The 72,089-nt window shown below is 42.4% G+C and overlaps 3 protein-coding genes across 6 annotated transcripts; 2 read left to right on the top strand and 1 right to left on the bottom strand.

The window, feature by feature from the left end:
* The first annotated feature begins 4,689 nt into the window (after positions 1-4,689).
* LYC (lycopene cyclase) lies at positions 4,690-7,492 on the top strand. 4 transcript variants are annotated; one of them, XM_087394408.1, is made up of 3 exons: positions 4,690-4,967; positions 5,330-5,378; positions 5,512-7,492. In XM_087394408.1, exon 3 carries the CDS (start codon positions 5,680-5,682, stop codon positions 7,234-7,236), a length of 1,557 nt encoding a protein of 518 aa, XP_087250534.1. In that variant the 5' UTR covers positions 4,690-4,967; positions 5,330-5,378; positions 5,512-5,679; the 3' UTR covers positions 7,237-7,492. The 4 variants fall into 4 exon arrangements, with proteins under 4 accessions (XP_087250534.1, XP_087250532.1, XP_087250535.1 ...); XM_087394406.1 differs by having other exon boundaries at positions 5,503-7,492; XM_087394409.1 differs by lacking the exon at positions 4,690-4,967 and adding an exon at positions 5,064-5,189.
* Positions 7,493-17,223: 9,731 nt separating this feature from the next.
* On the bottom strand, positions 17,224-29,524 carry LOC147887147 (uncharacterized). Its single transcript, XM_087394234.1, has 3 exons — positions 29,284-29,524; positions 29,065-29,156; positions 17,224-17,309 (listed from the first exon to the last, which is right to left on the bottom strand). The coding sequence occupies exons 1-3, from the start codon at positions 29,514-29,516 to the stop codon at positions 17,224-17,226; spliced, it is 411 nt and encodes a 136-aa protein (XP_087250360.1). The 5' UTR covers positions 29,517-29,524.
* A 4,345-nt stretch (positions 29,525-33,869) lies between these two features.
* On the top strand, positions 33,870-54,607 carry LOC147887146 (uncharacterized protein C7D4.12c-like). The gene is made up of 9 exons (XM_087394942.1): positions 33,870-33,912; positions 34,063-34,193; positions 35,040-35,261; positions 35,454-35,673; positions 36,210-36,433; positions 36,688-36,903; positions 53,700-53,907; positions 54,047-54,216; positions 54,294-54,607. The coding sequence occupies exons 3-9, from the start codon at positions 35,108-35,110 to the stop codon at positions 54,605-54,607; spliced, it is 1,506 nt and encodes a 501-aa protein (XP_087251068.1). The 5' UTR covers positions 33,870-33,912; positions 34,063-34,193; positions 35,040-35,107.
* Positions 54,608-72,089: the final 17,482 nt, after the last annotated feature.

Below are 72,089 nucleotides of genomic sequence, written 5' to 3'. Positions count from 1 at the left end.
ATGACCAAACCTCTCATGCCACAGCTTAGTGTTCTTCACATCGGCTCGAGCACTAAAAGCTGAGAGTTCATAGATGTTGTTGCGCCATGTACCTTTACCAACGACCGTCCCTTGAAGATCCAAAATCTGTGCACCATTCTTATCGAAGTGAACTTTGAGGTCCCGACGATCCGTGATCGCAGAAACGGACAAGAAGTTCCTCTTGATATCTGGCACATAAAGAACATCGAACAACTATTTTACAACTCCATCTGACTTGAGAGCAATCGTACCTTTTTCTTTTGCTGGACATTTTGCATCATTGCCGACTGCTACCAGGATGTCATTCCCTACTGGCTATAGAGAGGTATACCAATCCTTCCAAGTGGTCATGTGGCATGATGCACCACTGTCAATAATCCAAGGTTCATCCGCAGGTACATGAACTGCCTCCGTGCAAATCTCCTCAATTGCTACGAACAGCTCTACTGGTGCTGCCTATGTGCTATTGTTGGACTCTTTCTTTACTCTGTTCTTCTCATCTGCAATCTTCTTCCAGCACTCATTCTGCTTGTGCCCTGCCTTGTTGCAATAGAAGCACTTGACTTCTTCTTTCTCCTTTTATCATCAGAAGAAGATGGGTTACCAGAGTCCTTACCCTTACCTTTCTTTGATCCAGCATAGAAAGCTGAATCTTCTCCTCGTCTTTTGACGCATCTCCTCCTCCAGAAGCATCGCGTTGAAATCCTCAAAGTTGAGGGGCGGATTTCTGTTCTGCGTATTCAGCGCCGTAACAAGACCGTCGTACTTTGGTGGGAGAATCCGTATGCACCTTCGTGCTAGATTCTCGCTGGTGATGGTGATGCCAATCGCAGTCATCTGATCGCGCAGATTCTTCACCCTAGTGATGAACAACTCTATCGCTTCAAACTCAGACAGTTTCTCGTTCGCGAGTTGAGTCTCCAGATTCTAAATCCGTGTCTGATTCGTGGTCTCGTACTGATTTTTCAAGACCGTCCATGCCTCCTCCGCTGTGGTGACATGTTGAATTAATGCCATGACAGAGTCACTTACACTACAAAAAATAGAACACAGCACATCTGCATTTCTTCTTGTCCACGCGAGAATCTCATCCGCAGTTGGTACTATCTGTTGTCTTGCATTGGCTGGATCCGATCTCGCAACCGGCTTCACGTCCACCCAAATAGTAGTATCCCAAAGCTCATATGCGCTTAGGATGGTCTTCATCTTGAACTTCCAAAGTGGATAGTTAGTGCCGTCCAACTTTCTGCTTTTGCCGAACAGTGGGATTCACAGTCTTGCAGGCTGGGCCATCTCTCACAATCTGCTCGTAAACAGAAACACACTACCAAATCTTCTTGCTAGAGTCCAAGCTTTGATACCATGTAAGAAAACAATACAACGTCTGTGCTCAATAGATAACAGGATCTCGTACGCAAGAGAGAAAAACAGATAGTATGGAGAATAAAAAATTTGATTACTATAGAACTGATACAATAGATGGCGCTGCCTCCCAACCGTGTGCTCCTGTGAAAGAAGCTTCGATGGTGTGCTGGAAACAGTAGAGGACGGAGGTTGGATGCTAAGGAATCAGGGTTGTTGTAGCCAGTGATGAAATGGACTTCACGGGCTTGCTCTTATATAGCCACTAGTCGTAGTCGGTTAGACCCAATTGGGTGACCGACCCAGTCCGCCCAAAACGGTCGACTGGGGGTCGGTCCCGAAATAGGCCACCGACCACACGATAGAACCGTGGCGTAAAATAGAGCAACTAACCTATGGTCTCTGTTCGGCCACCACTATCTGTCCACACATACGTGACATAATTTTGCGAGTTGCTATGAGCCAAAATTTGCAAGCTCCACAACTGGCTAGACTTCGAGCGAGATGCAAATGGCCGACATAAGCGAGCCTGCAACCGCGGCTCAAAGTCAAATATTTCTTCATCACTCTTAAATACTAGTTTGTAGAGTTTCAGTAATATATTTTAACCACATACGAGATGTTCCAGGTCGGCCTAAGCGAACCTCCATCTAGCACGTGGTATAATATTATTTATCAACGAACGAGTTGTTAGAGGTTGGCTTAAGCGAACCTTCAACCGGCTCATTGACTTTTTCTTTCGGTATAGTTACAAACTATAGTTACATGCTTATAAATAAATACATATGCTAAAAGTAAGAAAATCACACACAAACATAAACTATTCCAAAAGTAAATCATTTCATGCGCCAATGTCTACTCTACCATTTTCCTAAATTTTGATAGTATCTATCTACTATATTTCATGCATCTAGAATGTAACTAAACTACAATTCCAAGAAATGCAACTAAAAAATTCTTTACCTAGTCCAAAGTGTCTACAATCTAGACAAGTCACAACTTATATACGTCATGCATAAAATAATAATCATCTATTTTTCCAAAGCTAAGTAAAATGTCCCATGCAACTAACTCACTCTTCACCTAATAGTATGTAAATGCTAATTTTCCAATTAGTATCTAAGTGCGAGTGGATTTCGATTGGCAAAAGCGAGCCCACCACCAGCACTAGATACTTTTTTTAACTTAGAAGGACTAACAAAACTTACAAAGTTCTTTGTAGCTTTGTTTATCCTCTTTCTTATGCTTACAACACCAGCCGGTGTTGGTAATTATACCGGTCGGTGTAGAGAAACACCAGTCGGTATTATGTAATAGCGGTTGGTGTTGTGTCAAGATACCGGCGGTAGGAGCCAGTCTCATTACAAAAAATTTGGACTCAAAAAGGGCCCTGTAAGGGAGCCCTTGGGCTGGTGACATGGAAGAATAAGGTGAATAAAACCCAATAGAATATTGCCTGGTGGAGGGCAATAGAATATTGGAAGTGGCCTGACTTCTCTATTTCTTTATTCAATGGCCCAAACAATGAGGTGGAGCACCCACTTGTTGCCTCAACTCTCCTATCACGTTTTTTAACTATAACCAAAACTGAGAAACCTAGTTTCTCAACCAAACTTGAACCATTTGACCTGAAACCAAATCCTCCCATCCAACTACCACACTTCTTTCATTATCTCTCATTCCTCTTGCTTCCCTCTCATTTCTGAGCACCATTTTGAATTTTTCTTTGCCCCATTCCTCTTTTCAAATTTCCTGCTGGCTCTTGAGCGGGAAGCTTCTTTCTCTATTCTCCCTCTCATGGGATGGACTCTCATGCCAAAATCTCGTCACTTCTCTTCTCTACCTGTATTTCCCTCCCATTTCGCTCTCATTCTTTCAAAACGTTCAAGATTTTTTAATGAGATTCAGTATGCATGACTACATGCAAGCATGTGTGTGAGTGGTGTCTATGTGTGCATGTGCATGGATGTATGCATGTGTATGGGCATGTGGGTATCTACATGCATGTGTCCATGCAAGAGAGAGAGAGAGAGAGAGAGAGAGAGAGAGAGAGATGTTTGAAAGTTTGAGTAGAGGATAGAAGATCTTAAGCACAATATTTCTTGTTCATTAAGATGACAAATAAAGCTCCCCAATACATATCTAAGAATGTTGCTTAAACAGGTTGACCAAAATCTAAAAGGTTGATCCTCTCAATGATTATCTCAAATTCATACAAAAGTATGCATATAATAAGTATCCTCTAATATAATGAATAGTATAGCATCGATTATTACATTTCCATCATATTCATCACAAGAAAAGTGAAATGATGCAACTAACATTATTGATAAGAAAAGACTATAACTTAGGCTTATATCTATAAAAATATAGTTTATCAAATGAGTATTGCCTCAAGACTATTCAAATAGGCATAGTTTAAGTCAAATATTTCAGAGAGCCATATAAGATTAGGTCTAATAGCGAGATTTATTTTAAAGGATGTAAAGAAAAGAAGAGAACCCAAGCTGAGCAAGAAGATGAGACTAGTACTAATGCACCATGGTAGTGGTAGATTCGTTTTTGTAAGCAATGTAGCATGTAGATACATTTGCTCTTGCCTTTTCCAGTGGAAAGATTTGTATCAACATAGCACGTAGATTCATTTGCTCTTGGTCTTTTCCATGGAGATATCATATCCATCGTAAGGCCATGAAGAATTGGATATTTCCTTCACAAGTTTATGTCCAATGGAAGCATCTTTTAGGGTATTTTTAAAACATTAAGGACAAGTGGTTAGTATACACGTCAATGACATCCATTTGTTGAAGTTTTGATACTTGAAGCATGCCATGTGTTACATTGCAAGTCTAAATTTTAAATAGCCCCCCTTTCAAATATTGTTGCAAAGATGTATAACGCAAATGAGTGCTATGGGAGAGTGGGAGGACACCACTTACTCAGGAAAGAGACATTATCATTAAAATAGAGTGGTAAAGACATTGTTGTTGTGCACTTCAAAAAAGGGACTAGCTTTAAAAATATTTTAAAGATTATACCCCTTTGCCCCCAGTAATTATAGCCCTCCTACTCATTTATGGATTCTTAATTTTGTAGCTTTTGGCTTCTTTATTGGGCATGAGCGATGGGCCATGAGTAGACTTAAGACTTTTGAGTGAGGGCACAAAAAGGATAAGGAAGGGGCAAGGGGGTGAAAAAGGACGTGAGTGAAATTAGAACTCATGCGGGTTTTACGAAACGTGGGGGCAAAGGATGAGCTTTAACACCATGACTCATGTGGGTTTTACGAAACTTGGAGAGAGAGAGAGAGAGAGAGAGAGAGAGAGAGTGGTGCACGTGTGAGAGGGTGTAACCAAGCCTAGAGTAGCTTATCCTGGGTTCTTGGCTTACCTTTGGCTGGGGATTCCTGTTTGTTGGGCAGCGAACCCCGGAAGGAGGATCAAACAAAGATTACAACTTCCAAATTTCGAAGTCATTTGGGCTCTCTCCTCTCGCACTATGCCCCTTGCACACTCCTGGAGCTTTGGGTCCTCAAATTCGCTCTTTTTGGCCTCCCCTGCTCTTCCCAGCTCCTCCTTCCTCAGGTACCCCGTTTTCCTCTCTTTAGATCTCGCCTTTTCTGGTTCTTCAACAGTTTTAGTTAGGCTCTGTTCTCTAGCCATACGGGTTTTTGTACAACTTTCTGGGTCTTCATGAAATGGGCTTTGCTATCTTGCTCATTTCCAATTCTGTCCTTTGTTTCTGAATGGATAAAAGACGGGTCTTCATGAAATGGGCTTTTGTAAGCCGGTGCACGCTCAAATCTCGTATGGGTACTCATCTCCAATTCTGTTCTTTGGTTCCGAATGGAGAAAAGACGCCACATCTATCTTCAATTACGAAGTTTTGTCTCTGGGTAATTCGTCCTACTTCTTCGGTTAAATTCAAGGCCTCTTTGGTTTTTCAGGCGAGGCTCATGCTTAGAGACGGGATTACAGACGCAGGCGAAAGGCCTGGTATGCCTTCCTCGGTTTGCCGCATATATTCCTCTTTGGCTGGCTGCGTTTTGGGGTTCTTGCAGGCTTCTTATGTGCTGTATCATTATCATGCGTCTCATTTACTTTTGATCGTGTCCTGAAGAATACATAGGGGTTGCTGTGATGACGAAGACAAAGCTGCACACACTATCGAGAAAGTGAGGGAACTTTGGGCAGAGGAAGCACACAATTCTACTATTAGCTCAATCTCTCGTACCGACTTTATTAGTTCAATCGAGTCCCCAACAGAGATCAAACATCCATTTGATCGAGCGACACAATGGATGGAGTGCTTACTCAGAAGGCGTCTGGTGTTTCTAGTCTTCAAAGTTTATTCCTAGGACATAAAGATGTCGAGCTCTCTGGCAGAGTGAGCTTGAGCTCCACGAAGTTTCCATGTCGCAAAGGGAAGGTTTCTCTTCAAATTCTGAAGGTAAGTTCTATTTTCAATGCCAGGCAACAACTATACCCTGCAGCAAAAGTAGAAACCTCTGCTGCAATGCCACTACTAGAGCTGGTACCTGAGGCCAAGAAGGAGAACTTGACGTATGAGCTTCCTAAATATGACGCTTCAAAGCAAAGCCGAGTAGATCTAGTGGTAGTGGGATCAGGCCCTGCAGGTCTAGCTGTTGCCAAGCAAGTCTCTGCTGCTGGTGTCAGCGTATGCTGTATTGATCCTGCCCCTCAGAGCATTTGGCCAAACAATTATGGCGTGTGGGTTGATGAATTTGAGGCAATGGACTTGCTTGATTGTCTCGACACCACTTGGGCCAGTGCAGTAGTGTATTTAGATGACAATGAGAAGAAATATTTGAAGAGGCCCTACGGTCGTGTCGATAGGAAGCGCCTCAAGGCCAAGATGATGGAGGGATGCATTACCAATGGGGTTAAGTTTCACCAGGCTAAGGTCTCAAAGGTTGTACACGAGGAAGATTTCTCATCTGTACTGTGCAGTGATGGTTTATCCATTAAAGCTGAGGTGGTTCTTGATGCAACTGGTTTTTCCAGGTGTTTAGTGCAGTATAATAAACCTTATGACCCTGGCTATCAGATTGCATATGGGATTGTTGCAGAGGTTGACAGCCATCCGTTTGATGTAGACAAGATGGTGTTTATGGACTGGCGTGATTCTCATCTTGATGGAGATCCAATGTTGAAGAACAACAATAAAAAGCTTCCAACTTTCCTGTATGCCATGCCATTCTCTTCAAATCGGATATTTCTTGAAGAGACATCCTTAGTGGCAAGGCCAGGTGTCCCAATGGAGGAGATTCAGAGGAGGATGGTTCGGCGACTGAAGCATCTAGACATCAATGTCAAAAGCATCGAAGAAGATGAGAGATGTGTAATACCCATGGGAGGCCCTCTTCCAGTCCTTCCTCAAAGGATAGTGGGCATAGGAGGCACTGCTGGCATGGTTCACCCTTCTACTGGATACATGGTAGCAAGAACTCTTGCAGCTGCTCCCATTGTGGCAAATGCAATTGTTGAGAGGCTAGGTAATAAAAATAGTAGCCTTGAAGATCTTTCAGCTGGAGTGTGGAGAGATTTGTGGCCCAAAGACAGGAGGCAGCAGCGAGAATTCTTTTGTTTTGGCATGGATGTCTTGTTGGCTCTTGATCTGGATGGCACCAGACGTTTTTTTGATGCCTTCTTTGATTTGGAGGCATACCAGTGGCATGGGTTCCTGTCCTCACGCCTTTACCTTCGAGAGCTCTTTCTCTTTGGATTGTCACTATTTGGGCATGCATCAAATACTGCTCGGTTAGAAATCATGGCAAAGGGCACTTTACCACTGACAAGAATGATGAGAAATCTTGTAAGCATGAAGGACTAAGGAAAGTGAAACTTTATTTGATGATTTTTGGATTTCCTGGAGCTATTGTATTATCAAATTGCATTTGCATTTACATTTTGATGATGGCTTCATTGTTCTGCGAGACTGTAAAGCCACTCAATATATTTAGGTTAAGAAATAATGGTTTTCCATGTTAGCCTGCTCAAAGACGAGTAGACTTTTTTGTGTTGGGCATCACTCAATATCCATTAAGTGATGAATTGGTTTGTGAATGCCCATATTCCCGATTTATTGCACAGTTTTCTTAGATTGAAGTTTTTGTAATTAAGAACAGATGTAAATGGTCTTCTCACTTGGATAATAGATTTTCGCCCTCCTTTGTATGGAGAATCTGTATGAATTGTTGCTTTACACATGGTCAGATTTACAGGCCTGTCTTTGAGACTCATTAACCATTTTGTGTTAAAGTTTGCTCAGTTTGTATGTCTGCAGTTGCTGTTTATTATAATGAGAAGGGTAGCATGTTTAGAACTTTTGATGTGTAACCTTGAAACTCTTTTGGTTTTAAGACTCCCTGATATATATGAGTGAATTTTTGGAGCACTAAGCAAGAAAAAGAAATCTCTGATTTGGTGCGTTGATTATTGTTTTACTGGTGACATGAGCCAATCTGAGCTTAGCAGACGAACCTAGTACTATTGTGGCAGGTATTTTACTTCTCTGTTAAGAGGACTGAGCCACATGTCTACTGCAGAAATGCTTGAGATATGAGCATATGCATGAAAACATTCGATATCTCAAGCTTGCCAAATAACTACAAATAGTCTTGTGCCGAATTCATTTAGGCCTAGTGATTTGTTGAGTTCGGGAGCATGTTTGGGTTGTATACAACCAGCTCAACGTGTGACAGGCTCATGGACAGACAAGCAAGTCTACAGCATTAGCTAAAGCTGCTGCAGGCATTGAGCTTATTGGGTTGATGATGGGAGCTGTAGGGACTGCAAGCAAGCCTTGTGCTTCAGGAAGGTGATACACTCGATTGCAAACTTAATCTATTGTGTATATGTATGCATGATTACTAAAGGCTAGCAGAAGATTAATTGCAGTGAAAAGCTGAATAGATGCATAAAATGGAAACAACAGAGCTAGAGAGCAGACACTTTCTGAGTATATAGTGCATGAGCGATGAGAGCAGGAAGAGAATGTGCAGCTGTGGACTACAACAATAGACTCTTATGGTGACCACAATGGACATGAAAATGCTGTGTCTTCATCTTGACAGAGAGGGCCTTAGCACATGTAAGGCACTAGCATGGGAATCACCATCATTGCACCCATCTTGGACCAAGTGTCTACAATGGGTTTAGAATGGGATGAGTCACCTTTTCTCTCATGCCTCTATAGTGTGGGAACTTGAAAGGCAACGATGTCATGTCTCCTTTTGAAAGAAATGGGCATTTTAGGGGGCTTGCTGCCCACCTATATAAACCCCCTCCCCCACACTTTTCTTTGTCACCAGCACTGACAGCCCTTGCGCCCGGGCAAGCGTGCAGGGAGAGGAATAGACTGAGTCTTTTGTATCAGCATCTCTTTGCTGCTTGGTGCTCACCTTTTGAGCTTTTGTCAGCTCACTTGTTAGTGGAAGAATACATCTGAGTTTTGTCTCTCTCTCTCTCTCTCTCTCTCTCTCTCTCTCTCTTTGAGTGTTGTTTGAGCTGCGATCGGGAGTGAGTGATTCTATCCTCTACTTTCCAACATGGTATCCGAGCAGGGTTTCCAGTTCTAGAACGGAGTTCCTCAGCAAGAAGGCGACTCCAATCAACACTGAGGTTTGCTGCGTGGTCAAGTTCATTTTTCAGTTTGCTGTTCGCTATTACAGCAAGGATGGAGGACAAGGATTCATCTGTTGCCTCTTCAACCCCTTCTCTTCCTTCCTCCCCCAGATTTCTCTCTCTTTCACCATGCCGAACTTTGTAGAGTCAGGGAAACTGATGGGTCAAACTACCCATTCTAGAAGGGGAAGATCCGGAGTCATTTAGTGGCTTGAAAGCTGTGGAAGTTGACAACGGGAGTGGAGGCAAAGCCGGAAGATCTGTTGGACAAGGGGAAGATTCTCATTCCAGTAGATCGAGAGGAGCTTGAAGGTTGGAAAGATAGAGATGCCCACTCCCTAGCATTAATCATAGGGACCATGGCGGACTTTGTTCTTCCGCACATCTAGATGGTTGAGACGTTTCTAGAGGCGTGGGCTATTTTGAAGGATCTGTACAAAATAGACAACACATCTCATATCTTCTTAACATCAACTATACAATCTGAATATGAATGAGGGGGACAATGTTCATGACCATCTGACAAAAGTCAAGGTGGTAAGGGACCAGCTCATAGTATTTGGTTAGAATGTAGACTCAAGTCATCTAGTGTTGCTGATGTTACACAAGCCACTGGGCTATATTAGCTGAACGCTCTGTTGGTGAACGAGGACCATGGCAGATCCAATAGAGGAAATATCCACCAACATGTGTGAAATACAAGAATCAAGATATCCAGAAATCAAAGTGATATCAAAATCACTTCCATACATAACTGCTTCATATAAGGTGCACACAAAATCCTTTAGATGGATAACAAATGCCCATAACAAATAATTATCTTAAATAGTGAACTAATTGTCATGTCTGTTAGCTTTGGAACACATTCCATCACGAAGTATAACAAAAGAGTTAGTATTCCATTCAAAGTAACAAAATTCATTTGGAAACAATCAAATAGACCTAGCTCATATTCATATAAGGTCATAATATCACAAATCAACCATTGCTATACATATCAATTATGAAAGAGATGCAACAAAACAAATTTGTAATAAAAGAATTCCATACAAATGGTTTCCAAATACCATGGCGGTTGATAAAAATAGTGAAAAAAAACACTATCAAAGAAATATACCAAGGCCAGATGTGATTGGTTCAGTCACGTCAATTATGGCACTCGTTGAGATGCAAAAGTCAAAGATAATGGATGGACTTCCACCGATTGTAGGCAATGATCGTGTTTGCAGGGCTTGCTTGGAGGGCAAGCAACACAGGGACAAGTTCCCACAGGAGGCCTCATCACGGGCCAAGAAGCTGCTCGAGTTGGTTCATTTTGACATCTGTGGCCCAATGTCAACAAATTCATTCGCAGGTTCACGGTAGTCTCTTTTATTTGTGGATGATTTCAGTCGCATAACTTGGGTATTTTGCCTGGCCAAGAAGTCTCGGGCTTATGAGAAATTCAAAGACTGGAAGGCCCAAGTAGAGGATAGATGTTTTCTTTTAGAAGATCAGGCTTCAACGGAGTCCATCAGAGGCAAATCTTTATCTCAACGCAAAGGGGAATTTGCGGCTAGTATTGATCCTATATGTGGATGACCTCATCATCACAGGGGATCATACGAAGAAGATTGCTCAAGTAAAGAGACTTCTCATGGAGGAGTTTGAGATGACAAACTTAGGCATACTTCATTACTTTCTTGGGGTTGAGGTGAAGTAGGGAAAGAGCTGTATCTTTATCTCACAGGAGAAATATTGTAGGGAGCTGCTCAAATGCTTTCAGATGGAAGATTGCAAAGCAGCAGTGACTCCCATGGAAGCTGATCTGAAGCTGAGTGTACGTGATCCATCTCATCCGGTTGATTCATCACTTATCGACGCATGGTGGGGAGTTTGCTTTACCTCACCAATACCAGACTAGATATTTCCTTCTCACTTGGGATTGCTCTGTCAATTCTCCGCCATACCCAAGAAGGCCCATTGGGACGCAGGTATGAGGGTGCTGAGGTACTTCAAAGGTACCTGCACCTATGGCGTCACATACACGAGAGGCATTGAGTTGGGAGGTTTCTACAATAGTGATTGGGCAGGTGATAGTGACTCTCGAAGATCGAGTTCTGGATACTGTTTCTTACTCTCATTAGGATATGTGTCATGGCTGAGTAAGAAACAACGTACTGTTGCCCTTTCATCTACAGAGACAGAGTACATGACTACTTGTATAGCGGCATGCAAAACATTGTGACTCAGGCGGATCTTGGAGGACATGAATGTGGCCCAAGAAGATGCGATGGTGATTATATGCAACAACCAGAGTTGCATAGCAATCGCCACCAACCCCATGTTTCATGCACGGACACAGTACATCGAGGTCCACTACCACTTTCTTCGTGAACTCATCGATGAAAGGTTCATAGAGTTGATGTACTGCCCGACTGACAACAACATCTTGGATGTCTTCAAGAAGGCACTTCCTAGTGAGTAAATGAAACACTCATTCGATGCATGGGGATCAACTCATTGTTGTGTCATTGAGAGGGAGCGTTAAAAATGTCAATGCCCCACCTGTGAGCCCTCGATTTGAGGGGACAAGGGGGTAGGAGACTATAGGGGGATGATGACTGAGTGTACCTTGGTGTCTGAGGGCAGCACCCTGCATGGAACAATGCACCAGCACCACGGGCCCATGCGGGGCATCTACAACACATGTGCACCAGCTAGCAACATCAGCCAAAAAGGACTTGCATATGGGGCCTTATATAGGCCAAAGGGTTGGCCTAGAAACTGACCAGAAGTTGACCATTTAGGTCCTTCTGGAAGTCAGTGCAGCAGACTGGAACCGACTGGAAAGTCGGCCAGTTTAGGGGGCTTGCTGCCCACCTATATAAACCCCCTCCCCCCCACACTGAGTCTTCATCACCAGCACTGACAACGCTTACACCCGGGCAAGCATGTAACGAGAGGAATAGACTTAATCATTGTATCAACATCTCTTTGCTACTTGGTGCTCACCTTTTGAGTTTTTGTCAGCCCACTGTTAGGGGAAGAATACATCAGAGTTTTGTCTCTATCTCTCTATCTCTCTTTGAGTGTTGTTTGAGATGCTATCGAGAGTGAGAGGAGTGAGTGATTCTATCCTCTACTTTTCAACATCTACGTCACCTCCAGTGTGACTCTATCACCTTTAAAGTGATCTATCACCTTCAATGTGATTTGTCATCTTCATTATGACTGTACAATCTTCAGTATGGTTTACTTTTGCCATCTTCAGTGCAGACTTGTTTACACCATCTTCAATATAGTGATGGATCCATATTAGTCACATCTAGTGACAAGATGTTGGAAGCTAGTGCATGAGGTGGACTTCACATTTGTGAAGTTTGTGAACAAGATGGGCAAGCTGATGAAGATATACACATGGCAGCCAAGAAAGAGCCCACTAGTAGTGCGCCCACTAAACAACACCATAAGAAAAGTCTCTGTCTAAGAGGTAGCTTACTGTTCCAAATGCGGCCAAGACAAACCCTCCACCAAACAAGAGGTTTGTCAACATGCCAAATGAGAAGGCCACGCTCCTAAATCCATGGCTGTGGAAGTAGAAGATGATAAGCTTTCTTAGTTGTAAGATCGGCAAATGAAAAAAGGAGAATAACCAAGAATGCCTCGATCAAATTTCCAATCCATGAGAGAAAGATCAGTAAACTACCCGGGGATAGGCTGAAATGGGAGAAGCATGGTAGTGAGAATTCCTCTAATAGGCCTTTGGTGCATCCCCAAGAAAAATTGCCTCCTGGCTTCTCGGAAAGAAAGTGTAAGAAAATGATTGTCCAACACATTATCCACCATGGAGATACCCAATCGATGTAGAAAATACCTAGGAAATAAGCCTTTCTAGGTTGAAGATGAGCTAATGGGGGATCAAAAACATGACTCGGATGAATACACTTTAAACATAGTCAATTTGCAGGATTTGGAGGACAACCTGACCAGTGCAATTGTTCCAGAAGAAGCCGCCAATCATGGAGTAGGCGAGTAGAAAATGGACAACAGGGAATAGAGCCATGTATATGCCCAAAAATAACATCCGATAGAGCAGGAATCCAATGGCCAAAAGCTTTAGTATGGAGTGAAGCAAATAGGCATGAGAGCATAAGTGTCCATGATTGATGCTTCTCCAGAAAAGTAAGCAAAAGAGTAGCCTTACGAATGTTCAATATATTTAAGCCCCCATGTATTTTGGGTGAGCAAACATAATTGTGATTAAGAAGCCTCAGTGCCTTCCAATTTGTTTTAATGCACCAAGGGCATTCCATAACCTTGGATATGAATTTCTCAATATCTATAAAAGACCAAGGAATGAATGGCAAGTGAAACTACACATAGGATATAATAATGTGACTGCACGATGAACATGTTGTGGCCATGTGAACATCTTTTAATAATCTATCTTATGATATAGCTTCTGTAATCGCTTCTATCATCATTGCTTGATGTCCCTCCTCCATCACTGCCCCTACATCGCCTTCGACCTCGGCTCCCCCTCTGCATCTCCCCTTGCTTCACCATGCCTTCCCTCACCTCCTCATCGCGACCCTCCCTCTCCTGTTGTGTAGCCTTGGGTTGTGCTTTAGTAGCGCCTAGGCTCGTCGTGCCCATCCCACACTATAGTCCACATGGCTGGCATTGGTCACCAAGGGCACCCATGGCTCTTAGTCAGTTTCCCTGCCCTCCTCACCAACCCATGCTAGTAGGATGCTTCAAAAGGTGGAGAGCAGCCCCATTTGGAGGCTTCCCCCTTGTAGAGGGTCGCGAACTCGGGTTGTTTGCACCTCCTCAAGGACTCCTTGGAGTGGCAAGCTCGCCTCAAAGGGCTGCTCGATGTTTGAGATTCCTGCAAAGCTTCCTCTTGGTGGTGTCTTTTCCTTGCCTTGGTGGTCATTACCCTCTCCTTCCCCATTGATTTTCCCTCATCTTCTCCTTCACACCCTGGGCCTCTTCAGAGTGGTGGTTCTTTGCATTATCTTGTAGCAGAAGTTTCTTGGGGGTGACCCTAGTTTGGCTAGTGGTGCTCTCATGGTAGCACCCTCGATTCCCACTCCCTTCAAGGTCCTCTCTTCAGGAGATAAGAAATAGGTGAAACAAGCAATCCAATCACTACAGGATAAAGTAGTGGTAGGTAGGATCTTGGGACTTACTCCTACTAGGGGACATGATAAAGGAGTGGTAGGTAGGATCTTGGGCCTTACTCTTACCAGGCAATAGGTGCGTGATTGGATCGAGGAAATCTTAGCACTAGAGAGTGACCACATTTAGGATGTCACCATGCATGCTAGGGGGTCTTTCTCCTCTAGCTGTGCTCATTGGAGACTCCTCTGACCCTTGTGGAGTAGAGCCCGATCTTCCTCATCCTATACTTGTTGTGTCTCTTCCTTTGGTACCATGGATTCATGGTGGAGGACATGGGCATGATGCACATCGTACCTTGCTTTCTGATGATGCTCTACTTCTCTGGGGTACGATGAGAGTACAAAGCCATTCTCTTGATATCACTAGCGACACTCAGTAGATGGAATGTGTACCGGCTCGATGTCAAGAATGCATTTCTCAATGGTTATCTAGATGATGAAGTCTACATGCAACAACCAGTAGGTTATGTTGAGCCAGGAAAAGAGAATAAGGTTTGCCATCTCAAGAAAAGTCTCTACGGCTTAAAGCAAGCACCCAGAAGTTGGTACAGCAGAATCGACAAGTATTTTGCTGATTTGGGATATATGAAGTCTAATGCAGATCATACACTCTACTAGAAAATTCAAGGGGAAGATATTACTATTGCACTTTTGTACATAGATGATCTGATTGTGATAGGAATCAAGGATAGCGTCGTAAAAAAACTAAAACAAGACTTATCTGCAGAGTTCGACATGAAAGATCTTGGACTTATGCACTATTGTCTTGGAATTGAGTTCTGGAGAGATTCAGATAGCACATTCATGAGTCAACTCAAGTATGTTGATAGTCTCCTGAAGAAGTTTCATATGGCAGACTGCAAGATTACAGCCACTCCCACTAAGGAACAGAGTTTGAAACTTACAAAAGATTCAGAAAAGCCTACAGACAATGACAGGTACTACAGGCAACTCATCGGATCTCTTATATATCTGACTATCACACGGCCATATATTTGTTATGCAGTAAGCTCACTTGCACAGTTATGGCAAATCCAAAATGGTCTCACTGGAATGTAGCCAAAAGAGTCTTGAGATACATCAGAGATACAAGACAGTTTGGGATAGAATATAGAGGAAGTCATCCACGGTTGCATGGATACTATGACAGGGACTATGTCGGAGATCATGAGACTAGGAGATTGACACAAGGATATGCATTTTTCCTTGGTCAAGGTGCTATATCACGGTTGTTAAACAAACAGCCAACTGTTTCTTTGCCTTCGACTGAAGTAGAATATAGAGCACTCACTATAGGTGCATGTGAGGCTATATGGCTTAGAAGACTATTGCCAGAAAAAGATTACTTTGATGAGTCAAAGCCAACAACAATATACTGTGATAATCAATCGGCCTACTTCATGATGTTGATCTTGAGGGAAGGTGTTGAGAGTTCACGCTCAACATCATGTAATCATGTGTGCATATCACCATCATGTGATCATATGTGCATAGCACTAACCCAATAGAATGCTATAAAGGAAAGGGTTAGATGCCCTAACCCTAACCCTAAATGGGTTTGTATATATTCTACATTTTCAACTAAATCTAGTGTACAGTTAGTCATTTGTGGTGTGCTCTCTAGCTGTGCCCTCATATTTTGTCATTACACTTAGGTTAGCATAACCTAGGGTAGACTAGTTATAGACTGGTTAGGTTAGATTAACTGACACTAAGTTAGTAGAATAACTCTAGTTAGTTTAACTAAATGCAACCAATTAGGTTAGCCAAAGTAGTTATCCAGTTACAATAACTGGATAGTTAGGATAAGAGGCTAGTTAGACTAACTAGAATTACCCTAGTTAGTTACTACCCCTCAGTTATACTTAAAGCCCGATCACACCAAACCTTAAGACCAAGGCCCCCCCCCCCCTCCCCCCCAAAAAAGGCCAATTTTACCCCTACTTCAACACTTCGTATCTCGCCCGTTTGGGACCCAAACTGGACCCTGTTTGAACCATGATTTCACATGTCATGGAAACACCACGCTACGGGGAATTTTTCTAGCCCATTGCACACCATTTCAACATCCCTAGCACTCGCTCATTTGCGCCCCCATGTGGGCCTTGTTTCGCACTAATTTGCTCATATCTTTATGTCGTGACCTCCGATTGACGATCCATTTACATCGGCACATTTCCCTACACACGTGGGACAATCCTAGGCACATTATTAACACGATGGTCCCTACAGCACTAACATGTCGCTAACCCTCCTAACACAACTACATCTCAATACCCACACTTGCGGGGTAGAGACATCCTTTGCAACTCTCACCCAATCTGCATGCAACTACGCTCCGGTCAATGCCTCCGACTCCAAAAATCCAAATCTGCATACAACTCCATTGCAACACCGCCTCCAACAATCCTCTACCCCAATTCCACCCTTGAAATTCAAGAAATCCCTTTAACTCCTCCGCACCACAACATGGATAGACATCGTCACGACGATGATGGGGATATAGACCTTGATGCGGAGGGTAATAATTTCTTTAATCGCATAAATAATAACAATCAAGGCGGGTGCCCCCTAGGCAAATTCAAACTTCCCAAATATAATGGTAGGGGACATCCAGTCCGATTCCTCCAACATTTTGATGTCGCATGCCGAGCAAGTGGAGAACAATCCATGGGAGTTGGCATCGATGGACATTTTCTTGGGCCTTTGATGAAGAAAGATATTTTTAAGTATGTTGCTGAGTGTTTGATTTGTCAGAAGATTAAAAGTTTCAAAGGAAAAACAGCACGACTATTAATGCCTTTGCCTATTCCTTCACAGTCCTAGAAACAAATATCCATGGATTTTATTACTAGATTTCCCTTGACTTTTAATCAAAATAATATGATTTAGTCCTTCGTGGATCGCTTTAGTAGAGGCAAGCATATTTTTGCCTTGCAAAAAGACCTTGTCTACACCATAGCTACACACATGTATTTGAAGTATGTTTTCCCACATCATGGATTACCAAAAATTATAGTATCAGATCAAGATTTCAAGTTTTGTAGTGCCTTTTGGAGGACTTTATTTGAAAATCTTGGCACTAAAGTCGATTTTACTTCAGCTTTCCATCCTGAGGCAAATGGACAAATAGAAGTAACCAATAATACTATCTTGGATATGCAACGAATATATGCTGATTCGCAAGGTGAGAATTGGGATAAGTATTTGCATCTATTGCAATTTGTTTATAACAACACAATCCATTCTCCTATAGGAAGAGCTCCATTCAAAATAATATATGGAAAGTTATTACCGATTCCTATCACAAGAATTAGTCAAAAGATTGAAGCTGCTGATGATTTTACAAGAAATTATGATCAAATCATGAGAGAAGTGACTGAAGCCATCAAGAGAGCTCAAGAAAAGTATACTAAACAAGCAAACAAGAAAAGACAACATATGATGACAAAGAATGATATTTTGTTCTTCTACGAATTGAAAACATGGGACTTGCTTCAAATAGAGTTCAAGAGGTGCTTTCAAACGGAGAGACTACAAGATGATCTCACTCTCCAACTAAGCAAGATTCAACAAGGACATCGAGAAGATGTGTGTATGCATCTGGGCAAGGTGAAAAGATTAATTGCCAAATGTGACCCACGTCCCGATGCAAAGTACCTCACGGCCTGGTTCATTGCAGGCCTAAGGAAGAAAATTCAGAAAGACATGAAAAAGATTAGCAGTTATGAAACGTTCAGTGCTGCTCATGCAACCACCATTGACATACATAATGGCATGATCGACTCTGACACCAACAATGATTATGGAAGATCCTAAGCGCTCTAAAAAGGGAAAATCCAAGTCCACTGCCAAAACGTCAAATGAAGATTACCTAGAGGCCATGACCATGAAGCTAAAAGATGAAATGATGTAGGCCATGGAACAAAAGATCCACTTGTCTCAGCTGCCACCTCAAACTTCCACCTCAGACTTATCCACAGTGAGAAAATGTCTGGTGCCCACATTGCATGGCCAGGCAGATCTGGGAGCTCTACCCACACAGGAGTAATAGTGGATCTAGGGAGATCAGGGTTAAAGTTGTGCTTCCACTTCTCTAGATAGAGAGGTTGGTGTCTGATAGTCTAGAGAGTGCAGTTGAGAGCCTCGTAGGCCATGCTTGGAGACTCAAATAGGAAGACAAAAAAACCTTTCCTTAGAAATCTATCATTGGTAACACTAATGCCGTCTTACCCAATTTGCTCTCATCCAATTCTCGATGAAGGCTAGAGGAGGTCTAGGCCCTAGGAGGAAACCAATTAATGCATGGGTACTAAGCCATTCAATGGAATCAGAAAGCAAGTCTTCATTGATGAAGGCAGCAATCTGCTTACCTCTTGTAGATTCTTGGCCCTCACCACAAGTAGCCTCTTCTTCTTCAACTGGTTTGGTGTTGTCTTCTTAGGTCTGTGAGTCATTCTTTTCCTTAACGCGGCAGTGAAGGGGCTCCTTGTTTCCTTCTTCTTCTCCCCCTTGGGGTCCGTCGCTTCCGCTTCGGTAGTTTCCAAAGGTTCCTCTTTCACCTCCTTTGCTACGATCGAAGAGCTTTGAATTGCTCTGGGGGGCTCTGATTTCTTATGGGTTGGGGGCTGAAGTAGAGGCAGCAAGTCCTTCTTTGGCCTCCTCTGTCCTTCCTGAGTTGGCAAAGCGAGTAGTAAGCTCCTTTCTCATTGGGAGGGAGAAGAACCCTCCTCTAGATTTTTGAGCAGCAGAGCCGAGTAAGATAGCGCCTCCCCTCCCAACTCTAAAATCTGGCAATGCGCATCCATTCTTTTCCTGTGGTGTTGGTTTTTCACTCAAGGTGGGAGAAAGTCTGTCTTGTCTGAGGGTTGCTGAGCCCCTTTTAAGGCTCGACTGCCAGAGGTTGGCAACGAGTGTTCTTTCTTTGGGGAGTTCTGGAAATGTGTCTTCAAAGGTCACATTAGAAGACCAGTTTGACTAGGATCGATAATCCTGTCGATTCAGGCTGTCACTACTGTCTGCTGACACCAAATCTTCATCATAGTCAATTCCCAGACCTTGTCCTTTATGAGCACTCAGTGGTGGGCAGGGCAATCTAGTGTGTACTCTTCCATCTTCCTCTCCATCTCCTTCGTCAATTTCCATCATTTTTTTAATTCCTTGCTTATCATTTTTCACATATCAATAATTGTTGTTTCGAGTATAAAATGTGTAAAGTATGTAATCTAATGACAACATTTCACGTACTATACAGTGAAATGTGTAAAGTATATTTAAAATGTGTAAAGTATGTGATATCACATATTATACAGTGTGGATAGGCCTATTAGGTAGCACATGATGGATAATTAAATAGCTACAACTTTTCAGGCATGTACCTTGCACCTCATAGAGGTAGATAGGTACCATAGACATAATTAGAGCATGCAGGATACAAAACACAAATTCAAGTTGGATGATTTGGGAACATACCCTGATAAATGCTTTTGTACAATGCATCACAATTATCGAAGAGAACCAACGACTGTATCTTTGGTGTAATTATCTGGCTGCATTGTTTGTCCATACACTGGTCTGAGCTGGTAGCAATGTGTGCAAAATAGTACATGTGGTATGCATGCTTGCATGGAAGCAAGAAAATGCCTAATGCTTTGGCATCATACATCAACAACCCACAAGCTATACAAATAAAACATAGATTAGATGTGTAAGCATCAACAGATGGCACCTTAGGTGGTGGAACACTCAACAAAATAGGACTTTTGTTCCCCCACATGTTTTTTACAAATCCCATCTGGGGTCTTCTACACACATTATTGCCATGTCTTTTAGGTCGAACTCTGCTTGATCCCTAGCCACAGCATCAACAGATTTCATGTCTACCAAAGAACCGTCAAGTGTCTCAATGGTCAATGTCAACCTCCCAATTGTCTCATTAGGAAAAAAGGGAGCTCATTTTGGGGCCTTTTACGGTTTAGAAAAATAAGCTCTCAACCAATCAATAGAGGGCCAACGTAACGTTGAAAATTCACGAAAATAAGAGAAAATAGAAAAAAGAAACAATACTTTATGTGGGTACAAGCGTGCTACATTAATGTGGAGATTGGTTTTTTATTCTCACAAGATCTTTGGACAAGAAGATAGAATCTAAACTGACATTTTATCTGACAAGGGCCTTCCCGCTTCCACCTTCCTTTGAACTTTGAAATCTTGTGCCGCCTTTCCTTCGAAAGGTCTACCATTCTACACCATTGCCTCATTGTCCAGCAGCCTTTCTTTTCCAAAACTACTCCCTTGATCCTGTTTGGTGTAGAGTAAGATGTTTCTCGTCAACTGTCTGTCTGCCCACTTTCTCTTTCTTGAAACTTCAAATTGTTATCTTAGTTACATTACTTTGCTATTGTTACAGATTCAGAAAATCTCCATGGTGAATCAAAACCACAGCCGTTCTTGTGGAAGACGCTCTGTGGATGATAATGCTTCTTCTATTTCGTCGGTAGAGAATTCAAGTACAGTCAAAATGGAAGGAACTTGGGAAAGGTTTAGTGTTTCGAAAGGAGCATCGGTGCTCATGCAACCTAGCAAAAGAAAAAGACCCCAGACAAAAAACATTTTCTTGGCATCATGGAAGGGAAGAGTACGAGATTTTAAAATCACCAGAGGGAAGATATCCGTGAAAGAAGTTTTGATTCAGCACGTGTACATGTATAAAGAACTTGTCTTGCGAGACTATCCAAAAAATCTTTCGCAACACAGGCCTAATTGTATATTTTTCTATTGTGGTTTTTTTCTTTACGAGGTGTATGGATTTTTAAGATGAAGCTTTCTCTCTTAGCTTATTGACATTCTTGTGTTGTTTTATTTCAGATTTATATCCTTCATCATATGAGACATGGCAAAACATCAATTGTATTCTGGGATTTATAGATGTTTTGCATGGATCGATAGGAGAACAACAATACCAAGGTCGATGTCCAACAGAGCTAGCTCAATCGGGTATAATTTTTACTGATCATTTTTATTAGTTGCTGGACAAAGCTAACACACATGGTGTGTTAATAAAACAAGACCTTCCGGCATGGAATTCAGTGGATTGGCCTCACCCACATTCTAGTGTTACAGAGGCATATAGGGCGAAGCTTTTCACAGAAGTATAGAAACCTCTGAGGCCCAATATTGCCACTAGGATAGTAAAAATTTCTTTATGCATGCCTCTCACAGTTTTTGTGGACTTGTTTAATACCTTTCCAATGAAGGTTTCAAAAACAATGTTCACAGTTAAAGCAACAAGTTCGGCATGCATGCCACAATTTTTGGATAAAGGTTGGGATAAGAAGACATGTAGTTCAGTGTTTTGTGAGGTTGTCCAACCTTCTATGCAACTGAAGTACATGGTTGCATCACAAAATTTTATTTTCTCTTTTTATTACAAGCGCAGTCGAATGCTAGGCACAAAACTAGTCCCAATGGATCAAGATGAAGATTCTTTTGGTGTAGAAAATAAACTTCTTGATATTGATGTTGTTGAGAATGGTGATGTGCTAGTCAATATCTCATTAAGAGAATGTTGCTCCCTAGCTCAATTGCACAGTGACATTCTATTTGAGACAGAAGGTTCTATTTCAAACGACTTTTTATTTATCTACAACAACAAAAAGATACACCATCTGATTTATCCTAGTCTCATTAAGCATTGCTATTAGTTTACTTTACCGCTTTGATTCATATTTCTTTTTTGCAATTGCTCAAAAGAAGAGAGAGCTCAATAAAATGCAAAGACATTGAAAATTTAAAAATTGAGATAACATAGACTCCATAAACAAAGGTTTTGTATTCAATCAAGTAAGATTTTGTACAGAACTGTTTAGTTAAACATGTAGAACATATTTCTGACATCCATTTTCTATTTATGTATAGCTTGATCCAGAGGTTGCTCTACATTTTTTGGAGAATCTTTTTTTTGCTGCTCCATCCTGTCCTGTACAGTATGTTGGTGTTGCTCCATTGTCTCCTCCACTGCCCTAGGAGCATCTCTTTGCTGCTGCTCCATCTTCTCCTCAACAACATCAGCAGCAGGTCCTTGCTCTTGTGGCTTCTCCTCCTCAGCACTGGGTGATTGCTCCTGTGGCTTCTCGTCCTCAGCATTAGGTGCTTCATCTGTGGCATCAAGGTGTATGACACCTTCTTGTACTTTAGAGCTCTCACCCAACTCCACAGTAGCTGGTACAATAAGTTTGGGGGAGGCATAGCTCAAAAACCTCCAAATTGTATGAGCTCTAAAATTATATACATAGTTTGAGCTGAAGCTATCTTCTTTCATCTGCAATGGCAGACGATAATTTAGAACACTTTGTATCATTATGAATTATCTTCAAGCTAAATGAAAATTATTTTTTCTTACAAGGTCTGGCTGTTCTTTCTCAAAATAGCTTGAAAGTAGATATTTTGCACTGATCAGCACTCTCCATCCACAGCTACTTGAATCATCTTCTTGTGGTGTCTGTACAGTTGGAAAGATATGTTAGAAACTGTTAGCATCTGCACAAAACAAAATTATTCAATAAGTTCAAAGACATAGCATGAAATATACATCAGTAGAGGGAACGACTTTTTACCTCTAGACTTATTGGCTCTATTGAATCCAAAAGAGACACATTGGGAGGATAGTGATCCAATGCATCTAAAAGCCTTCTAATACAATTGCAATATGTATAATTTAGTTAGTATGATATCAAAATAATGAAGTTTTAAGTTCAAAAAGCACACATAGCACTTACAATTTCAGCTCTCTATGTGTGTTTTTAAGAGAGTTGAATAGAAAGCATTGCTTCTGCTGGATGTCAATAGAAACAAAACTCCAGTGGTCACTGCATAAGGAAAAAAGCATTAGGAAATCAAAGGCTACAAGAGTTCCCAATCTTAAAGAAGAATCTTAAAAGAAGTAGTCACCCACATACCTGTTATGGTATGGAAGTAGCAAAACATCAATTACTTCAAAATTGCAGTGTTTGAACCAGCTGGAAATACTAATGGGAGTTTCCTTTGCATCTCTTAATTTAGAAGAAATGGCAGGATCAATAATATGGACTATATGCTGTATAGAGGGGTGAAGCCAGCTTCTCATCATGCTGCATAGGACCAAAAAATAATTAGGGTAGGGTATAAAGGAGGTACAAGGAGGATTGTTTTGCAAAAAATGTAAAATAATAGACACTTACTAGAGCATCGCAAGAATGATAGTATCTGAGCAATACTCATTCTTATGAGCCAATGCTGCCAAGCATGGTTTTGTCAAGTCAAAATCATTCACTGAAAATTCATCCTCAATATGGACAACTATATTAGGGCCCAGCTCCTGCAACCTTCTATGTATTTGCAGCTCCCTCTTTCCAGTCTCCACATCTATAACAGATTTTGTTTCTTTTATTTGCTGCTTTAGTGACTCCTCATAAGCAGCCTTCCCTCTGGTGTTCTTTGAGTGCGTTACTTCAATACCTTAACCTCATCTACCTTCAACTTCCTTGTAGGTGGAATTAACAATATGTCTCTCATCTTTATGTCCTGCCATTCCACAGGATGAACAAGCTTGTCATACCTCCATCTCACTTTGGAGAAAGTGTTGAAGTCTTTGGCCATCAAAGTCACCCTGTGAGCATGGGCTGCTACCAGCATTGCATCTTCAAAATATTTTTCCAAGTAATCCTCTGCCATTTCCTGTAAGGAAAGAATGGCAGTTCTATTCCACATGAACCCAAGGTGCCAACTATCACATATTTCTCTCACCAGTCTTTGAAAAGGTGCCTTGGGTATTGCAAAGCCTATAGCTTTCTGTTGCTTCCTGATCTCCCTTAGCACACCTGCACCATGATTCAATCTCTTGGCCTTTTGCTTGAGCAGGCTCATTGGCTTACCCTTCCTGCCATGTGCAGCTCTTCCCTTTGGAGGCACACTAAATTTCTTGGTACCTGCCCCAGCTGCTATTGCTGCAAGCCCTGGCCCTTTGCCAACTTTCCTTGCAGTTGACTTGGTTCTTGCCATCACTCTGAAAAACTGCATACAAAGGATTGGAAAGAGATTACAGACATGGAGAACATGTTTTGACAAAAAAAAGGCTATCACAGGGGTGGATGAAGCAACATAGAAAAATTTGCAATAAAATGCGATACGAGGAGTTTGAAATTCCTAACAGGTCCAAATCGCGTTTTCCTGCAAATTCCTGAAATGACATGCTGGTGCATTCCTACAGTGATTTCTCTGTCTCTACAAGTAAATACAGTATGAATGGAGTTTATGCAAGAAGAGTATAGCCATGGATAGCTATGGAAGTCACAAAACCAGAATGACAGGGGTGGATGAAGCAACATTTCAATATTTGCAATAAAACGCGATTTCACCTGTTTGAAATTCCTAAGGCCTTCTCCTCACGTTTTCCTGCAAATTCATGAGGCAGCATGCTGGAATATGCCTTCAGTCATTTGAAGGTGTTTGCATAACCATGCAGGATGGATTGAGTCTATGGAAGGCAAGAAGTGTGCACAGATTGAAGGAAGAACCCATAAGTACAGTTTTACCCTCACATGCAAATATCACACTTGAAGATCTGCATTCCTACAATGATTTCTATGTCTTGACAACTAAATAAAATATGGACTGAGTCTATGCATTTCCATGCAGGATGGATTGTTTCTATTGTAGGCAAGAAGATTGCAGAGACTAAGGGGAGAACCCATTGTTACTGACCTGAAATCTATCTGTGGATGTGCTGTGCTGCTGATGAGTAACCTGTGCTGAGGATAAACCTGTGCTGCTAGACAGGATGCTGATGTTGTAGAGTATGGAGGTAGGGAGGCAAGAGAGCAGAGACTGGAGGGCAAGAGGTCTGAAACAGGATACCACAAATAAGTGCAAATACAAATAAGGCATCTTCTAAATCCCACACGTGTGGAATGTAGTTTTTCACACGTGTGGATGGGACCCAGATCTTTTGGAGTTTGAAATTCGGCACATGTGAAAGGTACACTTTATGCCTTGGAACTTGTGCCATTCATGATTTCATAATCAATTCCACAACCACTCTTCCCTCCCCTGCCTCCCAATCTTTCATCCCTGCCATGACCCTCGCATCTTCCATTTCCTTCTCTCTGATCCTTTCCTACCCAGCACACTCCATCCAGCCTGAAGACTACTACCACTGCCAGATCTCCAGGTTACCTAGAGTGTAGAGTTCAAGCTAGTGAAAGAGCAGGAGATTTACCAGTGCAACTCCAACAGCATGGAAAAGGAAAAAAAAGGTCAGAATTCTAGATTGTTTTCAATGTTTTTTGACATATATTTCTTCCATCCATTGGATTTTTGATGTCCAAATGTCTTCACTCAGCTCCACCCTTCTTGTTACATTTTCAATTGATACTGTCCAAGAATGTGGAAAATCACCCAGGAATTTGATTGGAGATGGATATGAATAGAAACTAGAAATTTGCAACAAAATGCGAGGAGAGTCGTTTATAAATCTCTAAATAGCCCATATCGCATTTTGCTGCAAATTCCTGTTGTTGACACATTCATCATAAAAAGCTTCACTCAGCTCCAGCATTTCTCTTGCATATGAGATCATCCTGTCGAGGAATCAATGAGATGAACCTAGTGTTTGATTTGACATGCATATGAGCAGAACTGGAGAATTTGCAACAAAATGCGAGGAGAGTGCTTTATATTTTCCAAATGGTCCCCCATCGCGTTTTGCTGCAAATTCCTGTGTCTGATTTGGTTCTCACTTCTACCTCATTGTTTTGCTATCTTTAGCCCTGTGGAATTCTTCCTTGATGATGAGAAATGTTTTTGCTTTGGAACAGCTGGCTCCCAGGCCCCACCTTTCAAGAGGAAGCTGGACTTTTCTGCTGCTATTATTAGACCACAGCAATCACCAGAGGTGAGTCATGAGAGCTCATGAAGGAATTATCTGGTGATATCCAATGCATTCACTGATTGCATATGTCAGCATATAGAATTCATAGTATATAAGTTTTTGAACAGGCAAAAAGAAGAGACTGGAGCAGAGTGCTGATTCTTCCATCACAAAACAAATGGAACAGAAGAGGACAAGTCTCCAGATTTGCCCCTATTTGAGTTTCTTCACAAATGCAAGGCTCAGAGTAACTTCCATATATACCACAGTATTTTCAACATGGGGTTCACAATGAGCTCTGTACTGGAGCATCACAAAGATTTTCTTTCAGACTGTTGGGATACCTTCAAAGAACTGACAGAGGCAGGAAGAATTGTGGAAGGAGAAAAGGTTTTTGTGCATATAAATCATATTGTCTCCATTGACGGGCTGAGGTACCATGTGAACAGAAGATTTGATAGCCTGCCTGATCAATATAAATTCAATTGTAACTTGCACACCAGAAAGTGCAGAGTGCTTGAGGAAACCATGGCATTCCTTATGTACATTGTCTCCAGTCAGGAGTCTTTGGATGAACAAGGGCAGGAGATTGAAGAAGAAGACACATCTGAAGCAGAGAAAAAGGAGGATGTTTCTTTGGTCACAAAAATGGCAGAGCAAGAAGAAGATATCAACCTTCAGGATGAGGGGCTGCAAGTGGCTGCTCTTGACCGTGTTCAACTGAGGACAAAAACTCTGAGGGGAGCAGAGCCAATTGAAGATTTTGATGTTCAGAGCAGCAACTATGCAGTGCCCATGCTTCCAAGTGTCTTGATTGGTGGAAAAGATTATGTTTTCCTCCATGATATAGAGTGTATGTTCAATTTGAGGGAGGACTATGCCATTTCCCTTATTGCCCAGGCTTCAAGGCTTGACAAGGAGGTTGGCATAGAGGATGACCATTCACTACTGGCTTTGGAAACAATTTTTGATCCTGTAGAGGCCCTTACATTTTGTTTCAAAGAGGCTAAAAAGTTTCAAGAGCCAGATGAAGCTGCCTTCCAGCTCACACAGGAAGCTATGAATCTCTCAGCACTATACACAGAAAAGCCTAAAGAAGAGGCTGGACAAGAGGGGAGAGGGATAAATCTTTGGAAAGATGAACTGTTTGTTGCTGATGAAAATGAGAAGGTACTTCAAATCAAATACTTTGTCTTCTGCTTAACTTTGTTTTTGTAGGTTGTGTATTGTCTCACTCCAATCTTTTGATATGTGGCAGCTACAAATTGAGGATGACACATTCCTCCAGAGATCAAGTGGAAGCAGGCCCGTTGGGTTTCACAAAATGTCAGGCCTAGCTCATTATATTCATGATCTAGGCAGTGCCAAGATCTTGATTTACCATAGGCAGTTGAGCAACAATGGAGAAGCCATTGTTTACTTCTTAAAATGTTTGTCCAGGGCTTTAGGTGGACATGTTCTTTCATGGCAAAAGGAAAAGATCATTTTGATAGAGAGGTTGTCTGCCATAGATATATTTGGAGATTATGTGAATAAGCAGGCCTCTAGGGCCGCTTACTTTTTGTCTTACACTTCTTATGCATTAGCATGTGGTGTTAAGGAGCCCAAATGTCTGGAGGGCTATGGAAAACACAAGCTCATAAGGTTTCGAGAGCCACCCATGATTGCATCAGGCCACACAGTCCAAGAAGAGGAATAGGTGGAGACAGCTGAAGAAAAGGATACCCCTCCCAGACAAGCAACAGAGGCAAGCATTGATAAATAGACAGTCGACATCAAGCCAATAAAGAAGAAAAAGACTCCAATCAAGATCAAAAAGAGAGTTCCGATCGGCAGGCCTTGGGAGAACACTTTTTCCAATGCTTGAAGAGCATCCTTTCTATTTTTTTTCGGGACGGAGTTTCCAAGCAAATCCAATATATAAAAATACCAATTTCTCAATAATTTTGACATAGACCATGCAATGTGCAAATGTGAACATTACATAGTGGAATGTCCAGAATGGCCTTGAAGTCAGGGTCAACTTTATCTCTATTAGGTGCTCTCTTCCACCATTTTGAATCCATTACTTGAGCTGATTCTTTGCAGTAAAGACAAGGAGACTTTGAGTTGCCTCCTTTACTAATGTTATACATGCACTTAAGTGTTTTAAGATCCCCGGCCATGTGCCACTCTACTTGAAAATCACCTTTTCCTGCAACATGGAGATTCTCGCCTTGCACTTGTCTTTTGATTATTCTTGGTATTTCCGTGTGGTGAAACACCCAATCTAGTGTTTCATGGTCTTCGGTCTTCACCTACCAGATTATAGAAAACAAAAGTCTTACTATAACAGATTTGAAAACAATGACCAAAATCAAGTATAAAACAAAAAATGATCATACCTGGAACGAGTCTAACCACCATATGTGTTTCTCTGACTGCACACTAAAATACTTCGAACTCGCTTCAGTCAATGATGTATCAATTGCTCCATTCATCAATGTAATAGTAACTCTTTCCATTTTCTTTTCCTTTACAACCTTACACTCATCCAGTTTGATAACAAATTTCAAAATGCCTTTGCACTCCTCAAATGTTATTCCATAAAACTTGACCATTCTTCTTTGAAGTTGTCGTAGATCTACAAATATATTGTTCCAAGGATCATACACAGTGGTTCCTTTACCACCATGAAATATTTCTTTAATATGGATATATTGCCCAATAAATTCATCTATACTTTCATTCAAATGACCTCTTATCCTCCACACGGTTGCTGGATTTGGCAGTAAAACTCATTTAATCCTTTGATCTTTCAAAGTTGAGGATATCGCATGGAAAATTGAACTATATCCCTTCCTGCTAACTCCACTAACATCAAGAGCCTCTTGGATTATAGTGCCATCAACTTGATTATTGGATACAAAGTCCTCTACAACATTGCATTTGACTGTTTTGTATTTTTTTTCCTCAATCAAACCTTTTGCTACACCGCAAGAAAGCAATCCTTTCATTTGTTTAACAGGAAGAAGGTTCGGGTCCATATTTTCTTTTGCAGGCTCCAATAATTTCCTGTAGTAACAACACAATATGCCTATATCATTCAGCACCTCCATTCTTGTTTTGCGATAATCGACGAAATAGATATAGTCATTTGAGAGCCTTTTTGAGTATACAAAATGATAAATTTCAATCTAACCTTGCTTCCTGAATTCGTCGCTTGCATCCACCAGTCCCAGCCTTCAAATTTGCAATGTTTTTAATCTTCCTGCTACGTAGTCTGTCTCCAAGCACGGTTCTCTTCTTTCTTGCTCTTGTCAACTCTTTTTTACTCTTTGAATGCTCCTCAATTTCATTCTGCAACTGCTGCTCCAATTTTGCATGAATGGCTATCTCCTGCATCTTGGCCCCCTTTTCTTGTAGGTACATCATTTTATACGTTTCCGCAAATGCAGACTGCGCTGAAATATAACCAAGAAGTCCATTTTGTCCATCGCTGGCAAACCTCAGTAATGTGGTGGGATTGACAAATGGAGGTGTAGAGTTTTTTACTTGACATTTTGGATATATGCTTCCATCGCACCATAAGTCAATATGTTGAAGCCCTTCTCTTCTCATATTTTCTCGCTGTTGAGCATTCAGCACCATATCCTTTCGTCTTTTTTATGCTGGAGCATATTGTTCTTCTAAGTCAATGTGAAGATGGTGTAATCGCTTCTTCTGAGATAGTGGCTCACTAGTATCGACCATTTTTTATGCTTTTGAGGTTGCGAAGTTTGTTTTTCAATCTCATAGTCGTTTTGTAACATGAATCGTGGAAGTGTGGCAGTATCCATGTGAATATTTTGAAAACTTGCAATCACCAAGTTCAGTGATGGATTCTTTGTGAAAGGCCTGCACACGTCGGCAAAAGAGATGCGGAATCTTTGGTAAACAAAAAAAAATCTAAGGAGATATTTAATGCAAAATCGTGTTAGTCAGACAAAAGATTCTCTTATTCCTTTTTGAATTGACAGTTCTGTAGTCCTTACTGACAGTTTTGAGCCACGTTTCCGTATTTTACTATTTTTGAGGTCTTTTAGGAGAGAAATAAATAAAAAAATAGTGAATTTCTTATAGGGCCCCAAAATGAGTTCCCTTTTTCCCTAATGGCTTCAGTTGGTCCATCTTAATTACATCAACTATCATAGCACTCTCCTCCGCTTGCAAGGTAGCCTTAGCAGTCTCCAGTTGTGCCAGTCTCCACTCGACCTTTGGAAATCTGACGAGGTGGGTGTATCCCCTACCTCAATTGGCATACCCTTCATTCGATGAGAGTTTGGAGGTGCCTCCACAGAGTGGAAAGCTACCCACCTTTATCGCTTCTGCATCAGCTTGCCGGGTTCCATATTTGCAATTACACTCTCAGAGAAACATGCCCAATCGAATTGGCCCCTTTAGATGTTCAAAGAGAAACCCCCTTGCAAATGATTTCATGACCTCCAAACCATAATTCCCAGGAGATTCTTGGTACACAGACGTAAATAAAGTATAGAATTTTGCCCAAAACTCTAGCCTCATGGTCCTGCACTTAACCTTGGAACCTCTCTTAGGTGCAACATTGAAACAAACCAACCAATCTTGCATAGTGAAATCATTCTCGCCAAGGAGTCGTGCATCTTGGCCGGTGTCGCAGAGGTTGTATACCTCATGCGCTTGGGTTTTAGTCGTGCAGAAGACTTTTTTCCTTTTGAATGCCACGTATGGAGGATGGCACTGATTCATCTGCTCAAACACACACTCGAAGAAGAAGGTATGCTCTGAGAAGGTGCATGCATATTCTTTGAAAGAAAGATGCTATCATGCACAAAGTAAATCGACAAACTTGCAACCCAAATTTGAAACCTCATTAGAGTCATTGGACTATCAACCTCGAGCACTCTCGATAGTGTTCCTTTCTTTTTTTCCTACAGAGAAGAAGGTGACGTGGGACTATCAACCGTGGGCACTCTCGATGGTGTTCCTTTCTTTTTTTCTGCGGAGGAGAAAGTGACAGTGAAGCTGAAGTGAACATGGAGTTGCTGCCTTCCGTTTTCCTCTCCCTACTTTCTTTGGAGAGGCAATGTGGATGGGGGACGTAATCTCCTTCCCGTGTGTCTTCATTCTGCCTTGGCTGTGTGCAGCTTCTGCCAGCCCCCACAATAGGATGTTCAGCAGGGTATCTAAGTAAAACTGGCAACCAACATTGAATCCTAGAATAGTTTTCAAATTAGAGTATCATGTTCAAATTAAGGCCAACTACCGGTCACTAAGTGTGGTAGCAAGCCATCTTTGCAACCTCCACAAAAAGTGGTATCTAATGTACCACCTAATCATGCATACACCCTATGAACATCATTGCATATCATAAGAAGGAGACCCTCACTCTTTTCCCACAAATACACCAAGGTCAAATGCTCGAGGGAAATGTGGGAAATTACAGCATGCCACATAGGATGATTTTCCACCAAATTGTCATGACATGATTATTTGTATTAGATCCTAGTGGATCATTCTTGGGAATCTGGTGATTACCCTATGGTTATAACATTGTAAACTGGCCAATTAAATATAAATTATAATAAAAAATGCACGTATGCATTAGGTCTTAGGATGGTTAGGAAAGGGTGGCATTGTGCATGGGTATTGCATTAATCAATGGTAGGCATAAAGAGTCATAGGCTAAGGGTAGAATAATGGGGTATGCCCAAGAGGCATGAGGGTTGCACCCTCTCGTGTCATTCATGGTGTGTATGAGCATTTGCATGCATATGGATTGTGGCTTGTGTGGAGTATGTGGAAGAGTCTAGCAAAAATACACTCACGTGGGCACTCCTTCCACCCCATTTGGAGGGCCAATCTACCTCAACTTATGCATCATCTACACACATGTGCATCTCTGCATTCAAGAATGTGACACAAATTTTTGAAAAAACCCCTTTCAACATATGGGAAGTACAATTTCCCACAAAACCCCTCCCATGTCATAAGGCCTTTAGAGAGCTTCCCCATGCAGTGAAAAATCATGTCCCCATGGTGATAACAATGCTGGAGACGAGTTTTTTTAGCATTGGACTGCTAGCCGAGGAAGGCTGTTTGTTTGCAGGCATGTTGGTTGAGCATTCCAATGCCCCAAAGACTTTGATTGGTAGAGATCCTTCTATCCTCCATGCCATGCACTGAAGTAGTCTGCAAAACTTTCGTCAGGGCGGATTTATTATCTCGTGCAAGAGAGCATGCAGGGACAGAGATCAGACTCTACTGAATCATGCTTGAAAAAAACCTTTTTTCCAGCCAGTCAAATTAAGGGCAATCTTCAAGTGAGCTGGTTTTTTAGTCTCAAAGCACACACATATGCCAGTTTTTACACTAAAATATTCAAAATCTCAGCCGGTATTCTAAAGGCACAACAAAATTTTAGTCCGTTTTTTTCGAATTTAGCCCGTTTAAAATACACTAAAGGGTGGTTTTATTCTAGCATTGTAAATTAAACTGTCATTGGAGACGCATGTGAAAACGGCCTTAATCTGGAGATGTGTGAAGATACCTTATTTGGAGCTTTGAATTAACAATGGCTCTCAGAAAGATTTGAAGCTGCTTAATGACGAACGCCTTGCGGAATCCGAGCAACAATATGTTTGCCGAATGTAGCATATCATCTGATTTCCATCAGACACACAACCATGCAGATTCGCGGATTACGAGCACCAACATGGTTGCCGCATGTAGCACATCAACTGATTTCGATCGGAAAAACAACCATGCAGATTCGCGTAAGCAACATTTGTGGATAGACGAGGAATCAGACAAGAAGTCAGCAGATCTTTTAAGGAACCAAATGTTCTTCCGTCACAGAACTCAATCCAGCGAGGGAAGCAACAATTGGTACGAATTGCTGGTTAGTATTTGTGCACAAGAAAAGATTGAAGCCGATAACAGACAGCAGAGGCTTGGATGTGGGAAGACTTACAGCAGACGCTTAAAGATCGTATAAGGAATACACATGTAATGATTTCCATCAGAAAAACGACCATGCAGATGCGCGTAGGCAAAAGATGTGGATAGACGACGAAGTTCAAACATCAGAAGCTGGCTCAAATGAGAGCAGCAATAAATATAGGGACGAGAATTTGGCCTCTTCGTTCTTCCTTCACAGAACTCCAAACTAACGAGGGCAGCAAAATTGCCCCGAAAATTTGCTGATTAGTGTTTGCGCACAAGAAAAGATTGAAGCTCGATAACAGACAGCATGTGGGAAGACTTATTGCAGGCGCTCAAAAATCGTAAGGAAAGTTGGAGCAGAACTTAAACGCCAATCGAGAGACACATTAAGAATGGAACGATCAGCAAGCGATGGTGAGATCAAGGCGCGGCGATTTTAATTTGCTTCCACATGGGAGAGGAGAAGAATCAGCTGACTTTGTTGCTTGAAGTTTGCATGTCATCTCCCTGTTGCTATACTTGCTGACTCAGAGATCGTGTCAAGAAAATGTTGCTGCTTGACTGTTTTTAGCTTATCTCCGAGCAAGCAGCTTAGATAATCGTGACGACAATTGTGAACATTGAACGGTATCTCATCGTCATCTACAGCCTTGCTTCCGTTTCGTTTACGTGTCGTCTTTCGATTGCGAAATCCTCTGCAGTTGGCATTTTCTATTGCAGCAGCATTTTCGCTTTGGGGTCTCAGAATCCAGATCTTGCAACAAACGACCAGAGAGCACGACAAAAGCTGCGGCGCTCCGCAGCTGATCCCTTGAAATGCTTGCCAATTTTAGGCACTGAGTCGTGAAAGTCGATGGAGGCCCCAACGGTAATTCTGTCACATCTGCACGATTCAGCATTTCCACTTCATTCTTTCCGTCTTTGGCAAATGGATGTCCTTTTCATTCTGTTCCGGAGCCTAGATCGCATGCATTCATCTCCTGCAGGTGTCCAGCACTGAGTTCCGACCTTTATGCAGACACCGCTTTCACCTTATAGGCGGAATCGGAATCGCCATCCGGTTCCCACGGCGTTACGCTCGCCAAGGTCGCCGGTAGAACAAGCTGTGCTTGTGGTTCTTCTGCCACATCTCAAAGCGCCATCTCTTTTGTAGGTGACGAAACTAGACAATATTTGATTGATGGTGAATGCTGTTTTTTTCGGTTCTATTTCTGCTGTATCATTGTACTAGGCTTTGTCTTCTCGAAAGTATTACGTATTCACGATACAAAGCCTATCGCTGGGATGGGATGACAATCGCATCCCAGGGATAACGGCCAATTGCGATCGCCTTACAATGTCTTCAGGCGTGGTTTCTGTTTTTGCAGTAAGTTCTTTACTAAATTTCGTAGTCGTGCTACAGAATTCTTTCAATTTTGTAAAGCCCTCTTTAGATCGCCGTTGTAGTCGTAGATGTCATACCTAAAGTTCCCTTGCGCCACAATGAATCATTTTTTCAATCACGCCACCGATGTCATTGTCGTTTTTCTTCAAAGAGTGCAGTGCGTCACTCGTGTTTCAAGCCTGCATCTTGAGCGCTCATACCTTAGCGTTCTTGTGCAAGCTTCATATTTCTCATATTGCAGTGAGAAGTCTCCCCTACTTTGGCTATTTGGCACGTCGTAGTGGTTGCTGTCTCACAAATTGAAACTCTCAGAACCGTAGAACCATTCACGAGATCTTTCATCAAGCTGCAAGCATTTTACAATGAGTCCGTTACACCTACTATATTTCGGAGTAACATTCCTATTTGAGCCAGTCAGATCATCCAAACTGAAGTCCATTGTTACAGAACTCATCAGATCATTGTTGTTGTTGCTTGGTAGTAACTTTCTTTGGGCTAAAAGAATAATCGGAAATCTTGGCGTATTATGATCTTGGCAAAAATAATCATTGGACTTTGCATGTCATAAGGTGATCTTTTCCATGTTATAGCAAAGAAGCTTCTACGTGCAGGTCTCCAGCTACCAAGACACTGGCTTTGAGTTAAATTGATTGAGTGGAGAGCACACATCTCTCAGATAATGTCATCACTCCTGAAAGAGAAGCTTCTAGGGTCTGGAGGATCTTCTATACGAGAATATCATAAAGATATTGAAGATCAACGAAAAAGGAACCCGAGTTTTAATTCAGGTTGCATATCACGTCGAAGTATGACAATGAACGAGGAAGACATTTGTAAGAGTTTTGACCTTTTTCTTGCCTCATCAAAGACTCCCCTACTTCATGATCAGATATTTTGCTTGCTTTGACGAAGTTTACATTTTAAGTCGGAAGCTTTCCAAGATACCTCCACTTGTGACTATGTAAGGATGAACTAATTGGCATCAATGTTTTTTGTCTTAACGTGTTACTCTTCTGCAAATACAGTTAAGCGGTTGCAAAGCAAAGCTGAAGAACGATCTAATTTCAACCTTCGTCGAAGGTTTTTGTATCGTTTAGCTGTGGCCTTACATTCATATGGCAGCTCTGCTTCAAGAACAGAATATCTAATTGAGAGAGCAGCAGAGCGGCTCCATGTTCAAGTCAAAATTGCTGTGTTTCCATCCCTCATTTTACTTTCTTTCTCAGATAGTGATGATGATTCAAGGTTAGACTTCAATCTTTTGCGATTTGTATGAATGGATTTTGTATTTTTCTAAGACGTCAAGCTATGAGTAGTCGTCCCTGTGGTTTTTCCCATGAAGTGGATTCGTATTGATGTTTGCGATGCTGATTGATGCAAATTCGAGTTTCATATCCAAATTTTGTTTACTTTTGCCATGTTATTGGAAACTCATTTCTTACATATGTGTGAACCGTCTTTAAAGATCTGCATATATCCCATTTGGACCCAGAAAATACCCTGCATTCTCAGGGACTGGATTCTGACAACACACAAGTTGAGATGGCTAGAAACACTTCATTCTTGAGCTGCATTCCAGGCCTTTGAGTTCATTGACATCCTTACTGTTGTCCTTCAAGGCTCAACAATGAATATGTAACCATACCTTGCTGACACTTGAAGATTAGACCCTTTGACAGTAGGAAAGAGAAACAGAATGCTTTTCAATGTTTGAAATTTAAGCTTCTGGCCTTGAATGCAAATTGAAATGATTTCAAACATCAGATTGTAATATGCTACAGAAATGAGTGTCATCTGATCACTGTTGAAGGTGATTTCGATGTTGACAAACTTGGACGGGCGGATGAACTAGCCAATAATGTGGGAAAGGAAGAAACACAACTTGTTGTGGCATACTGGAGATTGAGAACAATAGCCATGTCACGTTCTGAATTTGGTTCATGGTGGTGGCGCCTTCTCAGCTTTGCTGTGTCAGCTGCCACGGCAGCTGTTCTCTTTTTTGAAGGTCATTTGCTGAACTTTGCAAAAGGTCCTTTTAAACTTCTTGTAACATTGCCATTTTTGCATGGGAGATTCAGAATATGTGGGGAATTGATAAACTTTAAACATATCCCAGGCGCATACATTTGGGTGATAATTTCTTACTAACGTCTGTTGGAGCCCTTGTTGCAATCAGTAAAAGTCATGACTACACCTACATTTGATTATCTGTCTTTGTCTTTGATGAGGAGCTTAAATTGATTCTGCTTTTATTGACAGGAAGCTTGTGGGATGCTTGCTTTTCCTTCATTTTGGGGCTTATTGTTGGACTTTTGGATGAAGTTGCGAAAAGGTCGTCTCTTTTGGACAACCTCATTGAATTTGCAGCAGCTGTAGTGGTCTCCTTTTTGGCACGGGTTGTTTCTGTTCATTTGTCTCAGCTCAAACTTTGTTTTTCCAACATTGCTCTGTCATCATTAGTTCAGCTTCTCCCAGGTATATTGTGCAGATTCTACTTCTATGCATTAGCAGCAAGTTTTCAATTTGTTTCTGGATCAGGTCGCTGTGAATGAATTTACACAGAGTCAGATGATTGAGGATTATTATTTTGTTCCTAATGTGATGTTAAATTCATTGTGTACCAATGCAATCTGGTTGTTCCTCTCTTCCTTCTTAGTTCAGGCATAAAAGTTACTGTAATGTAATTTATGGCAATATGAAGGGACCTTTTTGCAAACTTTTGAGAAGAAAAATGTAATATCTGTCCTTTGGCCAAGAGCCAAGACCATGACCCAGAACTTCTGTACCATCTGAAACATAAACATGGCAGACACTTTCTGTGAGGAAAGTGACTCCTTACAAGGCTTCACATTTTATAGGCAACATGCAAGGCTTTCAGGCGATATAGATCTGGAGTTTCTCTTTTCTTTCTCTTTTGAGAGAGAGAGAGAGATATGTATTAACCTCCGCAGGAGATCTCGCTGGCCTATGGGACAAGGTACACAAAAAAAGAAAACTCATACAAGCCTCAATGGGCTGGATCAAAGGGCGTGCTAGGGCCCTTGCTGAGTACTAAGCTATGCTGATCTAATGACCTCAAGTGCTCAAGCAAAATCAAAATCAGATACAAGCTGAAGCAAACTGAGGGCTGGGACTCAAAAGCCAAAACCCGGCACCGAGATGTTTCTCCGGTGAGCTGTGAAAATATCTCGGTGGGGGGCACGGTCTCCTTGATCTCTGAACCCACTGAGCTATGTTCAGAGTGACCCCTTGTCGTTGGCGGTCTCCTCTGAGGAAAGTGTGATAGGAGGGACTTCAATAGAGTGTGCTCTGGTTGCTCTCCGTGTCGCAAGTGGTCTCTACATCTCTCTCTCCACGGCACTGTGTCGGCTGTCTTTGCTGATCCAGGGTGCCCTCATATCAGCTAGCTCCTCCTCTACTCCGTTGTGCCCTGGAGCTGACTCAAATGCATAGAAGTCTGTGACGCGTCACTATGCTCGATCAGCCTCTATATCCTGTGGCCTGGTCGCCTCTTGCTTCTGTCTGATATGTCATAGTAGTGTCTCCCTTTGTCGCCATCAGATAGAGCCCAATGCAGACCTGGTCGTGGAAGTGATCAGTTGTGAGAGTGGACTGAAACCGCTCCCCTCCGGGTAGAGACAATGGTATCGTCCCCAGATCTCATAGTAGGTTGGGAAGGCACAAAGAAAATGCTCCTCTGTCTCGACCACCCCCAATGTGCATAACACACATATCCGATGCTCTTTGGGTACACCTATGGCTCTTCCCACCTCAATCCTCAGCTGATGGGACGAAACCTGCGTCTGTCCAATGGTGATCCTCCTCAAGATTCTAGGGTCTGATAATGAATCTCTCCTCCGATTCTCTCAAGAAGTGGTCATGATAGAGCTGGACCTTGGTGGAGAGCTCCTGTTGCTCCCCCCCCCAAAGTCCGAGATGTATGGAGCAGGAGAAGATCTAACCGTATGATACGGTTAATCGGATATCATGGGATCCACTTAGGTGGCGCATCCATGCTGTACTGAAAGGGGGGAAAGCATGTCCGTCTGAATACCTTGCTTGGCAAACCGTGTGGATACACGTGCAAACCATGTGTCTACTCCGCTTTACTAGTCGTCTGGATGACTCTAGGGTCAACCTCGGTAGTCTCCAGTGAGATAAGTCCCAAACTCCGTGGATGAATGTCACTGTCTAAAAGATGGCATCAACCTAGAGTGGTATCATGGTGAACTCTACCTGTACTATCTCATGTGGGACTGCGGGCTTACTCTGAATCATCCTATAGTCACCTATAGTCACTCAAATCTCCTCCACTCTGTCATCGGGAGATCACTCCCCCAGAAGGGTGTTGCATACATGGCAGACGGTTGCACTGAAGTGTTGAAAGTGTGCCTTGAAGCACTGTCTCTCTAGTCCAGCCAAAGCACTCTGTGCCTTGGCTACCTGAGTCATCATGAAGATGGATCCTGTGAAGATTTCTCCCAAGTGTGTGTAGGACATCACTATCTCCATTGGCTCACCTCGGTAAGTGCTATTGGTGAAGCGTTGCGCGTGAGGTGTTGAAGATCGTAACCTTGGTCTTCCCAAGGTTGGCTGCCAAGTCTCTCTCTCTGCAAAACACCTCCAGGGCCTCCAAATGTCTCTGTAGTTCCTTTGTGAGGGCTATGTCATCAGCGTATAGTAGTATCTATATCATGAGGTTAGCCAGAAGTGATCCCGTGCTCCCTAGGCAGTCTATGAAGGATGTGATCTCATCAATTTAGAGTCCGAAAAGAGTTGGTGAGAGGGGGAAACCTTGCTTCACCACTATCTCCTAGGGCACCTACTCTCCCTCTGACAGACTCATATAGGCTCATCGCACCCCAAATCAAAGTCTCTGGAATCTGCATCTCATGTAGTCTCCTGATCATGTGGGATCACGTGACAGTGTCGAAGGCCTTCCAAAAGTCTACAAAGCAAGCGTAGACTTTCTAGCGTCTGGACCTTACCACCTCAATGTAGCCCTCAGAGTGAATATGTGACCTAAAGTGGAATGCTACCTCCGGAATCTTGCTTGTCCTAGAGCCCGCTTCCTGTGAGTCTCTATATGACTGTTGATCTCCCTTTCTACTACCGATCCATAAATCTTAGCCAATGTGTGCCAATCATGAGGGTGTGATAGTTCCTAGTATCCATGGGATCCCCTGCTTTGTGTATCGGTATAATAGTGGTGGAGCTCCAAGCAGGTGGGAAGCCATGGCATACAACATGGTTGAATATCTGTGCTAGAACGGGAGTTAAGGCCTCCTACCCATGTGCGAAATGCTCAGTCCAAGGCCCTCATGATCATGTGATTTCCGGTTGTGTAGCAGCCCATACATTATGTGTAGTGACTTAGTGTCAGGTAGTGGGCTTGGGCATAGAGGACATATCCAGTACTACTTGCATCGAAACATCATAGAGAGGGCATGCATAAGGGTGCCACACATCTGGATCAGTGATGGGAATAGGTGTCTTCCTTCCGATAGGAGACCCCATCCAATGTCCTCTCTGAAACATTCTGATAATCTCATCCATCCTATGTGTGAGGAAGGCCCACCTCTTACGGCGTATCAAGCGTTGAAAGATCCAATGTGTCCTCAGATGACATCAAATGACCCAGCACTTGTTTGCATGTGAGCTCATTTTCAAGTAAATCCTATGTGCATTGTGGTTAGTATGTGCTTGACTAACTTTTCAAAATTTTAATGGGTTGTCCTAGGGTTTCCTTAAGGCATGCACCAAGTTGCTTGGCTGGTTGGTTCATAAGGACTGTTAGGCTGAGGTCACTGCTGTTGTACCTTTCCTTGTACTTTTCTCTGATGTGCATGTATGCTCCGCAGTGAAGGACTGTATGCTCTTCATTTTGTATCTCTCTTGTTGGGTAGATTCTTGCTTCATTGGTGATTCTTGGTGACATGACCTTGCAGGATCTGACCCTATCATTGACCTAGAATACTCCCCGTCCTCTAAGAACTCACTCCTGAGTTCACTAGAAAGCCCGAAAACTCTCTCTGAAGATGAGTCAATGCCAATAACTATACTCTGACTATCAATTTGAGTGTGCTATACTTTCCAGGAGATTCAAATCAAAGAAAATCTAAGGCCAAAGCCACAAGCTTTGATAACCAACCCAAGGAAAGTAAATCTCTCAATCTAAACAAGGTTACATATCGTCGAGTAATCTTCTCGAGAAATCAAGTAACGCCTGAATCCACAGAGTCAATTCCATTGACATATCCGTACACAAGCATGGTAAAATCCGTAGCTGAAGGTAAATGATTCTATCAACCTTATCTATTGAGTATCCTTGAACTCAAAATCTTAGGTTGAGATTGAGGAATCATTGTTCGAACATCCCCATCAATTGAACCCCTCGAGGCCAATTTTTGGGTTGCAATTTCTATCAACCCTAATTCTTTAATTACTTAGTATTCTGAAAATCCCTCAACAGAATACCCTTGTAATTCAAATTCGTGGGTTGAAATACATGACAGACTTTCCATCGCAGAACAATAAGGTATCCGTTCATAACTCATGATGGAAGAATCTTCATGGAAGTATCAATGGGCAAAATCTTGACCAAAGATATGGTCCGCTTGATCTATCCTCGAAATGCCCCTACATGAGGATAATCAGTAAAAATTCAGTTGGCTATATCCAGTCAATGGTACTGTTCTAGACATGTATATAGTCAACCATCATAGGAATAGCATCCTATGTGATGCAAAGACTACGGAAACATACAATCCGAAATCTCTAAAAATAACCATCCACTACCGAATATCCTATATAAACTTGTGCACTATAAACCACTCCGATCACAGGATCATCCAGTTCTTAGGATCTCTTATCTAGGAACATCAAGTTCCAAACAAGGCACTGACATACCATCATCAGAAGATATGCGGTAACCCTCCCTGAGATTGAGTCTAGACTATGGAGCTCCAAGGTTGAACCCAAAAAATACATGGCTTCTCTCAGGGTAAAGAATCTTAGTCAGCCCTCATAAAAAAAAATCTAATCAAGTTGCCCCCAATTCAATTCAGCCTACTTGTACTTCACCCTAGAGGTCCTTGGGTATTATTTCACGTTGGATTATACCACCACATCAGAGAATCTTAAATGTAAGATACCTTAGTGTCCCATACCACCAAAGTATACTACAAATAAGAAACTCAGTGGACAATATGAGTGAATCAGGTAGCCAATCCCTCTTCAACTCAGATGATCCCAGATTGAGTCAGGGTGGCAAATCCGTACTCAATCCTTTTCTTAATGTGATTATATCACCCCCTTGTGTTACAATACCCCAACCAATAGGTCAAAGAAGAAAACAGCAGGTAGCATCCCTAACAACTCTTGAATCCTGACTATCCACGACCTCGGGCTAAAAGAGTGAGAATCAGAATGACCCCGCCTTTGTACATGATTCAAAGAAGGTATCCAACAAGACTCATCCTGGTCTAATCAATAAGAACCTTCATATGTCCAAACGGTGACTCGAAGAAATGCCATAACTCACAATCACATCGAAATCAAAACTTCAAATAGAAACCAAACTGGAATCTACGCACCAAGATTCGAGAAAGGGGAATCCAATTGTCTTAGTTAAGTCTAGTTTAAGATGTAACAAAGTCTCAGGCATCCTCAATGTACCATATATCTAAAAAACTGCAAGATATATGGAACAAAAGTACACGTTATATAATTTGAAAAAACCAAGCAAATTATAAATGCCACTTAGTTACAAATCAAATCCAAATTAACCAAGACCTGGTTAATTTAATAATAAGACAATTTAGAACATAATTCATACAAAATTGGGGAGCTTCTTGAACCAAGAGTGGTTTGAAAGATCCAGTCGAGCAAAAAATAATTAGGTGTCGGTCAACACTAAGGATTTCAACTTCTTCATCGCTTCTCAATAACTCGGAAGCGGTATAAAGACTCTAAAACAAGCTGTCTACATTTAGAATAGCATGAGCCTTCTTCAATATATTTCTGGTACTGAGGTGTTTTATAGTAGTGAAGAGCTGCCCAGAGTTCATCCATCAAGGAATCCATCTCTCGTAGCAGGTCATGAGGTCTACGAGGATTAATCTCCGATGATGTAGCCTCATCCTCCATCTCAATAAAACAGTAATCCAACGTAGGTGTCTCATTACTTTGATGTCCTTCCATGGCTGGAAAATATCTCGCACGGGAGAGGGACTAGAAGTAAAACAACTGCGTCCAAACGCGTGCTCTTCACACTAACAAAAAGAGAATCTAGGGCTGCGTGGAATCAAGGAAGAAGGCGAGTAGAGGACAGCAAGAAAGATGGTGGAATCTGATAGGCTGATCTCAGACGGAAGGAGGGTGGGAAATTCGCCTTCATGCGCTGAAGTGCTGAAGTGAGAAAGAGAGAGAAATCCCGGGTATATAAATAGCCAGGAAGGGCCATCAAAACCTAGGCGAATTTAGGGTGGGTGCTTGATTTAGAGCAAGTGCTTTCCTTGCTAGAGAAAAACAAAAAAACAACCTGCTTTTTTTTACCAAAAAACAATCTCGCTTTTAATAGATTTGGTCCCGCTTTTCTCCAGCCAGCCAAAAATAGCCAAAACGTGCTAGATTTAGAGCAAGTGATTTCCTTGCTAGAGAAAAACAAAAGAGCAACCTGCTTTTTAACCAAAAAACAGTCTCGCTTTTAATAGATCTTGTCCCGCTTTTCTCCAGCCAGCCAAAAATAGCCAAAACGTGCTAAAATCAGGCCATACGCTCCTTCCCAAAGCCAAGCGCCTGCCCCCAATCATATCGCCCCTGTCTCTGATGCCCAAATCTCCTAGACAAGCCACTTTCTAGGCTTATGAATGCTCTCTCTTTCCTCCTACTTCTCAACTGCAACAAATCTAGGTCTCTAGGGTAGGAATCTCATCCTTGAGAACCTAGAGCGAATTCTTTCCCTAACCAGCCTACTGTCACGCGTCCCCACACAGCCAATCACATCAACAACCCAAGCGTGGGTAGTTATAGGTCAGAAACGATCCATCCTCATATCTCTTGCTGAAAGCATCAAGTCTTCTCATCGCCTACCCTTCTCAGGGAATCACGATTTTCAAACACGTAGCAACTGAGAGAGAGCACACAGCCTATGGACTTCTATTTCTTCCACAACTCTCCCAATCATGAGCGCACATCATCAGCCAACGATTCAGTCCATACATGAGCGAAAATTCAGATTTGCAAAAGCAATCTCAAAAAGCGTACCTGGAAGACATCTTTTCTGCATACCTCGCGTTGAATTCAATTGTGATAGGACGGCTCTAATACCAGATGACACGACCCCGCAGGATCTGATCCTATCACTGACCTAGAATCTCATCCTCAATACAACCAGAATCATAGAGCAGGTGCCTCGATCCTCCCGACCACCCCCGAGCATGTGGGCTACAGCTCAACTCATCCATAGGCCTGTATCTATCCCAGGCATCCCATACCATCTTGTGAGTTTCTCGGCTATCCATAACTCATCTTGTAAGACTGTCGTAAAACTTTGAATCTGTGAATTAAATGTAATGACAACATGTCCTTTACGCTGATCAATATGCACTACTCCAACTTCACCATCTTCATTAGGATTGTCAGGCTTATCCTCCTCGTCTGCTGTCCAGTCAATCTTAGACATGGCTGCTTTGACATGTGCTAAGGTATCATCGAATGAGCCCTTCTCGTTGTACCATCCATCTAGAAGTTCCTCAATTCTTATTTTTAATGCATTATCTTATCTGGCTTCATGTTCTTTTCTCTCTTGTTGAATATCAACTTTGTTTACTTGAGCCCGTCTAGAGGACCTTCGATACACCACCTATGATCCGCCATGTAGATGGCCAGAGTCCCGGCCTGGGTCCAAGCCCCATCCATCAGTTGAGGAGCGCTCAACTGATCTGCACCATAGCACTGGCCCTCCCTCTATATAGAAGGAAACTTGCTATAGATAGCACAATGCTATGAATAGGTCCCTCCATATAAAGAAAGCACTATATATGAATCAAATTCTATATATAGCAATCTCGGCTAAAAATAGCCATCCAGCCCTATGCTATCCCATAACCCACGTTAACCTGCTATCCAAACCTAGGTACACCATGCACATGACACTTGGTCGGGACCATCTACCTTTCTCTAGTTCTAGAAAGTGGGAGCTGGTTCTTATTCTGTAGATTTTGTGCCTTTCGAACATTGAGAGAGAGAGAGAGAGAGAGAGAGAGAGAGAGAGAGAGAGAGCGAAAGTCTATTAATGTCCACGGGAGACCAAAGGTCTATGGAGCAATAGAGCCATCTAGTACATCCGCTTAGGGAGGGCACATGGCAGCTCCCAAGGAGTGCAGAAACAACTCCATTTATTTAGAATACCTAGATTAAATCCTAAAAAGACATATATAATCGGCCATACATCATTTTAAGACTGAGAGTCTTTTGGTTTTGATTTAAACTCTCTGAGTGCAATTCCTCCACGGTACACTGATCACCTTCCATCCTTCCTGGCAGCCTTAACTTTGGCTAATTATGTTGCTTTATCCTTCAACTGAGCTCTTGTGAGTTTCTCGGCTATCCATAACTCATCTGGTAAGACTGTCGTAAAACTTTGAATCTTTGAATTAAATGTAATGACAACATGTCCTTTACGCTGATCAATATGCACTACTCCAGCTTCACCATCTTCATTAGGATTGTCAGGCTTATCCTCCTCGTCTGCTGTCCATTCAATCTTAGACATGGCTGCTTTGACATGTGCTAAGGTATCATCGAATGAGCCCTTCTCGTTGTACCATCCATCTACAAGCTCCTCAATTCTTATTTCTAATGCATTATCTTGTCTGGCTTCATGTTCTTTTCTCCCTTGTTGAATATCAACTTTGTTTACCTTTGCTTCAAACTCCACAATGACCTCCTGCTTGATTGTCTATACTTTCGTGTGAACTAGATCATTGACTGTGGAGACTAACTAGGGGTAGGGAGGGAAGCTTTCCAATTACCTCCTGCTTACCAGATCCTTCAAGAACCTGGATTCTAGCTATTGCATCTACCAGTTGCAAACTCAGCTCTCTCACCTGATCTTGTAGGAACAAGATATGTTCATGGTATCCAATGATGGGCAGGCCAAAAGGACCTCCTTGTTCATAGACATGTGCAAATGGAGAGGGTGTTCAGTTGTAACTATGGCATATCTGGCTTTGTTGGTAGGGGTTGCTGGAGTTGAGGAGGTTTTGAGGAAGAGGAAGAGAGTTGGGCCACTCTTTGCTAGCCATCTCTGGCTGTACTAACGTCCTAGTTGGGCTAGGGCTTCAGCACAGCTAGGGGTCCTTCAACCGACTGGGGCCCGCCGAACTGTCTGTGCTGGGGATGACCTGCTGAGCGATGAACCCTAACTGGTTCGATTGAGCTGAAGGAGGTTGCTGGCAGCAAACCCTAATTGGGTCGAATTGGCAGCACGAACCCTAATAGTGGATAGTGGACTGAGGCTACAGGAGCGGTAGAAACCCTAACTGTGTGCTCTGAGCTAGTCAATTGAGGTGGCAAAAGGCACGAGCGGCGACCTGTGGACTATGGGCTAGGCGCCTGAGCGGCGTTTTGGAGCCGAGGAGAGGCAACGAGTTGAGAGGCGACTTGGAGTTGAGTGGAGGCAATGAGAAACCAACAGACTTGGAGCTGAGCAGAGGCGACGAGCGGCGAGCATCTCACACACACACACACACACACACACACACAGAGTAGGCTGCAAGTACGAGGAAGGAGGAGGGAGAATAGCTAGGATTAGATGTCACATCAAAAAGTAGGGGGAGATTTATGTCAAACCATGTACTACAACCAAAGAAACAATGACAGAGACACACGGATAGAAGAGGAGAGAGAATTTTATTAAATTCCGCTTGAGACCCTTCAGGATTTATGGGATGCAACTACTATTGACTAGTACTGGTTCTTTTAAATCCAAAATTTGAAAAGAAATCTTTACAGAACTTGTAATGTTGTGAGTGTTTGCCTAGCTACTGCTAGCCCGATGACTTTGTTGCACTATCCCAAAACTTACTTTACATAGCCCCCCAGCTATTTGGCTGGTTGTTCCAAGGGGATTTTTAGGCTGTCAGTGCTCCTGCTATTTTTCTCTCTGTTGTGTGTAGAGGCTCATGTGCTGCCTATTTTCTACCTCCCCTGTGGGACATGTTTTGTAGACTCTTGAATCCTTGGGGGGGGAAAAGAAATTGGTCACACAATAAATGCTAAATGCAGTCTACAAATAGGAAATTAAACCAATTGGCAAATATGAAATGCAAAAGGATATATCACTGTTTAAAAGGCATTTAATCTGCAAAATAAGGACCAGCTCCCATGACCTAGAGGTGGAAAGGGGCAGGAGGGCAAGACCTAGGACATATCCTCCGGGATATCAGTAGCCTGTATGTCCCATAGCTCCATCCATCCGGCCCTCCTTATGCCATCCAGTGGTAGCCTTCGTTGCTTTGTGTGGGATCATGCTTGCATCCATGTTCTTAAGCTTGTTGAAATAGACCACATATTGGCATAATCCTTCCCCTTCGAGAGGTATCATACTAATCTCAGCCACTAGGATATTCCTTGCCCCTTAGTTCTCTTATGAGAAGCATTTATAAAAGTTTATATTTCTTCTCCAATAAGCTCTGGAGAATTTGGTTGCCCAAGCTAGTCATCCATCAAAGGTCACTATTTGCACAAGCATGGTATACAAGAACTTTCTCATTTCCCAATTCCTTGGGTGTGCCTTCCTGCACTTACTTGGAAGCTGTATAGAGCTTTCAAACCTCCCATTTTCTCGGATGCGTCCCACCTGTAATTGTCTTCATCTTGCAACCCTAGGTATTTTTATGAGGTCACTTTGTCTAAAGGTCCCCTTCACCATCTATTTATTCCAAGCTTCAATTGACATTACTTTGGTCTTGACAATGTTGTCTTGTTTGCCTCAGTGTCTGTAGACTTTGCTTAATGCATCCCAGTGTGCTTGCATGTCCCTCTTTTCTTTTTCAAAGAACACTACGTCATCTGCTTAAATGAGGAATAATAGGACATACCCCGCAACCAGGACTGCCTCTCTACTATGTACTCTCTTTCTTTATTTCTTTCTTTGTTCTTTCTTTCTCATCCAATCCTTCAGTTCATCAATGGAAAGACCGAAGAGTGTTGGTGAGAAGGGGAAGCCTTGCTTGACTCCTATGTTACTACTCATGATGATCTTTTTTTCTAGAGCTGCGCTATCTTGTCCAATGCGCTCTCTATATCAAAGCATGGCTTCTTTGAGTACTCGGGGGGCTTGGAGCTTTTCTATTCTTGAAGTCTACAAAGCATTCTTGGCCCCCTCCGTGCGTGGCATGGTAGCTTCTTCAATCCCTTTCCTACATCGTCTTCTGTGATGGTGTCATTTGTTGCCTTTTTAGAGAATTCAAGGTTGTCCCTCTCTTTCCCATCTCTTTTACAAAGCTCCTTGACAGCTATATCATATCTCCCTAGGATGCTTTTCCCACCTAATATTTGCTGCCATGTAGCTTAGGGGAAAACTTTCTAGGGTTCTTTTTAAGCTATTTGTTTCTAATAAATCTTCTTTTCTTGATCGTTACCACCCCTTTGTATGCTCTAGCATTGGACTCTTTTTCGGCTGTGTTTGATGTTTCCAAGCATTTATCTGGTGCTCTACATTCTTGGTTGTACCGGTGGTTTCAGGGCATGCCTATGCTCCTCCTAAGCATATATGGGTCGTTCTTGCAGTATGGCTATCATGTATTATTCATTGCTTGCCATGTAGAAGGCATATAGTTTTTTCTAGTTCCCTCTCTAAAGAGCCAAAGGACACAACTTGCCAGATCTAACCCCGATTGGATAGTCATATGAGATCCACAGACATATCCTCTCTCTTTTACGTGGGGAGACAGACCATTCGAGTGACGATAGCACTTGCTAGAAATTGGGCCCCAACATGGAGATTGCAAAGGAGGAGGGACGGACCCAAACAAGCCAAGTGACAACATTATATCACAGATTTTCTCTCTTGAGCCAACCCTCACCAGATCATGAGCCACTGTCAGACGAGCTCCTCTTGTCTCTCCTCAGTTGTCCAGTTGTGTTGGTCCCACAGATAGCATACACACGTCTATTCACTCGAGGGCAGGTGACCAATTGATAGACAACCCGGTGTTTGCTCCCCCTTTGTGGGTTTCTCTTGCAGCATGCGATGTGCTACTTTTCATTCTCGTCACAGGCATCGGCCTTGGGTAGCGAAGCCCTTTTTTAGTGGCCCCACCCTTAGGTTTCATTGTATCTTGTTTCTATACAATCTCATAGACCCTTTGGTCTTTCGTAGATGTTAATAAACTTTCTTTCATTGATGTGTGCCTTTTTCAATCCTTTCTTAACCTGGGCGGTGCTGTATTTTATAGCCTTGTTGTCCTACATGACTGGGCTTTGTGATCGGACGCTAGTTTTTAACCTTGTTGTCCTACATGACTATGATCGGACGCTAGGTTCTCTTCATCAATCTTGAGGTATTCAATTGTGTGTCCTACAGCCACCGGCTTATGATAATGTAGTTGTTGGATCATGCTTGAGGCTGCCACATGTCTAACAGGAAGCGTCGGGTGCGAGGGCCCCAATCCTCATCCCATAGCTGTGCTTAGCCTCCTCAATATCCCAAAAAACTGGCAGGATGGGGAGTGGGATTTCCGCACTTGATGCTCCATCTTCGACATGTGGCAGCCTCAAGCATGCTCCAATAACTGTACCACAAGAACAAATAAACCAAGCTTTGGCCAATAGTCCCTGGTTAACAACTATCACTCTGGATGCAAGGTCAACCCTAGATGACCTCCAAAAAAGGAGTTTTCCCCTAATACTCTCCAATACAGTATCAAACTACTACGAAGGAGAGATGCCCACGCCCTAAATATCTGATTGAGACACCTCTTTAATCCAATTGAAACCCAAATCAAGGATGTCCTTCTCATAATCCATAAGCCATTGGATCTATTCCAAAATATACGTGAACCTACGACAGAACAAAATAAATCCAAGGATGTCGTGAAAGAACTAAGATTCTGGAGATGGCATCCATAGTGTTGTTAGCAAGCTCACTATCCAAGATTTCCTCACCTTGCCTTAGGGGAAGCCTTATCCCAATAATGTGAGCTTAAGATCTCAAAAATATGCTCATGGCTTCAGCCACGAATAAGAACAATAAAGGGGCAAGAGAGCATCCCTGTTGGACTGATCTGGAAATCTTAAATCTCTCCCCTCTGATAAGCATTTGGATGTGGGCTGATCTATACCATGAAGAGACTCCTCTAATCCAAAATCTTAAAACCCAAGCGTGGAAGGGTACCCTCAAAGAAACCCCAATATACTCGGTCATAGGCTTTCTTGAAATCCAAGAGTAGAATGGCTATCCCCTAGCCCCTTTGCATAGCCCACTCCGAAGCCTCCCACAATGAAAAAATGTTATAAAAATTACTTTGGCAATACACAAGCCTGTCTACGCATCATGAATAAGATTTGGGAGAAAAGGTTGCAATTTCAAACAAATAGCTTTTGCCAAGATGTGATAGAAAGTGCCCAAAAGAGTCATGACCTCTATTGGGCAACCAGGGATAAGAAGAATGGGACCCTTTGTAAGTGAATTGGGCATATTATTAGAGGCATGTACATCACGAGTGTCCCATGTTTTCTGCTCAGGGATGACACGTGCAAGTGCTTGCATTTGTGCTTGTTGCCCACGTCTTGTGCCATGACCACTCCTTGTTGTGGAAGAGTGCCTAGCGCAATAGGACTGGGTCGGGCTTCATCGTTGGTGACATAGTTCCAAAGACCCTTCTGAGCCATTCTGAAAAAATACACAAAGGGTAGCAAAGTCTCTCAAGTTTACATACTATGAACACACTCAACAACCAAAAATATCCCCAATTTCAAAGTCCAATGCTTGGCTTACAGATGTGCCTCAAAACAGTCCACAAAACTCCGTTGCTGGGATGTGTTTTGTACACAGAAAATCTCTATCCAAACTAGCCAATGCTTGGCTCGACAAGGCATATACCCATTGACAACTATATTTACTTAGAAATGGACAGCAAAATGCCTCTGAAAGCAGTCCAAACAATGACTAAAAATTGATCCGCTTGAAGCACATCTTCCCCTCAGTCAAACCTTGAGTGGTCATGCACACAATGACCTAAAATACCTCTATTTTGGACCAAACAGAAAATTGCAGAGCTGTATGGTCTGTTTATGCACTCGGGAGTGCAAAATAACAAGCTGTCTTTTTACAAAACTACTTGGGACAAGTTCAAAACAGCAAGTAGACAGCTCCAAAAGCTTGAAAACAGTCCCCAAATGAGTCAGCTGGTAAATAGCAAAACAGATCTGAGAATCCTTTAAAAAAGGGGAGAAACACTTAGAAGAGAGGCCTTGAAACATATGCTGCAGGTGCAAAACAGCTTTGACCTGCTGGATTACAAAGCTCCAAAACAGCATAGATTCACAGCTGTCTGGATGACCTGCTTTTGCTGTTGTTTGGAGTACCATCTTGGACGTTTTGAGGTTTCCCCTCTTCCATAATCCAAAAATGTACTATTTGTTGCTGTTTGGAGCAGTTTTGCAGAAAGAAACACCCTGATTCCGACCTCCACTGTGGTGCCCCTGTTCATTCTCTTTTTCAGCCTGTTAATTGAGTCAAAATGACCTAATTTTATCCTAATTTTTACCACTAATGCTGTTCATTCCTGGACAGTCCTGCAGCCTTGTGTTCCAGCTCAGCATTGGTGACATTCAGTGAGAATTTTCTGCACATTTTTCTTGAATAATCCTGTGAGAGTGCAGCGGAAACTAAATAGAAAAGAGAGAGCAAACCACACCACACAAACTGAACTGAAAGGAGACTGCAAGGGATCTCAAGGAAAGCCCTCTGACCTGCTGGGCGAAACCTCCAATGTGAGATTCTACAACAATGGGAGGGGGCAATAGCCTGTCCCCCTCTAGTTGGCTGGTACAAGTGGGCCAACCCACCTGCCTCTAGGTGGCCTACCAAACAGCCCTACATGGGCTGACTGCCTGCCCTAGATGGACCACTCAGGCATGCTATAAAAGGGGCTGACCCCCGGATTTGGTTGATCCTCCCTTTGGAAAGAATGTTGTGGACCCTATAAGGCTAGGTATCATTCAGTTGGCATAGTGGAGAAAGACAAAGCTCGTCTCATTGACAAGGGGTGTGCACAGGAACAGGGAACTGACTATGAGTACACGTTTTCTCTAGTAGCCAAAATGACTACTATTTGTTGTGTCATTGCCTTAACTTCATGCTATGGGTGGTTGGCTTATGAAAGGGGTTGCCTTTTAAGTGGGGATCTTTAGGAAAGGTCTGTGTGTAGCAACCTCAGAGATTTGTGGTTAGTGGACAAACACACATGGTGTGCAAGATTAAGAAAGCACTATATGGGCTCAATCAAGCATTGCATTTATGGTATCAGAAGATACATCAGTTTTTGTTGTCCAAGGGTTCTCTCAATACTCACACTGAGCCTAATCTTTATGTTTGCAAAAAAAATTAGGTTTGATCATCTTTTGATGGTACTTTTTAAAGGAAATTGGTAGGCAGCCCCTTCTATTTGTGTTCTATGAGGCCTGACATTGCTTATGCTACAGCATTGCTCAGTCAATTTATGCATTGCCTCGCAGTCACTCATTGACATGCAGCCGTAAAGATTCTCAAATATGTACATGGTATACTCACTTTTGTTTTACATTATGCTCAAGACCGTGACTTCATCGACCTTCATGGGTTCACAAACCCAAATTGGTCAGGGGACATTGATGGTAGAAGATCCACTTCTGGTTATTGTTTCTCATTGGTCTTAGCTTGCATCTTTCATCCAATGAGGCCGAGTATAAGGCAGCTAATGCAGCCACTATGGAATGCGTATGTGTTGAGGAAGTTAATGTATGATCTGCATCATTCACAGGATGGTGTGGCCACTCCCACTTATTGCGATAGTCAGAGTTGCATTGCCATTGCCAACAGTCCTATCTTTCATGCTCTCATGAAGCACATTGAAAATCATCATCATTTATATTATGGGTTGTATTGAGGATCGACCTTATCTTCTGTCCATCTAAGCATAATGTGGTGGATATCTTTGTACATTATCGAGAAGGCTTGGGGATGAGAAACATACAAACAATGGCAAAGGGTGTTATAACATGACATTGTTATTTCTTTGTACTCCCATAGGTTGCTTTATATTGTGGATGGATTTGTGCACAGCCATGGTACCTTAGGTACTATTGAGACATTTCCAGAGTATTTCAGCCATAGCATTGAGGGGGGATTTATAGGAATATTACAATGCTATGGTTATGTAGCCTAGACTTAGCTTAATTATTGTAGTCTGTGTTATTTTTATATTTTATATTGGGGAACTATTTAGTGAAGCTTTATGTGTGCACTACACTCTTGCGTCTTGTGTCCACTTCGTGCCAACATGCAGGATCTATACCACCCCTTCATCGGTGGAGCTGAGGTGTTGTTGTAATGAAGCTCTTGATGGCTGGGTTGTAGTCGAGACTTCTTGATAGAATTGTGAATGCTAGAACAGGATCTAGAAGCATGTCATGTGACGAATTGGTTTCATACTGTCGTATCAGAGAGCTGGCTGTGTTTGGAAGTTTTCCAAGCATAGGGTCACAGGTGCATATGAAAATTCCACCATCATTTGGGTCCCTTAGTGCTGAATAGGCTGGGCTTGAGAAAGAGACGGGATGCCGGGATGGCTACAAACAGAAAGGACTCTATAGCATTGAGGAATAGCAGAGCTGGCAGAGTTTCATAGGGGCATGATAGTCAAAATCTGAGTGCTTGCATGAGGCATGTCACATGCGTTGATAGAAGGGGAATAGATGCTTGAAAGAATGAGCCTGCACATAGGTTTAAGAAAAACACATTTCTTGATACTAACAACATTGAAATGGTTTGAACAAAGTGCAAGCTCCTACTTATTGGTGTTTCATCATAAGATACCTTTTCTCGTTTCAAGACTGGTAGGCTCTATTAAACCTTTAGGTAGGAGGAGCTTTGGAATTTGACCAAAACATTTTTCTACCTAAATGAAGGTATTTTGAAGTCAGGCTGGTTTGTAAATTATGGTTTGTATCGTTCAGTGATGTTCATCTCATTATTTCAAATTATGTTTCTTTCTGGGCAGGTATGTCTTTGACCTTAGGTGTCAGTGACATGGTTGCAAAAGCTCATGTTACAGGTGCTTCCCGTATAATGTATGGTCTATTTTCTGCTTTGCAACTTGGGTTCGGATTATCTATTGGTGAGAGCTTGGTGTGGTGGACTCACAAAAAGCTGCCAGATCCTGAAACTTGTCAAGGTCTAAATCTGTCAGTTTGGTGGGACATATTATGGTAAGCATCTGAAAAATGCAACTCTCTCTCTCTCTCTCTCTCTCTCTCTCTTTCTCTCTCTCTCTGTGTACATTTCCACATACACACATATGTGTTTCCCCTAGTTGTAAATTGACATGGTTTTACGTAATGGGAATAGGTTCTCTGGATATACGGTGAGCTCAAATATCTTACTTAATGCAAGGCTCAAGCAATGGCCAGGCATGGCTCTAGCTTCAGGAGTTGGATATATTGTCTCATCACTAGCAGGAACCAAACTTGGTTCAAATGCATCATCTGTGCTCGCTGCATTTTCTGTGGGCATCACAGGTAGAATTCATAACAAGATTGATTGTTTTATATATGTTACCTGGAATAACTTCTACTCACTATTTCTTTTATGCCAGGAACATCATATTCTTACTTCACTGGAGATCTCCCACTGGTCATGATTCTTTCTGGTATTCTGCTGTTAGTTCCTGGAGGCATAGGGGTACAAGGTGTCACAGCAATGCTCCAAGATGATGTTCTCTCAGGAATGGGTTTTGTATTTAAAATGGTAATTGTTGGATTGTCCATTACAATTGGACTTCTTATGGCAAAGATAATCCTTCCTGCTGGATTGTTTGGGCACGGCAAATGTGTGGCCAATGACAAAAGCACTCTGGCAGCCGATTTTGAGCAAGAATTCGATGAACCAGAAGAAGATATGGCCATATAGCTATTTGTATCAAAATATGATATTTAATTATGCAATAACATAAAGGCTTCCATTGGCAGCCTTTCATCATGTGTGTATTTGCCTGTTTGGTTCTATTTTGGAGTTCTTATGCTTGGCATTGTTAAATAATCAATAGAGAAAGAAGGGATATTACACAAAGATAAAGACACTACTAGAGATCGTGGATTCATTCTATTAAATGACTGGTATGTAGGACCTCAAAGTACCTGGGCTATAGATGAGTGCCTACAATATCAATTAGTGGTTATGGCCTGGATTGGTATTTTGTATTGTGTGCCTTTTTTAATCCTCCCTGTGCTTTTGCATGAAATATGTGGAACGAAGAGAGAGAGAGAGAGAGAGAGTCTGTTAAAAGTCTTTGGAAGACCAAAGGGTCTATGAGACTAAAAGAAACTGATACAATGAGCTGAGGGGTGGAGCCACTAAGCGGGCATCAACAACCATGACGAATACAAAATAAAACCTATAATCATGATCATAACGGCATTGATACATTGGAAGAAAACTCTTCAAGCTAATGGAGTGGGAGCTAGCAGGGGTGCCAACCCTAGTTGGGGGCGCCAATGTGCAAAGCTGCTGTGGTGGCATAAACCTGTGATGGAGCACTGACGATTGTCGACGTGTGCGGTCTGCCTACGGCGGTGAACACGTGACAGTCACTCCTGTATGTTGTGCCTCCGGTCTGATGAGCATGGAGGAAAGGTCCTCTAATGTGATTTGTGCCTCAGTTCGTTGGCAAGTTTGATGTATCTCTCACTGCTGCCTTCGTGAGTCTTACTGGTAGGTGCTGTCTCGCTGGAAAAACTCAGTGATCATGCTCCAAGTGGAGTCTAGTTGTGTGTCGTGATCTCCCCTACATGCCCTGAGCAACTGCTCCGGCTCCCAAGCATCTCTGGTCTGGTTAGGACAGGATACTAGATAGGGTTCCAAAATTACCCCTAAAAAGGTAGTGATAGTGACCTGTGATTTCCTGGTGTTAGAAGTCTTCGAAAGACCAAAGGGTCTATGAGAGTGAAAGAAACTTGACATAAATTAATTGAAAGGGTGGAGCCTCTAATTAGGCATCAGTACAACATAATCAAATCAAATCATATCATATCTAATACATGAGAGAAATTTGGATCAAGGGGGTTTCGGCGATGAGTGAGGCCATCATGGTAGGACACCTGTGATTGCTAACAGTGGTCTGTGTGTACGACCCATTGGGGTCTTCTAGTAGCAGCCCTACGCTTGACAAGAGCCATCATAACCTCAGTTAGTCGTGTCCCCGATCTAGTGAGCATGGAGGAAAGATCCCCAAGCATGATCTGTGCGTCGACACGCTATCTATCGTGTCACTGGCATTGAATCTCGGCCTCATCCGTTTAGATAGGGAAAACTCCGTTCTCATGTTATAAGTAGACTCTAGTTGTGTACTTGACCCTGTCTATGAGCAAGTGCTCTTTGTGTGTGACGATCTCATGGATGAAGGCGACAAGGCATCTTTGATCTAGGTAAGGGAGGAAGCTAGAGAGAGGCCCAAAACCATATGTAATCTCTACTTTCTACTAGAGCATTGTGTGCAAGGAGTTGTTGCTGCATTTGTTCTGCCATGCTTTCCTTGAGCTTCATAATTTCAGTCTCGGCACTTTGCACTTTGGATTGGAGTGATGGGAGCATCTGTCTTTCCATTTCTCTTTCCTGCTCATCTGACACCATGGTAGCAAAGCCTTGCTTGTATTGGTCATACAGTTGATTCCCATGTGCCCATGTGGAATTTTAATCTATGATTTGAACAAGAGTCTGTTGTATGGTGCCACTAGAGACATTTGGGGGTTGTGACTCTAGAGTCGTGGAGTTGTCAATATTGGTGACTTGTGATTCCTTGAGAGGTATGTTATTTGGCTCTTTTGCAAAGTCATTATGTGGAATGGTATCCTCTTGGATTTCCATGTTTGAGTCCTTCTGTTGCGGGAGCAAGACTGAACTGAGTTGCAGTATTCTTTGGCAGAGTTCCACATTGTCATTCTTTGGAGTTTGTTCGGATTGTTGCCCTTCCATGCTGTCCTCATTGAGAGTAGGTGGAGGGTCTAATTCCCAATCTAGCGATAATATCAATGCTTCAAAGTCCTCTATATCTTGTGTTGAGAGGGGTGTAGAGTCATGCTCTTGCTCTATTGCAAACCCGATTATTATGGCCAATAGATGGGCAATGTAGCTTTTGCCATTATGGGTAGTGGATACATAATTGGTTAGCAGTAAGGATATGTGTTGAGCCCAATCTTGTAGTTTTGCTCTACTAAGGAGTGTAAGAGTTTTTACTGACATATAGTTTTTTCTCACTCTTGAATGATTGAAAATGTCAGCCAAAAGCTTAGCTGCCTCTTTGCATATGGGGTCCAGAATCATTTCATGGCATATTCCCCCGCTTTCTGACTTTGTGTTAGGTGGGAATAAATCCTGAATTTTAGAGAATCTTGCATCCAAATGTTTCTTTGGATATTCTTCTTGTGCATTTGGAAATGAGAAAGACTCCTGCATCGTGGATCTACTAAGGCAGATCTGTAAGGTCTTTTCTTTATATGTTACTGCTCCATACTTATCTTTCTCCAACTCTCTGCTTTTATATGATGTTATGAATTGACAAATGTATTCGGTCATCGCAGGTGTTGGTGAGAAGGATTTTAGCTTCTTAAAAAGAGTACCTAGTCCCTTTGACTGTAAGAAGTTGTAAGCATTGGGTGACATGGCAAACGTTGAGACTCGTGGCCATACAAGTTGTATTGCTCCATCTATTGCTAGCTCTTTGTTGGTCTGGTCCTTAAGGTCTTTTGCACCTGCATCTTGCATAGTCAATTGCTCTGGCTCAATTTCTCCTGCCTCTAGTATCCCTTGATTCTGTGGCATTTCTTCTTGGCATGTTGCATTTATTTGCTCATCAGTATCACTGTCCAGAACCACTAGTCGTGGTCATTTTGGTGTTGACCTCTGGGTAGGTGAGTCTGCATCGTGTCCTTCTTCAGGTTGGTGGTTTGAGGAGGGCTGTTGACGTTGAGGCTTAGGCCGTTTGGCATGGTGTTGCTTTGTCGATGGCATTGTAGACCTTTTTCCCATCTTATTAGAGTGTCATTGCATACACGAATCAGGTTCCAGTTTGACAATGCCAATATAGTGTCATGTGCCAAGAGTGCATGTTTCTTTTGTGAGTGGCTAATGCATTTTACTCTTTTTGTGATGGGTGTTATGTGTGTGGATTTACAACAAGTATCCCTTGGGGCTTTTATTTGTGCAATTTATTCATGGTGCTCAAAACGTGTGGGTGCACTATGCATGACTAGTGAGGTAGGCATTCCTCCTATACGCTTAATTTGCTAAGGGAATCATAGGGCAACTAGGACACAATCATCACCTCTGAGCCCTAGGTTGAAATCGATTAAAACTACCTATATGTACGAAGGCGTACATATGCTAGTGAGTGCTTGTGGGACAATCTAGTCCTAACTATGGAAGACTTGGGACCCCCAAATCTTCATTATTGTCGAGGATGGATTGCATATTGATGTAGTAGCGCTTCAGTCGGCTTCCGTTTATTGTTGTTGTGAACTGGACTCCATCCAGTGTTTCTAGTAGCACATCTTCGATGGGATTCATTTTTTTGACTCTATAGGGTCCTTGACCTAGAAATTTGAGCTTGCCCTTATGGACTTTAGTATTGTACAACAGAACCAGGTCACCTTCTTTGATGTCTTTGTCTTTGAGGTTTCTATCAAACCACGCCTTCCTTCTTCGTTTTTATGTTGTCATGGCATGGTAGGTAACTAATCTGGTCTCTGTATGCTTCTCTAATGGGTAGAGTCTTTCTTGCAGCGATTCATGATCTCCCATGCGTTCTTGTACTGCTATGCATAGACTGTGTATTACAAATTCCAGTGGGACCACATCTTCAAGGCCATACACCAATTGAAAAGGTGTATTTCCTGTACTGACCTTGAGTGTGATTCTATATGCCCATAAGGTGGCATTTAGTTTCTTTGCGCAATCAGAACGCCTTGGTTCTACTACCTTGGTGAGGACAATACATAGAATTTTATTGGTGGATTCAGCATATCAATTCCCTTAGGGGTAGTAAGGTGTGCTCTTTCTATGGATCACCATAAAGCCAAACAAAAGGTCTTGGATGACCTCATTGACAAAATGTGTACCTCTATCTGACACAATTTCAATGGGACATCCAAATCAGGTGATCACATTCTCTTACAAGAACCTTGTTGTGTCTGCTTTCTGACGGCTTTAGCTTCAGCCCATTTAGTAAAGTAATTTGTGGGCACAATGATGTAGCGTGCCTGTGTCCCTTTTGCTACTGGATGGATGGGACCCACAAATTCAATCCCCCATTTCTCAAAGGGTTTTTGTGCAATGACTGTTGTTAGGGGATTGAAGTCTTTGTGTTGTGGTTTAGAAGCTCGTTGGCATACATCACAGCTTTTGACATATTCATAGGCATCTGACCAAAGTGTTGGCCACCAGTATCCTGCGAGAAGGACTTTTCTTGTGGTTGCTTTCCCTTGGAAATGTCTGCTTACAATGCCTTCATGTGCTTCACTGAGGATTGGTATGATCTCATGTGCAGCTTTTAGAATTAGTTTCCAAGCATCCACTGCTTTCATTTCAGGAGGCGGTCTTCCTACCATTAAATACCCAATGATGTCTGCACACCAATTAGGCACAGCATCTATTTGAAATAATGCGGCATCTGGTAGATCATCTTCTATTCCTTCCGGTTCTTCTCCTGTCCTCAATCATGACATGTGATCGGCAATGAAATGTTGAGCTCCTTTTCTCACCACGATTTTGAAATTGAATTCTTGTAACAATAGAAGCCATCAAGTGATCTGACCTGTGATACCTGGCTGATTCACAAGATATAATAAGGCTTGATGATCTGTGTAGAAGATAAAGTCAGTAGCCAATAGATAGTGTCAAAATTTCTTCACGCTGTAGATCATTGCCAAGGCTTCTCTTTCTGTTGTGGTGTAATTCACCTTCGCATCATTTAGCTATCTGCTTGCAAAGTATACTGGGTAGTCTTTGTTGTGTTTGCCAAGTTGACATAACACACTCCCTACTGCATAATTGGAACTGTCAGTATGTAAACGAAAGTCTATGTCCCAATTTGGTGCCATTAGAACATGGGCTGTGATCAATCTCCACTTGAGGGTTTCGAATTCTTGTTCGCATTCATCTGTCCAAATGAATTTGACTAGGAGTTTGTATAGGCGCCTTGCAATCATGGCATACCTAAGTATGAATCTTCTATAGTATCCAGCATGTCCCATGAAGACTTGAATTCCCTTGGCATTTAGCAGGGGGGGGGGGGGGGGAAGTTCCATGATGGTCTTTATTTTGTCCATGTCAGTTGCGATCCCATGTCGAGAGACTATGTGTCCCAAGACTACTCCGTGTGTGACTAAGAATTGGCATTTTAGAGGATTCAAAGAGATTCCATACTCCCTGCATTTTTTAAGCACTTCTTCAAGGCATTGTAAGTGATCCTTTTTTCTTGAGTGTATGCACAAGTCATCGAGGAAGACTTGTAGGAACTTGTTGAGAAATTCCTTGAAGACGGTGTACATTACCCTTTGAAAAGTAGATGGGGCATTGCATAAGCCAAATGGCATGACTCTGTATGCAAAAATACCCCATTCTGTGGCAAATGCTATCTTTTCCTGATCTTGAGGTGCAATTTGTACTTGGTTGTACCCGCTGAACCCATCTAAGAAGCTATACACTTCAAATCCTACTACCCTTTCTAAAACTGTTTCAGTTAATGGTAGGGGATAATGATATCTGATTGTTGTTGTATTGATGTTCTTGAGATTCACACATATTATGAGCTTCTTGTTTTTCTTAGGAACAATCACTATTGGTGACACCCAATCGGTATGCTCGATTTCATAAATGAAACCAGCCTCCAGTAGTTTTTCTAGTTCTTCATAGACATGGGTGCCATACTTGGGATTTGTCTTGTAAGGTCCACATACCTTTGGTTTGGATCCTTTCCTTATTGGTATGGCATGTACTGCAACTTCTGGGGAAATCCCTTTCATTTCTTTGTAGGACCAAGCCATGCAATCTCTATATTCCATTAGTAATGCTTTCAATTCATTTTCTTCTTCTAGAGTGAACATTTTAACCGATGTATACTGGCTTTTCTTCTTCACTATCCAAGGCAAGATATAGTTTCCTTGCCTTGGCTTGTCCTTCATAAACTAGGGTATCCTCAATATTCTCTGTTTCTTTGAGCTCTAATTCCTTGACTGGCCTAGGCATTGCTATTGTTGCTTCTCCTCTAGTGTAGTTTTGAAGTAATCGGGAACTTCCCTTAGTCCTTCATGGCCCTTTGAGGTGCTTGCTTGGTTGCTAGCTTCATTGGAATATGTTTGGTCCAATCCACCTGTGTTCCCTTGTTCTTCTTTTTTGTTACTGGTGACCTTTCACTCTTCATTCTCACATTCGGTTTGAACTTTCTAAGTTTTTTGCTTAGTGAGACAAGTGATGGATTTTCAATAGGAGTCGCACTCTCAAGGAGTGGTTCTTCGGCCATACAAAGACCTTCAAGCCCTTTAGGATCCCATTTAAAATTTGGGGACTCAGGTGCTTTTGTGGGCTTAGTTAAGTACAATTCTACCACTCTTGTCTGCATTCTTTTGAATTCATTGTAATGCTCTATCCTGGCCTTGTGGTGCTGTACACCCTCCTTCTTTTTCCTAGACCAGTTGCCTTTGGATTGCAACTTTGGTTTCATTTGACTGGTTGCCTCTAGCACAACATGTTGCGTCGAAGATTTGAAGTAACCTGGCGGGGTCCCCTCGTCCGTTGTACTTTGGCATTTCCAATTTACCAAAGTGTCGTCTGCCATTGTTGTTGTTATTATGGTTGTGTCATTCTTTAAGGTGTTCTGAAGGACATTGATCATCGCTACTTATTGCTTCTTCAATTGTAATTTCCTCCATGCTGCTTGTCGATGGTGAGAGGTTGAATTCTTGAAGAGCAGAGAGGGTCAAAGAAAGCTCTCGAAAGTAGGCAGGTTCTAGTCGTTTTCCTGATCTCAGGTGCATAAACAAGTCCCATTTGTGATTTTTAGGTGGGTGCATATGACTGCGAAGTCCAATTATGATTTCGACCTTCATGGACCCAAAAATGGTAAAAAATAAGCAAGCAGTGGATCGAAATCAATGCCTATGTGAGGTGACTACCGGAGCCCAAAATTGATGGTTGAACATGTCGAAACACTTTATTTACAATAGATCTTTACATCCATGAAATTTGGGTTCAATCCGGGTGCACTTTGTTCTTTAAGCAGCCGTGATACAGGCTCCCAAAAAAAGGAGTCAAAATTATTAGGGGGTTAGAGATGCGTTAGTGTTGTAGGAACGGTCATGTTAAAAACATGCCGAGGATTGTTCCATGTGAGTGGGAAAATGTGTCGGTGTAGACAGATGTTGGTCACCCACAATCGTGTCGTTGCTCGTTGTAGCATAGGTGTTCACAAGTGTAGAATAGGTCCTCGGGTCGTGTTCCATTGAGAGGCGTAGACTGAAGCATGGAAAGCAAATCTCATGCGTATGTGAATGAGAAAGAGGGCTAGATTATAACAATTGATGGAGGCTCTCGCCTCCATGGGAAGGGGATTTCAAGGTTAGAAGTGGGGGTAGGGTTGAGAGAGTTAACTAGGAGTTCTAGGGTTTAGAGGGGGTTGTAGGGTTTAGGAGGAGTCCAAGGTTGAGGAGTGGAGAGCTAGTCTCCTTCGCGGATTCGAGTGGTAGGGGTTGAGGAGAAGGGAGGAAGGAAGAGGGAGGAAGGAGGAGCAGGAGGGAGGAGGAGGAGAAGGGGGGAGGAGGAGATGAAGGAGGAGGAGGAGGAGGAGGGAGTTCGAGGGAGGGAGGAAGGAGGAGGAGGAGGAGGGAGTTTAAGGGAGCGATGAAGGAAGAGATGGGAGGAGAAAGGAGGGAGGAAGAAGAGATAGAGGAGAAGGGAGGAGGAGGAGGGGGGAGTTCAAGGGAGGAAGGAAGGAGGAGAACAGAGGAGCAGGAGGAGGGAGTTCAAGGGTGGGAGGAAGGAGGAGATGGGAGGAGAAGGGAGGGAGGAAGAGGAGATGGAGGAGAAGGGAGGAGGAGGAGGGAGTTCAAGGGAGGGAGGAAGGAGGGGAAGGGAGGAGGATGAGGACGTGGAAGCAAGAGGGAGGGAGGAGGAGGAGGGAGTTCAAGGGTAAAGGCATGCTAGAACACGATAGTATAAGAGAGCCTCAATGCTACACAAACACGATAGTATAAGAGAGCCTCAATGACGCAATGGAAATCAATCGCATGAACACAATAGTGAGCTTGAATACTAAATCCAAAGAGTGGGAGCTTCATTCCATTTTAGAGATATTTATACATGTTGGTCTCTCCACTTTTGGGGGGAAACTTTTGGGTCTCTTCACAAATTGGGGGGACCTTTCGGGTCTCTACACAAAGTAGAGGGACCTCCGAAAGTGTAGGCTTTTAGTCTTTCTCTCTCTAGATTTAGTCTTTCTCTCTCTAGATCTTGATTTTGCAAGTATGATTGGATCTTTTCTAGAGAGGATTTTGGCTATCCTCATCCTTTAAGATTTATCATACTATCTTTCAGGATCAAGATATTACAAGCAGAGCTTCACCGCTACTCTACACACACAATGCTCTCATAGTTGTCCTAGACTGCACTTCTGGTCCTTGTTGCCATAGGGTCAACACCCTCCTTCAAAATCCGTAAACAGTGGTTCTTGTGGAAGCTGAGCTTCAGTAGAAGCTCGTTGGGTGCCAACCAGGTCTCGAATGTGTGTAGTTGTCGAAGGTCCCCTCAAATGAACTGGTTGATCTCGTGATACGTGAGTGGGATTGAGGTGGCCTCAATGCTATATTGGAAAGGGGATAATCAGTCTATATGGAGAGCCAAACTTTCAAATGACTTGCATGTATATGCATACATACATATCTGATCACCCTTGGTTGCTTGGAGGAAATAGGGCTAGCCACGATAATCTATGTCATCCTGAGGTGCAAGAACCATGGTCCCTGACTCGGTAAAGGTATGTGATGACCTAAAATGCCGCATCAAGCTATAGTGGAGATGCATAGAACTCAACCTGAACAATCTGATGTGGGACCAATGTCTTACTATGCAGATCATTCATGAATAGCAAGAGAACTTGGAGTTGTTCTACCAGAGCCCACTCTGCCTCTAATAAATTAGTCCCCGCATATGCGTTGAACATTGCATGTCTAATCAATAATGGTCCTTTGGCTTTTTGGACTCATGGAATCCCTTGTCTTGTGAATGGGAGTGATCGTATTAATAGTCCATGTTTGATGCCTTAATAAAAAATGCCCAGAGGTGGTTCGATTAGTTTCCAATTGTATGTTTCCCCGATTGTTGTGCAATGTATGAAGCATTCCTGCGAAGTTTTAGGCAAGAAATCAATGAAGAAGATGTTTGAACGAAGCTAAGTGAGCTGAAGCAAAACAAGGGAGAGTCTGTCCAAGACTTTGTACTTAGGATGCGAGCTCTTATGAATCAGTAAAGCATTGTTCCAGGTGATAAGTCTATGCGAGCCTAGTTGATCTTAGGTTGTACTCACGTAGACTTGCACAAGCCAGAGATAGTCAATCTGATGAGGACTCATAACAATTGCAAGACCGAGCTATCGCTCTGGAGAAGAGTGAAGGCTTGAAGAACAAGGCAAAGAAGAAAGATGTTGATAGTGACACCAAGCCAATATGGGCTAAAAGAAAGGGCTCAGTAAGGCCATGCTAAACTCAAAAGTAAAAACTAGTACTCAAACTCAAAATCAAACTACATAGCCAGGTGCTATGGTGGCTTTTTTGTGAGTTATGAAGATATCTCGTATCTGTGTCTATCGGATCACCTCTCACTGTGGCAGGGGACATGGTCTCCATGATCTCTGCGTTCGATTAGCGATATCAAGAGTGATGCCTTGGATCGGGTGGTCCTCTCTGAGTAGAGGTGGGATAGGCCAAACCTCCATTGTGTGTGCTCGAGTCAGCCTTTGCCTCATGCACAATCCCTGTATCTATAGTGCCACCTCACCTCTCCATTTCTTCCCATTGATCCATGCTATCTAGATGTCAATTGTCTCCTCCTCTACTCCATAATGTCTTGAGGTAGAGAGAGATCTTTACAACCTACAACATGGCTACTAGTAGTGACTCGTAGATCTTGTTGCCTTATCCCTCCAAGCTTCCTTCAACAAAGAGTCCAAGAGCTCCTGAAGTAACAATGGAACAACTCTACAAGCGAGCAACTCCACCTTATGCTCTACTAGCATTGGCTACTAGTAGCCAGCGGATCTCCCAATGGCTCCTAAATAGTGGGCCTCCAAGCCCAAAGCATGCAATGTAAGCTCCCTTTGACGGCTAGCCACAAAGGCTGCCTCTCCAAGGACGGCTGCCGACAGTAGCTCCAATTGTGCTATCCACAACTTACCTCTGCCTAAGGCTTTTCCAACGACCCTCCTGGACTCCTTCAGCTCACGACCGACAAACTCCCATGTACATCAAGGCTCCTTCAACTTGCAAGGTGGTTCCATCAATTATCTCTAGCCAATGGATTGCTCCATTGACGGACTCCAAGCAATGCCCTACAATGACAGCTAAGCTCCATCAAACTCCCGACTCTCCAAATTCCCGGCACAGTTGCTCCTAACATCTACTCCTACCCTCTACTACAAACTTTTGTATGTAGATGATCTGATTGTGATAGGAAGCAAGGATAGCTTCATCAAAAAGCTAAAACAAGACTTATCTGCCTACAGAGTTCGACATGAAAGATCTTGGACTTATGCACTATTGTCTTAGAATTGAGTTCTAGAGAGATTTAGACAGCACCTTTATGAGTCAACTAAAATATGTTGACAGTCTCCTAAAGAAGTTTCATATGGCAAATTGCAAGGTTGTAGCCACTCCCATGGAATAGAGTTTGAAACTTACAAAAGATTCAAAAAAGCATACAGTCAATGATAGGTACTACAAGTAGCTCATTGGATCTCTTATGTATCTGACTATCACAAGGCCATATATTTGTCATACAGTAAGCTCACTAGCACAGTTTATGGCAAATCCACAATAGTCTCACTGGAATGCAGCCAAAAGAGTCTTTACTTGATTCTTGTCCTATGTAGAAATTAGGACCTTAATAGCTAGGGGAGTTGAGAGAGCTACGATATCTTACCATACCAAGGGTCACTACTAAGATTGTTTCGTTTAAAGAATACAATTGAAAAAATGATGCACTTATGAAAAAGAAAGGGGGGAGGAGGAAAGACCAAAAAAGAAACAACAAAAGAGGACAATATGCTCACAAGTGATCAATTACGGATCAGGAAAAAGAGAACTCTTGAAGGATTCAAAAAGACGGACAAACTCACTAGGGAAAGACTTGTAGAGCCAAAAAATTATTTTGCAACAATGAAAAGTAGGATTAAGCCTTCAAACATTGCCCAACTGAGCCAAAAGGGTCCCCATAGCCAAGCTCAAAAGGAGCTCCAATCAATGGAGGCTCCTCCCAAGCCAAGAGAGCAAGATAAAGTTGCACCAATAACACCCAGGTCCAAACCCAAAGTAAGCAGAGTTCCTATAGCACAAGCTTCCACCAACAGCTTCACGTTCAATCTCACAAGAGCAGAGTGGTCGAGTAGAACTCCTGGGATGGGCACTATTGAATAAAACTTCAAAGGTCCAAGTGTGAACATAAGAGTAGCCAGGGTAGCCACTAGAAGGCAATGGTATGGCAACAAAATAGGCATGAATAACAAAAAAGAAGACAGAGTGAAGTGAACAAAGAGTCGAGGGGGAAGGTGTCTTGAAACGATGGGAGGAGAAGAGGCTAAGGGAAGAAGTAGCAGTGCAAGTCGAGTAGGGAGGAGTAGAGTACATGGCATCTAGTAATGAAACTTGCCAAGAAATCTTAAATCTTGAAGCTGATTCATGTCAATTGATCAGCCACATTGAGAAGAAGCTCTTTGCCACGTCCAATGCATGTGAAACAAATTGCCATGTGAGTGTGCATGGTCAATCTCCAAAGAAAGTTAGAAATTAAAGCACTCTTAGTTCACATACGGCCAATGCAGCCAATCTCCAAAGAACGTTAGAAATTAAAGCACTCTTAGTTCACATATGGCCAATGCTTCTATGAAGATTAACCCTACAACTATGAGCATCTCTCATCCCTCACTTCTCACTGACACACATATAAATCTCCAAATCTTGCATTGATAAACTCTCTCTCTCTCTCTCTCTCTCTCTCTCCCTCTTCTTCCCGTCCTTGCTACCCGATTGCAAGGAGTATCTATCGATCATGTACCACCATATCAACTTTCACTTGATAGCCCCTTCTTGTGATTGACATACTAGGAGATTTCTTAGACCATTTGAGTTGATATATGGCAATTATCCATCCATAGGACATGGGTCTTCCCCCCACAACCACATGTAACCAAGGCCTTATATAGAGAGCATGTTCTCCACTTAAGCAAGAATGGTTTCATTAAAACACCTACAAACTCACTTTTTCCATTAAGTATGGATCATCATGGGGCAAGTTAAGACTTCATCTCACCATTTTTAAAATCAAGATAGGATGTGAGATTACAGCCACATGACATTGTGGAGATCTGTGTCTTTGCATACTTTGTGACACACATGAGGCCGAGATAGAGGAGAATGTTTTGATGCATTGCCCTATACTACGAGATCTAGGGAGATATCATTATACCAGGGGTACACAGATTTGGGGTGGTGATTGATTATGTAAGCTAGAGATGCATTTCACTCTTCATGTATGAGGTTATTCAACTCATGTCTAGACCCACAAACCATACTATGAGATCCAATACCAGATAGTAGAAGATCACGTACTTCTTCATAAAAGAAGCAATCGGAAGTTGATATGACCATGACCTTGTTTTCCAGACATGCTAGCTTAGCAAGAGATTAGACAAGGTGCACGTGCCCCATCCAAGGTACCATGATTGGTACCTCTTGATGTCAAGCCACTTTACAATACCAAGTACACCTTTACTGATAGGAGTTCAAAATGCCATGATTGGTACATCTTTATGTCAAGCCCCTTCACATGCCAAGTACATCTTTATGTCAAGCCAGTTCACATGCCAAGTATACCCTTATCAATAGGAGTTCAGGATGCTAGCAATAGATCTCATGCATGTTTCAATGACAACAACCCCAATCAAGCCCAAATGGAGCTCAAACTACTTATACATACACATAATACATGACACATGCTAGGATATAATAACACATGATTTCCTATTGTTCCTAGGCCATCAATTATCAAGTATTTGTCTAAGATGAAGAGACACCTCTAGCTCCCCATAGGGTTATAATCTCATGTTTATTTCAGTTCTTTAGTCTCATAGGATTTTTTGGCCGATGCACCAAGCAAGCCACTAGGTGTTGGGCCCACAGGATGGGCCCAGAGAATAGATTGAGAATGGCCTTTGGTCTAACCTAGGGGGGTTCTCAGAGACCTACAATGATAGATACATGGTATTTTATAAAAATACACATGAGATTCTATAGAGAGGGCTGCCCACATTGACAAGATACACCTAGGAGTTGCCCATAAGAAGGAGATGAGGAGAGACATCAGGATATGTGGCTTTGGAGTTGGCCCATAAGAAGGAGATGAGGAGAGACAACAAGATACATGGCTTTGTAGGCATGACAGCTCTCTTCAGATCACATTTGAGACCACATATGTTGTATTTCTATGATGAAAAAGGAGGAGCATGTATGACACGTGGATACAAGTTCAATCACTTGAAACATGCCCATTTATGATACTCTACTTTCCCTCGAGTACATCATCCTATGCACATGAGGTCACCACAGCCTATTCCTAAACTCTCAACAAGAATTTTTTAGCGAAGAAAAAACTGAGCAAAAACTGCTAAAACAAGCATGCATATGCATCATCACCATCATCACCATCATTGAATTTGAGGCCTCTTAGTTGTCTCATCAATTATTGAATGGTTAGGATGTGTGCTTGAATATGTGTCCCCAAATAAATTGTCACATGTGCTCTAGTCCTTAGCAGTTTTTAAAATTACATTTACATAATAAAAACTGCTAAACAAAGAGCACCCATGTCGGGAACAAGGAGTAAGTAGCGGGAAAAACAAATGGACTACATTTACAAGAAACAGATACATCAATGCATGCATCATCACCACCATTGAGTTTGAAGACTCTTAGTTGTCTCATAAATTATTGAATGTTTGGGGTCCCCAAGATTAGAAGTAATGTAATAAAGAATTATCATGCAGAGAGAAAGTGAAAGCAACATTATAATGCTAGTGTCAAGGTGATCAAATCACGGGATGAGAATTCATGTGAAGGAGCCAATGAAGAGAAGCAATGAAGGAATATGCAAGGAGGTTGTTCATCTTTTTAATCAATGTACATCAATTCTGGACATGGATACAAGGGCTTGTATATTTCATCGGATTGTCCAACATCCTTCCATGATGGGATTCCCTATTAGGTTGCAACAAAGATCTAAGGATGCTCATGGAGATTTAGTAGCAAACATATGCAATACACTTGCTACAGTATAAGTGCCTAGAAGCTCTCAGGAGTTGTTTTTCAAAAGAGCCAGTATTATGATGCTAATGAATGGTACCGCAACAGAAACATATCAAACAACATTTTTGCCGCATTCACATGAGAAACTTTCATGCAGCTAAATCTCATTTGGAACAGGCAAAATGTGGTGTATTGCCATTGTCAAGATGTGAACGACAACCTTGTCTAGTTGGGTCAATTAGTGTGAGGTTAAGGAGGTCATATTCTCCTTTAAGGCTGTTCATACCCGTGTGTCACCCAACAAAAACGATGTTTGTCAAAAGCGACTTGGAAGAAAATCTTGGATCAAGAACCATGTGCATCTCCTTGACCAGCCTCAGGTGCTCACAATGGTCATAATTCTTTCATTCTTTGGTGTTGACTCTGTGCCAACATGAACTTATGAAGAAAGAGAAGGTGATACAACTTTGTGATACAACTTTGTGTTACAACTTTGTGTTACAACTTCTAGACACAACTTTATGTTACGACTTTATGTAACAACTTTGTGTTACAAGTTTATGTTACAACTTCTACATGAAGAGAGAGAATGTGTTACGACTTTGTGACACAACTTTGTGTAACAACTTTGTGATACAACTTTGTGTTACAACTTTGTGTTACAACTTTGTGTAACAACTTTGTGTTACAACTTCTACATGTAGAGAGAGAAAGTGACACAACTTTGTGTTACGACTTTGTGACACAACTTTGTGTTACAACTTTGTGATACAACTTTGTGTTACAACTTTGTGATACGACTTTGTGTTACATGCAGAGAGGGAAGCTCTCCAACTTGTATAAATACCCCATAATGGAATGAAGCCCACACTCTTGGGGCATTGTGTTGAGTCTACATTGGTATTCCAAGCATTTGTCTCAAGTGTCCATGCTTCCTTGCACTACACGTCCAAAAGCATGTCCTAACCTTGCAACCCTTCTCCCCTCTCCTCCAACCCTGCAACCCATCCTCTCCCTCTCCTCCTCCCTCCTCCCTCCTCCTCCTCCCTCCTCCTCCTCCTCCTCCTCCTCCTCCTCCTCCTCCTCCCTCCTCCTCCTCCTCTCTCCTCCCTCTCCCTCCTCCTCTTCCCTCCTCCTCCTTCCTCCTCTCTCTCTTACTTCACCCATGCTCTTACACCTTCTTCCTCTCCCACTCCTATGCTTTCCTAAACCCTTAACTCAATGATCTACGAGGGAGACGAGTTCTCCACCATGTACTTTACTCTGAACCTTGGATCCTCCTCCTAACCCTGAACTCCTTCTATACCTTGGAACCTCCTTCTGAACCCTGGAACTCTTTCTAACCCTGAACTCTTTCTAAACCCTGGAACCTCCTTCTGAACCCTTAAACTCCTCCTAAACCCTACAACCCCCAATGGAGGCGGAAGCCTTCATTACCCCAACAACAATGGTTTACGTGCCTTTTACACATGCTTGCATTATGTTTACTCACCACACTTAAGCCTACGTCTCTCACCGGAACACGACTCGAGGTCCTAAGCTACATATATACTACAACGACAATTCCAATATATCTGTAGGTGACAAAAAGCCTCGGAACCCTGCAACATAGGATACCCAGCTCTTCCTACGAAAGCAGTAGGAAAGAGCCAACATTATGTTGACTCTGTGCCAACATGAACTTATGAAGAAAGAGAAGGTGATACAACTTTGTGATACAACTTTGTGTTACAACTTTGTGTTACAACTTCTAGACACAACTTTATGTTACGACTTTATGTAACAACTTTGTGTTACAAGTTTATGTTACAACTTCTACATGAAGAGAGAGAATGTGTTACGACTTTGTGACACAACTTTGTGTAACAACTTTGTGATACAACTTTGTGTTACAACTTTGTGTTACAACTTTGTGTAACAACTTTGTGTTACAACTTCTACATGTAGAGAGAGAAAGTGACACAACTTTGTGTTACGACTTTGTGACACAACTTTGTGTTACAACTTTGTGATACAACTTTGTGTTACAACTTTGTGATACGACTTTGTGTTACATGCAGAGAGGGAAGCTCTCCAACTTGTATAAATACCCCATAATGGAATGAAGCCCACACTCTTGGGGCATTGTGTTGAGTCTACATTGGTATTCCAAGCATTTGTCTCAAGTGTCCATGCTTCCTTGCACTGCACGTCCAAAAGCATGTCCTAACCTTGCAACCCTTCTCCCCTCTCCTCCAACCCTGCAACCCATCCTCTCCCTCTCCTCCTCCCTCCTCCCTCCTCCTCCTCCCTCCTCCTCCTCCTCCTCCTCCTCCTCCTCCTCCTCCTCCCTCCTCCTCCTCCTCTCTCCTCCCTCTCCCTCCTCCTCTTCCCTCCTCCTCCTTCCTCCTCTCTCTCTTACTTCACCCATGCTCTTACACCTTCTTCCTCTCCCACTCCTATGCTTTCCTAAACCCTTAACTCAATGATCTACGAGGGAGACGAGTTCTCCACCATGTACTTTACTCTGAACCTTGGATCCTCCTCCTAACCCTGAACTCCTTCTATACCTTGGAACCTCCTTCTGAACCCTGGAACTCTTTCTAACCCTGAACTCTTTCTAAACCCTGGAACCTCCTTCTGAACCCTTAAACTCCTCCTAAACCCTACAACCCCCAATGGAGGCGGAAGCCTTCATTACCCCAACAACAATGGTTTACGTGCCTTTTACACATGCTTGCATTATGTTTACTCACCACACTTAAGCCTACGTCTCTCACCGGAACACGACTCGAGGTCCTAAGCTACATATATACTACAACGACAATTCCAATATATCTGTAGGTGACAAAAAG

This window comes from Dipteris shenzhenensis, chromosome 23 (genome assembly GCF_047967505.1).
Source record: "Dipteris shenzhenensis isolate YYH24624 ecotype China chromosome 23, Dip_SZ_1.0, whole genome shotgun sequence".
Lineage (NCBI taxonomy): Eukaryota > Viridiplantae > Streptophyta > Polypodiopsida > Gleicheniales > Dipteridaceae > Dipteris > Dipteris shenzhenensis.
Note: the sequence above shows the minus strand (reverse complement) of the source record. Positions and strands in the feature narration are given on the sequence as shown.

Excerpts from the sequence above, each read along its gene's own strand:
- LYC (XM_087394408.1), top strand. The coding sequence starts at position 5,680 with ATGGATGGAGTGCTTACTCAGAAGGCGTCTGGTGTTTCTAGTCTTCAA.
- LOC147887147 (XM_087394234.1), bottom strand. The coding sequence starts at position 29,516 with ATGATGTACCTACAAGAAAAGGGGGCCAAGATGCAGGAGATAGCCATT. Across the intron at positions 29,157-29,283 it reads CGACGAATTCAGGAAGCAAG|GAAATTATTGGAGCCTGCAA; the intron begins GTTAGATTGAAA and ends TTGTTACTACAG. Across the intron at positions 17,310-29,064 it reads TTCTTGCGGTGTAGCAAAAG|GATGGAAAGCTGAAGTAAAA; the intron begins GTTTGATTGAGG and ends CATTTGCCTCAG.
- LOC147887146 (XM_087394942.1), top strand. The coding sequence starts at position 35,108 with ATGTCATCACTCCTGAAAGAGAAGCTTCTAGGGTCTGGAGGATCTTCT. Across the intron at positions 35,262-35,453 it reads AATGAACGAGGAAGACATTT|TTAAGCGGTTGCAAAGCAAA; the intron begins GTAAGAGTTTTG and ends CTGCAAATACAG. Across the intron at positions 36,904-53,699 it reads ATTAGTTCAGCTTCTCCCAG|GTATGTCTTTGACCTTAGGT; the intron begins GTATATTGTGCA and ends CTTTCTGGGCAG.